Source organism: Pecten maximus, chromosome 10 (genome assembly GCF_902652985.1).
Source record: "Pecten maximus chromosome 10, xPecMax1.1, whole genome shotgun sequence".
Classification (NCBI taxonomy): Eukaryota; Metazoa; Mollusca; class Bivalvia; order Pectinida; family Pectinidae; genus Pecten; species Pecten maximus.
This window is the reverse complement of record NC_047024.1, coordinates 9,174,491-9,246,579: the sequence shown is the minus strand read 5'-3', so window position 1 is coordinate 9,246,579 and position 72,089 is coordinate 9,174,491. Positions and strand designations below refer to the sequence as shown.

Below are 72,089 nucleotides of genomic sequence, written 5' to 3'. Positions count from 1 at the left end.
AAGAAAAAAAATCATTTTTAATTTTAAAATCTCTTCTGTTATGTATGCTTCAACTAAAATTATAGAAGGTATGTCTTCGAATCGGAGTTTTAGCAAACACACTCTACAACATGTACATAAACTCACCTCCGAGAGATGTTTTTCGTATTTGCGAAACTTTTGAGAACTCTAGCTTCTTCTCCTCCTCTTCTCCCCATCGAAGGACACTTAAGGACTTCCCGTCCATGTCAAAATCTAAAAGAGACAACTCTACCTCGTGGTCCCAACCACTCTTAGTCTGTTTGTAAAAGGACCCTGGAAGTAAAAAATAAAAAAACAGTTAATCGTAAGCTACCCTAAACAACAACAACAACAACAACAACAACAACAACAAACAACAACAACGTCATTCTGCAAATAGAGTAATAGTTGTAACAAACAATTCGCAATTATATTTTCAATCCCCAAGTAAAGTTGGTTGAAACAAACTTTTTTTAATTTAATGATAAATTAGAAAAAGGTTTCGTTGATGTTTACCTTGATGGATCATTTGCCGGGATGCCTTTCCATATCTCGTTCCGGAGTTTCCCAACTTTCGCTGTCTCTTTCTAAGCTTTTCGGAGAAACCTCTTCCTTTCTTTAAGAATTTCTGACCTAGTTGCTCTTTAATATCCCCAAGGGTGCGCTGCGGCTTCCTAACTAGCTTTTCCAACATCTTTATGTAGGCATTTAGGAAGTCTTTTCCAGCCTTCCTGTCAATAAATCCAGAGTTGTATTCCAATTCCAGGTCAATTTCGTGTGTTGTCCTGTCGTGCCAAACACGCATCACGCTTTCCTTGCTATAACTCCCAGTCAGAGTGTTCACCATTTGTATCATCGGTTTCTGGGCATTAGCACTGCTTAATACCGAGTCGGGCAAAACTTCCTCGAAATTTGTGTCCTCCATTCTGACTTCCTTTGACACGCTAGATTCTTCAAAAATGATCTGATGTCTTAATACCGATAGAGGTTCTAGTTGTTCAGAAACAATTTTCTCAATTTCCTTTAGAGGGAGCAGGCTGTTCTCCAAGCACTTCCTGGTCTTGCCTGCGTTTTCTGTGATCATATCCATGAGCTGCAAAGCATCATTGCTAAATTCCTGAAAAAGTGGTACTGTATTCACCAGAGTAGCTATGTCCTTGTTAAGGGCAGGGAAATGCAGTCTGAGGTCAATAATAGTCAGTAGTGGGATGCAGTCAAGTCCAAGAACCAAATGGAGGTAAAGCTGATAAGTTGTCTGCATGAACTGGAAAAGTGTCCAGTTATTCTTTTCGACCAACTTTGATATTCTGCCAATCAACTTCCTGGGTGTTTGTATCCTTGCAAACGCCACCCTAGAAGGATCACACTTGTGGTCAGAAGAAGGTAAGAACGTGACTGGTTTAAGGTTGTTTGGAATTCTATTTCTCCAAAAGGTTTCCATCGGGGTTGCATCTTTCTTGAGACGTTTGTATACCATTTTTGGAATATCATTCGTCGTTGTTGGCATGGTGATGGGTATATCCGGATAGGACCTTCCGAACGCTTGAATCTCTCCCAGAAAGAGCATTACCGATGCGTTGTCGAAACACAAATGATTAAATACGAAACGCATACGGCATTTCTTGCCATCGTTTGCATACAATATGCGAAGAGGCAGGTCTTTTTCTGGGTTAAACATGTAACGTTCTCGTGGAGATGGGATACGATCTGTTGAGCTTATTTCCCGCAGTTGTACCTCTTGGAAATCAACTTCCACATCTTCTGGTGAAATCACAATCTTCTTTATTTCGCCCTGTGTCTCACTGTCTTCATCTGGAACAAACAATGTCCTCATCAGAGGGTATTTGCCGTGGATCTGGTACAAGAAACTTTTCCATATCTCTGGAACAGAGATTGCAATCATAACGTCAATATCAAGGCAAATGAAAAGTCCAGGAGACATGGGATCATTTAAATACTTGTCGTAGTATCTCTTTTCTGGAAAGGTAAGTTTGTGTTCCATACTTTCGTCTTCTTCTTCTTCTTCCGACATGTTCTCTAATAAGTACTCGGCGATGCTGCCAATTGTTGTATCTTCCGACATCAACGTAATAATTGGAATCTGGCAATTAGTGACCTCGGAGATTTGGTTAGCAAAAGTCATAGCAAGCATTGAATCCACTCCAAGCTCGTTGAATGCCGTGGCTGGTGTAAGCATATCGGCATCGATTCCTAGAACCTCGCTAGCAACCGCGATGATAAACTTTGTAATATTTTCGATGGTGTCCAGATCATAGTCTAACTCTATTGCCGTTTGGTTTTTACGGCTTTTCCCTGCATTTACAAATGTCTTGAATCTTTGACGAACTCTTAGCATGGTCGGATTGAGTAATTCTCTGCCGACGATGTTCCAGTCAAATATTCCATATGTTATTTGGGGGATCTCCATCATCATTGCGTTTTGAAGACATGTTATGATCTTTGGTACATCAAGGGAAAGATATCCGCGCATGGCAAGGTCATCCTCCGTTTTGTTGTCTTTCAGCATACCGACAGACAACGGGCCCCAGTTAATGCTCTGCCCACACATGCCATTGGCTTTTCTGAGATGCGCCAATGAATCCATGAATGCATTGCCAGCGCCGTAGTTACTCTGTCCAATATTTCCCATAACAGATGTCATGGAAGAATGCATGACAAAGAAGTCAAGGTTATAACCCTTCGAGGCCTTATGCAGGTTCCAGCTTCCAACAACTTTTGGCAAAAGCACCTTTTGAAGATGTTCCTCTGTCATCTTAAAGAACATCGAATCTGCAAGTACACCAGCTCCATGGAAGATGCCTTTGATTTTGTATTGTGGGAAGGTTGACTCAATAGTACGAAAAGCTTCTTCTACAGATGTATTGTTTGATACATCGGCAGATAGGTAAGCAATATTGGATTTCGTGTTGTCCTCCAACTGCTTGATTTCAGCTTTTTTTGCGTCATCTGGCTGTCGTCTTGATAGAGTAACAATCTGGCCAGCCCCGTTCTGCGATAGATACTGCACTATTTCCCATCCAAGGCCAGTCAATCCCCCTGTAACTATATAACAACCATCCCGTCGTAACGCTTGATCTTTGGAAATTTTCAGTTTTTTGTTGTCACCACTGCTGCCGCTTTTCTTCCGTGTTAAACTCAAAGATTTTCCAAGTACGGCTGTCTCTATGTTCAATTTGTCGGCATTTTTCATAAGCCATTTGATCACTTTTGGTACAGCCTTTTCTAGCTGTTTCTGCCCCAGCATCTCCTCGTTATCTAAAGTAACGTACTGGATGTCCGGGTATAACCGTTCCGAGGCACGGGCAACCGCTTTGGAGAGGTACATTTGTAGGGACAGCACTCTTTTTATATTCGTGCAAGCTTCAATCATTCTTGCAAGTCCCTGTCCATTTACACTGGATAAGACGACGAGAGTTTCTGCTGTATTTCCTAAGGAACTGTTACAAAGGTCTTCATATGTAACACATGTAGATTCCATACCTTCACATGTACTGAGCATTGCTTTCATCATTGCAGGAGAAATACTAGAATCATTTCTCCGTGAAACAATTGTTGTTGATACTTTTGATACACTCTCCTTCAGTTGCCACACTATCGCCGCAAGCTGCAACAAACCTGGTTTGTATCCAGGAATGTCGCCAATTTTGCAAGTGCAATCCTTTGGAATGGTGACTTTACTTTGAACTCTCATTGGATAACAAGCCACAGTCCTGTCTTGTTTTCTATCTGTAGGATATCCAAGTGCTTCAAACGTAAGTACATCGAAACCATCCTGGTTGTCCTCTATCCACAATGGGACGTTACTCTCGGCAGATTGAAGGGTGAGTGGGTACACATCAGGGTCATGAAGAACTACCGATTCAAGTGTTAAACTTAAATGATTTCCGTCATTATTCTGTTCTTGCTGAATAATGTAAAAAGTGTCCCGGATGTCATCAGGGTGTTTGCTTTTTAATTGAAGTTCGAACCCTTCATCAAAATCCACCCACCTCGAGTCGCATCCCTCTTCATCATCTTCCGCAAACTCATTTGCAAAGATTCCATCCTCCAGTAATAATAGTTCTGGCAGATCCTGGAGTGTTTGATTGCCCCCAGTCATCAGAGTACGGAGAAGAGGAGCAGTATTCTCCAGTGAAAGGTGTGTATCGAGAAGCGTGACGTTTAGTGGATGTTCACGAATAATGCACCTCACCATTCCCCATAACTCTGCTCCTAGCACACTGAAAACTGACGCGTCACTATTGCGAGTTTCTTGCGTTCCCTTGGTGATCACAAAGGCCGGTATGTTGACATTGACCTGTGCCATGGTCTGTGAAATGCTCAACATTGTACTACAGTTTTTCAAAACAGCTTGGTACAACTCATCTGTGCCAGAGTCATTGATATGTTCTTGTGATCCTGCTATAAACACCAACGACTGAGGCCGTTGCTGAGGGTCGTTCAGGATAGCACTTAGATCATCAGTAAATGATTTACTTTCAGCAAGAACAATCTTTGCATCAGTATTTAGCAAACCTTCTGCAAGTTTAACTGCCTTGTCTTTCGTCAGGGCAACAATGACTGTTGAAATTTTCTCAGCTTCTTTTCCAACGGATATCGATATCTTCTTGCGCTGCCACTGCAATCGGTACGCCATCTTTTTCTTGCTCTCTTGCTGTGGCCCAATAATAACCACCATGAAATCCTTGACTTCGACGATAACACTGCCATCTTTTGATAAAAGAAGGGCATTGTATGTCATATTTTCCTCGGTTCTTTCTACCATCTGGACATACGCGTACATGTGTCTCTCCAGCGGCCTGTTGATCCTAAGGCGCCCTATTCCCCCCGGTAGAACTGTCATCGATTTGTCTGCGTCTATATCAAGTACGCCGGATGTTTGAAGAAGCCCGTCTAACACTGCTGGGTGGACATTGGTAGTATGAAGATCTCGCAGGATAGCGTCCGTCAAGTTGATATCAACCAAACATTCCGTTTCATTTCTGATTGCATTACCAATTATCTTTAAATCATCCCCATATGCAAATCCGAGACTTTCAAGTTTACCATATGTTTCTGCTGCTGTCTGGGTTGATTTGCAACGTTTTCTGATCAATAGCAAATCAAGGTGCTTTGGACTATTCTCACTGATATCAGTAGATATTGTACAATGAGCAATTTTGTCATCATTGTTGAAAACTCCAAACGTTGCCTTGGACTTAGTTTCTTCTGTCACCATCGCCTCTGGGACACTAGCTTTCCCTTGTACCAGTCTCAAAGGACGGAGAAACCGTGTTGAAATTTGCAAATTCTGCATGGATGTTTCGAACACCTGTTTTCCAATCTCCAAGGCCACATCTGAATAGAAAGCCCCGGGAAGCAGAATGTTACCACCAACCACATGTTCATACACAAACGGCGTTTTGGATGGGTTGATATCTATTCTGAAGTGAATTCCTTCCCCTGGGATCCGTTCAACGCAAAGATGATTCGTGTTTACATTTCCAATGCCCTGGACCATTAGTCGCCGTGTGTCCGGTTCAAAAAGTGATTTGACCTCGTTGAAGGCATACGTTGGGATATCGGTGAGTTGGCCATGTGAGACTAAATTGTCCCATTTAGGATTGCAGCCTTGCTTGTACAGTTCTAGCAGAGATGTAGATATGGTAGAATACTCCTTGTCTGTTGTCATTGAAGCAAATGCACCAGCTTCTTTTGGGTCAATTATGTCAGGTAAATGTGCACGCAGAACAGGTCGAGGGCCGATTTCAACATAGATATTATAGGGGCCGCTTTTGCTGGCTGTTTCAATACCCTGTTGTAACAAAACAGGCATCCTGACATTCCGTTTCCAATAATTAGCAGTGGTGAAATCTCCCTCTCTTGACAATTCACCAGTGACTGTCGAGATAAGAGAACATGCTGGCCGTTGTCCAGACAATCCATCCAGATGTGTTTCTAGTTCTGCGCTTGCTTGCTCTGTATGGTGACTGTGGTAGGCACATTTTACATCAAGTTGTTTTATGAAAGGTTTTTCCTTCAATTCTTCGTCTTCCGATAGCATACTACTAACCTCATCTATGACGTCACTATCACCAGAGAGTGTACAGCTAACCGGACTATTCTGTACCGCAATGTTGATTTGTCCGGGAAACTTATCACAAACAGATTGCACGTGATCAACAGGGCATTTCCCAACCACCATCATTTTACCGCCAGTAGCATTTGCTAGGATCCGTGACCGATGGTATATTACCTCGATTGCATCCGAAAGAGAAAGAGCGCCACTTATGTATGCCGCCGCTACCTCTCCCACGGACTGGCCTAGGACCGCATCTGGAGTAATACCGTAGAACTCCCATAGCTTTGCGTGTGCTATCTGACAAGTAAATATCGCTAAATGGCTTGTAAGTGGATCCTGTACATCAATTCCGTCGCAGAATCGGTCGGCGATGGACCAGCCGCAGAGAGGGCGTAGAAGACTGTCTACTCTTTCAACTTCAGCACGGAATACAGGTTCCTTTCCCATCATTTCTTTACACATTCCATTCCAAGAGGTTCCAACACCACAGCACAAGAAGACAATATTTGGTTTACTGAATCCAGGAGTTTTGACAGTTTTCATCGAATTTGCCTGTTTTTCGCATTTTTCAGCAAGCTCAATACAATCTTTTGCTGCGAACGCTACACGATAACCGAAGTGATCCCTCTTCATGACGGACGTATAGGAAACGTCACAGATGCTATACTTCCCAGTCTTCAGCTTGGTGGCAAATCTCTCAAGGCCTGTTTTGATGGAAGAAATATCTACCGCTGACAGAGTAACAAAGTGGTCAACAGGTTTATCAAAATCACAGTTAATTTCGTGCTTTACTTCTGTGTTCGGGATCTGTTTGATGATAGCATGGCTATTTGTACCACCGAAACCAAAGGAGTTTACACATGACATCCTAGTGCCATCAGGTAGTGTGTCCCAGTCAGTGATGCTAGTAGCAACTTCAAAACTGAAACTTCCAAAATCTATCTTAGGGTTAGATTTGCGGTAGTGAAGAGAGGGCACGACTTTACCATGATGCATCATAAGCATGACTTTAATGAGACCTGCAATTCCAGCTGCAGATTCAAGATGGCCGATGTTTGTTTTTACTGATCCAATCCGGACATCGGTTTCGCCTTCTGGGATGTGTTTGCCTTTGGAGAAGAAGGACCCCAGGCTGTTTGCTTCGATAGGGTCGCCAACAGGTGTACCGGTACCTTTTCAAAAGAAATTAAAAAAAAAAGGTTATCTTGAATTGCTTGCTAAAAATCGCACAAGGTCGTCTACTGTTTCGTTCATATTATAAAATGAATAAACGAGTGAGGAAATAAAAAAAAAATTCTGTGAAGTGTATAAAGATGATATATATCTGCAGTTTGAATATATGCCTTTTATGAACATAAATGTTATAAAATCACAAGTAACTAGAACAAGTTTGGAATCGTTCTATCATATAGTGAACTAGATTTATGATTACGAAGTGAGAAGCAAAATATTCGTCAATGGGATGTTTGCAGGATGTCATTGAATCGCTCCTTGTGATATCACACAAGTCGGTGCAACATAATGATTTTTACAACGATTACGGTATTTCACCGTAAAACAGTAGATGGGTATACCTAAATGTATTTGACATGCGACTATTGAAATAGAATGTATAATCAAAATAAAAAAGGGAAACACTGTTTACCATGTGCTTCAACGTATTGAATGGTCTTTGGGTCGACCTTGTAGTCGTGGTATACGCGCTCTAAAAGGGCTGATTGTTGTCTACCAGATGGCGCTGTAATAGGAGTTGCGGTGTGGCCGTCCTGGTTACACCCTGTCACTATGACACTCCAGATTTTGTTCCCGTCTAGTTTGGCCTAAACAGCATCGGAAACAAAAATCAGAACAAACTCGTTTACCATCTGATTATCTTAGCGACAAACAAAGACTGTGTGTACAGCATACCTCAATTTAACTTCGATTTTGACTGGATATGACGCTGATAAAAACTGATTCTGAGTCGCATGATACTAATGATGATGACAAAGATGCTTCTCTATTTTGTATAAAGAGTTAATAGACCCGTTTTTCATTGGTATACCTGCTTAAGGCTCTTGATGATAACCATACCACATCCCTCCCCTCTAGCATAACCGTCAGCTGTGTCTGAGAAGGCCTGGCACTGTCCAGTTGCGGAAACCATCCGGGCTTTGCTCAAAGGAACGAATATATGCGGGTACAAAATACTGTTGACACCGCCACATATTGCAGCCTTACAGTCACCTGCAATATTTAAAATATACATAAACGTAACCTTTTCCAACAGCTATAATTCAGCAAAATGCATCGCCTTGTATCATTTAATAGATATATTAAAACAAAATGGTATGTTACCTTGAACTATTGAAATACTTGACATTGAAACATTATATTACGTGATATTGAAATATTATGTTACGTGCTATCGAGATAAGATGTTACGTGACATTGGGACATTGCTTTTAAGTTTACGTGACATTGGGACATTTCGTTACATGACATTGAGTCATTATGTCGAGTAATATTGAAACATTATGTAATGTGACATTGGAACATTATTGAGCCAACATTGAAACATTATATCAAGTGACATTGTGACATAATGTAACGTGACATTGAAACATTATGTTACGTGACATCGTGACATTATGTTACGTTGCATTAAGATATAATACTGCGTGACATTGAGCAATATGTTACCTGACAATGAGTCATTATTTCACGTGACAATAAGACATCATTTTAAGTAAGATTGAAACATTATGTAGCGTGACATTAAAGTATTATGTAAGGTGCACTTGACATTGATACATTATGTAACATGACATTGAAACATAATGTAACGTGACATTGATACATTATGTTACGTGATATTGATACATTATGTCACGTGACAAGGAATCATTTTATTAAGTAACATTGAGACACTATGTGAGCCGATATTGAAACATTATGTTACGTGTCATTGAGAAATTATGTAACGTGACATTGAAATATTATGTCACGTGCCATTGATACATTATGTTACATGACATTGAAACATTATGTTACATGACATTGAAGCATTATGTTACGTCAAATTGAGATATATTTTTACGTGACATTGATATATTATGTTACGTGACATTGAGTCATTATTTCACGTGACAATGAGACATTATCTCAAGCAACATTGAAATATTTTGTCACGTGACATTGATACATGTCACGTGACAATGAGGCATTATGTTAAGTAGCATTGAAACATTATGTGAGCCGACATTGAACTATTATGTTACGTGCCATTGAGACATTATGTCACGTCACATTGAGACATGATGTTAAGTGACATTGAGATATTATGTTACGTGACCTTGAAATCGTATGTCACGTGTCATTGAAACATTATGTCACGTGTCATTGAGACCTTATGTTACGTGACATTGAAACATTTTTATGTGTCTTATTTCAAGTTTCCATCTCAACTTTTGTCACACGGTTTAAATGATTGACCATCATATGCCACATCACAGTAAGATTTCACCCAATGTCTTAACTTCTGAGTTTAGAGTGGAGACGTATGTATCACTGATTGAGTTGTATGTTATGTATATAACACATCCCTCTTTAAATATACAGTTCGATATTCCTATGTACATAAAAAGAACCTTCCGTACATGTGCAGTTCGACATTCCTATGTACAGTTCGATTTTTCTATGTATATAATAAACCCCTACTAACAAACACAGTACGATATTCCTATTTACAAAACAAACTAAATTTATCAAGGTATATTAATATGGAAGTCCACAATTTACGTATGTGCACAGGAACAAGAAGTTATACGTGGACGTCAGGTAGACTTTGACTCCACTAACGGATTATTTTGGTCCGACGTCAGCAACGTGATATCACGTGCACACACGTCACCATTTACAGTCAGTATGTATATGGTTGGTGATCGAACTCGCCCGGTCAGTAGACTCACCTGACTTGATAGCTTGAATGGCAAGATGGATGGCGACGAGTGAGGAGGAGCAAGCCGTGTCTATACACATGGAGGGTCCCAGTAGGTTATAGATATACGACACACGTGCAGCTATGATACTGAGGCTGGAACCAGTCAGCGTGTAGTTCGTCATAGCTGTTAGTTCGTCGTTGGCAGACTCCCTGTAGTCATCGTTCATCGCACCTGAAAAAAAAATCATTTTGTTTTTTGTTATTTTAAAAAGTGATATTTGTAGAACTATAGATGTTTAATGCTATGGTGTGACCGATCACAACCAAATTACACAGATGTACAACTTGATGTTGTAATGTAAATATGATAATACCATGATGTCAATACGAAATAAGTGACTAAATATGTTGACTGGTCTTATGTGTTAATGTACGTAATATGTATAATTTTTGGAGTTCAATTTTAGAAGTGGTCGAGTGACCACCGACCCTTCAACCCTGACCGATGACAACCAAGATATATCCAGGTGTAAATCTAGATGGGTGCATTATATATACCGTGTATACAAGGTTTCTGCTATGGAAGCACTCATTAACGCACGCACAGTGCACGCACGCTATACATGTATACCCCTCCTAATTCTTTCTAAATAGAGGTACATGCTACATACCTATATATACTCCGGTGTCAGTCTCGTTGAGATCTTCCCTCGTGATACCTCCATCCTCCATGGCCATGTGGACACAGTCCAGTACGTATCTCTGCTGGGGGTCGATTCTTGCTGTTTCCACCTGACTAACTCCAAACAGCTTGTTATCCCACATATCGTATCTGCCAAAACATAGGTATAGTGTAATGTACAGTGTGAGGTGTGAATCTCGTAAGGATGGTAATTTATCTTGGTATAATCTCGTAAGGAAGATAATTCATCTTGGTATAATCTCGTTAGGATAATAATTTATCTTGGTATAATCTCGTAAGGATGATAATTTATCTTGGTATAATCTGGTAAGGATAATAATTTATCTTGGTATAATCTCGTAAGGATGATAATTTGTCATCGTATAATCTCGTAAGGATGATAATTTATCATCGTATAATCTCGTAAGGATGATAATTTATCTTTTAATATTCTTTGAAAACAGAGAATATTGTATTATACATACGGTCATGTCACTATATAAACCAAGTCAAAAGTCGAATTACAATATCTCGATTGTGTGACTATGGTCAGGTCTGAATGGGCACCCCCTGGACGGCGACACAGTCCTAATGACAGTTCCATGTAATAGGGCGTGGTAATGAATCTATCCAGAAAACTCGGAAACATTGAACCGTCTTTCTGTCATATTTACTGTAGACATTAATGACAAACATTGAACCGTCTTTCTGTCATATTTACTGTAGACATTGATGACAAACATTGAACCGTCTTTCTGTCATATTTACTGTAGACATTAATGACAAACATTGAGCCGTCTTTCTGTCATATTTACTGTAGATATTAATGACAAACATTGAACCGTCTTTCTGTCATATTTACTGTAGATATTAATGACAAACATTGAACTGTCTTTCTGTCATATTTACTGTAGACATTAATGGCATTACGAGATTATACCAAGATAAACTATCATCCTTACGAGGGTATACATGTAATAAGATAAATTATCATCCTTACGAGATTATACGATGATAAATTATCATCCTTACGAGATTATACCAAGACAAATTATCATCCTTACGAGATTATACCAAGATAAATTATCATCCTTACGAGATTATACCAAGATAAATTATTATCCTTACGAGATTATACCAAGATAATTTATCTTCCTTACGAGATTATACCAAGATAAATAACCATCCTTACGAGATTGTACCAAGATAAAATACCATCCTTACGAGAGAATACATGTAATAAGATAAATTATCATCCTTACGAGATTATACATGTTAAAAGATAAATTATCATCCTTACGAGATTATACGATGAGAAATTACCATCCTTACGAGATTATACCAAGACAAATTATTATCCTTACGAGATTATACCAAGATAAATTATCTTCCTTACGAGATTATACCAAGATAAATTATCATCCTTACGAGATTATACCAAGATAAATTACCATCCTTACGAGATTATAACAAGATAGATATCTTCCTTACGAGATTATAACAAGATAAATTATTCTTGCGAGATTTTACCAAGATAAATTATCCTTGCGAGATTATACCAAGATAAGTTATTATCCTTACGAGATTATACATGTAACAAGATAAAATATCATCCTTACGAGATTAAATACGCCATACACAGTATGCCTTACTTGCGGATGAATCCTGCACGCCTGACATTGGTCTTCCCTGGTTCCATGGGGTCCTCATTGTAGAAGGCGTCCACGTTCCAGCGTTCTGGCGGGATCTCAATCACGTGATTTTCTCCGTTAAGTAGGACCCGCCAAAACTCATCCAAATTATCAGCACCTGGGAATTTACACCCAACGCCAACAATGGCGAATGCATTATCGTCATCCATTCGGCTCTGAAATAATCACCACATTGTTTTCATAGTCTTGTATTTCCTGAGTTGGACCGTTGTATATGATACCATTATAGCGATTGTAGATCATGTTTATCAACATACAAAATGAAACAATTTCTAACTTTTTTTTAAAACGAGCTGCTGTATACTGAAGCATGGTACAGATTATCCCGCAGTCGGTAATATTATTTTGAGTTGTGGTCACACTGCCACTATTCATTTACAACTTATTCTCCGCTTCCTACTTACTCGTCAAAGATAATTGACATGTTTTGTTTTCAATTCCATGTAAACAGTAATATCCTGCATATGATGTTTTTCCTATTTATTTTGCAGAGTAACCAGTACTATATATATATTGTACTGCCCCCATTGTACTGACGTTCACAATATCTTGGTGTGTGTTCAAGGATTAAAAAAACAACATTTCCGTGTTAATAATCAAGACAACAAGACTACTGAATTTATTGTTAAATGCTATTTAGCTGTATACAGTTATATCAAGCATGTTTTTTTCAAACTCATTTGTGCATCAAAAGTGCTTATTTTTTTCCTTTTTTTTTTTATTTTTCTATTTTTTTAAAAAAAATTGAAATTCTTGTTTCTGATATAAGATGAAAGAGAATGAGTTTTGGTCGTCGGGTTTGTCCGCCGAGAGACCACATGAAAAGAAAAGGGAGGAGAAGGTTGTGTGAGGTCTATTGGAGACTCATTGATCGGGTAATGACAAAAACCGTCCCTCGAGGGACTACACGTAATTGAGACCGTGTCTTATTTACCACTATGCCTGTCAATCTTGTCTGATGTATTGGTTCAATGTGCATTATATATATATATGTAATATTGCGGAGTTTATTGGTCCAGACGTCTGTATGATATTTTACATTATAAAGTAACGTTTACCTTCATTCGGCCAAATAATATGTATAGATAATACAAATATTTATACAATATTAAAAAAGGGGACAAATCTGGGCAAAATTTTGATTAATACACAAGTTCCTAAAAACTTTCATAATGCCATACGTGCTATCACTGAACGCTTTTAATATTTCGTCTTGTATAATAATACTTTTCGAAGATATGTTATTGTTTTTATTAGTTTAACATGGACATCGTAATATATAACGCAATTCATCACCTATTTCATGGTTTTAAACTTCCAATAAAGACAACAAATAATGTTCTGATGTACATACTGTCAACAATGTTATGTTAATCGTAACAGCGCCTGTAAATGCTTGGTTAAAATAATTCTTAGAAAGTAAAACCTATGCTGGCAATATCCAATTGTTTTTTACCAAGTTAATATATTTTCCTAAGTTGAGATTCATAAGAAAATGAAATTATTCGTTTGAAAAGAAGATAGAACATATGGGCGTACTTACCGGAGGCCTTGAAACCCGAGACAACTGCCGCAGAGATCACTGTCTACTGGCTAATTGTGTTTGGTACATGGTTATTAGTCAATTACATGTATATATATATTCTACAACAATGGAACTCTTTCTCAACAGTCAGCAGTAAATATAATGTGGAGTCCCGCCCCCCAATTAGAAGTACAACCGTCACGCCCCTACCTTCCATTGTTACTCACGACTCCGTGTAAACCCTAACCTCACCAATGTAGTAGCTCCGCCTCCGTAAGTACAAGGGTACTAAAAATGTCACCAATGTAGAAACCCCGCCTCCGTAAGTACAAGGGTACTAAAAATGTCACCAATGTAGTAGCTCCGCCTCCGTAAACACTGACAATAGAAGTACAATACTTAATCTCTCTGTATAGAAAGTTAGAAGGTGATAATTACTCGAATCTTCCCGACTTTCTCAAGAAGTTTTGCACAGCTTTGGCGATTTTTATATTGTCAGCTGAGGAAATATTCATGTCACCATTGCAAAGTACATCTACATTTACAGGACCGTACCAGGTTAAATCAACAATAAGAGTTCCTCTAAGTTATTGTACAGGGGACAGTTAAGGAAAAAATGATGGGAATCTTCATAGGGATGTCCACATTGACAAGCAGGTGAATGTGGACATCCCTGTGAAGACCCCCATCATGTATATCTTCGTCTTTATCATCAGTACATGTGACCTATCCCTTACTCGTATTAAGCGTTAAAAAGAAAACAGAAGCAGAAAAAAAATCCTCATTTCCATCAATACAGATTTCAAAATCAGAGGTACTGCTTAGTGCTTAAAGGTGCTGCGTCTCGGACAAAGAGTAATTATGATCGATTGAAAACATAGATAGACTGTTGTATATATCTTATACAAAGCCAAAAGTTTGAGCTTCTCATTCAAGTTTTTAACTTTAGTGAATGCATAATTTAACGCACCCGAAGAAAGTTTACAGTACTCAGCCTATATGTTTGGTTTGTATCTTTTGGTTTTATAGCCGAACATTTTAGGACGCTGTCCTTGTAAAATTCAATATAATTTTTGCGTTGATTTGATATTTTAGTATTAAACTGTCTTAATATGGTATTTATGGACGATATAGATACCAGAGCTTTGAGCAAGCAAACTTCATATTGTGCGCTGTGAGTGTAAATCCAAAAACTGCCCAACATCAATAAACTGTAATGGATGCCTGTTTTTAAGGCTTGGTTACACAAATGTTGTGATATGTGTAGTTGTATTGTATTACATGTACTCGTTCTGATGTCCGTTTCTGATTAATTTTCAACAAATCAGAACATCGCAAATTTTGAGACCGGTACAGACCGGAAACCACCCTACAAAGAAAACCACAGACCAAGTGTTAATAACCTGTTTGGTAGGCGCGTTGAAACCATATAAAACAGGATTAAAACGTTAGAAAAATCACCAAAAAAAAAAAAAAAAAAAAGGTAAAATGAATAAATAAGTAGAAAATTAAAAAGAGGAAAAGTCGTCGGATCAATTTTAACCAATCACCAATGTCGGAAAGTTGAAGCGGCACAGTTTTCTGGGTTGAAATACGATTGCATTATTTCTGGCTATTTTGAATTATTATACAATTTAAATCCCACGAGTGTAGCACTTGGTATGAGTAAAAAAAAAACGTTCACTTTCCATAGCCATACATAACACACATAAACCTACACTACAAGATATTCTCGGTGTCTTACCTGAAAATAGAATAACGTTTTTGATTGCACCAATAGCAGTGTAATTCTGCTGGCTAGGTGCAGTTTCAAAACGTTTTGAATACATCGTCCAAATTCAAATACTTCTATTGCAGTAACATAAACAAGTACATTCTTACTGATTTTTTAGTATAATTTGCTGATCACTTCAAAGGTATAATTGGATTTTGTTGCGAAGATTTAATGGACATAAAATATACAACAATATAATTATGAAATGAGTGTGTTTAAGAAACTTCATCAGTATTTTCACAAACATAATAACAATGAGCTTTATAGCTCACACGACCTATTATTGCGACGAATTTACGTCTGCACTGTGTTTAATATTACAAAATGTGGTAGTAAAGACGAGGAATAACTTTTGAATATATGTAAAAATAAATAATTATAAATATAATCAATAAATATACTAGAAAATATAATAAATACATATAAATATAAAACAAAGAGGTAAAAAAACAAATGCTGTGACGATAACAGATTGTAGAATGTGTTTAACGTTAGTTTTTATTCTATGATTGTAAGTACAATGTATAGGTAGTTTGTAGCTTGTTGAGTAAATGCCGAATTTGTACATTGTTCTTCACCGAGATCGTCTTTAAAAAAACTAGGTGTTGGCGCTCGGATAGTAATCCTGAAGTTGCTAAATGTACAGTCGTTTGGCATCTGATTAGGCCATGTCGGACGTCATTATCAAACTGTCTTGTCGGGTCATATTAAGGGCAGGTTAGGGGCAAGCAGTCTGCTGCACATAAATTAACGCAATATGACAACTGAGCATGCATAACATGTAACATCGTGTACTCTTGATTGATTAATGTGTACAACTTAAAACCTGACGCACAGTACTGTAGCTTTGTAATTGATATCGACTGTACAGGTAATTTATACGAATGGTTTTTTTTTTTCGAACTCAACATTGACCAGAACCTGTAGGTGTAAATCAAACTGTAGTGTCGTATACGGCTGAGTGTCCTGGTGGTTCATGATTGGGATAAAAATACTTGCTCAAGGATATATCCCCGAACTGGACGGCCGTGAATCGCCCCGGGTATGGACCGAAGCTTACACAATGTACACCTATCAATCAAGTTGTCTTTCGTGACGGTCCGGCACAAATCGTGGACAAACCATATCTTAATTGACAACAACAACATTTTTGAATTTCCTTTGATCTTGTTTAATAATTTACGTCAATTGTACCGATACATTTACATGTATTTGCATTGAAATTTCCAGCACAAACAGAATTTGAATAGAATAGTGCATTATTAATTCCATGAAAGTTCCTCCCTTTGGGTTGGGGGTGGGGGTTGGGGGTAGGGGGTGGTTGTAGTGTTGCCCAGCCCAGGACTCATAGATATAGTATTGCACATATTCGTCCTGTCCCGTCACGTCCACCTAGCAATTTCATTCTTTATTTAATCGATTCTAAAAACAAGAGAACACAAATATCTTTATGACCTAGACCCCGACAGAGTTCTGTAGGAATGCCGAGATTGTTCACGACCAGAAATTGTTTATAGACATTATCTTAATGAATTGATGGAGTAAGCAAGGTGAGGACCAGTTCACCGCACCCAGGGCATGGTCATAGACAGTCATAAGAAAGTACTTGACCCTGTCAGTTCCACCTTCTGTATACGTTTATAAACAAATAAACGTTATGACTTGCATCGGTTATTTTCCAGTTAACATCATTCTGGCAGTTCTGTCATGGCAACTGTAGATACATGTACTTTGATGGAAAGTTTGCTGCACGCGACATTGCCTATGTATCAATCTGAATTGTTTTCGAACATCTGACATCTGACAGTTCTGTCGTCATTCCATCAGGTCTATACTCTTTGGACAGTTTGATGCACGATACATTGACTATGCAATAATGTTTTTTTTATTAGAACAGCTGACATCTGTCAGTTGTGCCTTTCTCACATCAGCCATACACTTTTGATGGACAGGTCATTATAGGGAGCAAACTATTCAGACGACAACCTCGTGGTGTAGATGTGGACCGTTTGGATGGGAAGGTACCGCTACTTAGTGGGATAACTTACAACGGTGGTGTGGACATTTTCTTACAGGTATGGGTTTTTTTGTTTTTTATTTTGTTTTCTCTCTGAAATCGCCCTGTTTGTTTAGTTTTACCATAAAATAATAATAGGACTGTCTTTAAACCTACCGTATCTTGTATTTTAGGGAGGTTCCATTTTCCATCAATATCAGTATGTGTTCATTAGGTATCGCTAGTTCTTAGATTTGTAAATATGTAACTAAATATACAAACTTATTCCGATGTCCCGAAAGTCCGAAAGTCAGATAGTCTGGAAGCCCGACAGTCCGACAATAATTGTATACAGCTTCCAATACACAAGATGAAAACAGATACACGCTTATTTTGCATAATCGTAGAAAAGGAGATATAGCTTCGTTCCAATGTTCTTTTTGCAACTATATTTTTCTTGAAATTAGTTTTGTTTGAAAGATTGGTACAGATGGATCACCCTTTTTATTGCCTTTGCTTATTACGCAATCTTTTTAATTCCGTTTTATGAATGGCTCTGAATTTTATTCATAATCCTATAATTAATTTTTCTTTGTTTTCATGGTAAATACTCAAATGTGATTGGTCGAAAAATTCTTTTCATTCTTCTATGAAAGAAATTCCGAGAATGGCGCGAAAAATGTGACGTCACAATACGACAATTGACGTTGCGTATTGATTTGAGAAAAAGAATCCCATTTAAAACCAGTAAAATTGTACATAAAACATGTTTTAAATTAGAAAATCATTTTCAAAAACTAATTATAAGCGTTGATGTCAATCTTTTTTAGTTTCATCAAACTAAAAAAAAAATGACATCAATGCTTATGTGTGTTTTCACTCCAATGTATAAACTCTTTTTATTGATTGTTTCGCGCTAATGTCCAGTTGAGTTTCCTCTTTGGGTAATACGGAATACAGTATTAAAAGTTTTATTTTAACATTATAAACTGGTTTAACGAATTGATGTCAGTTATCGATAAGCTTTCTCTGTCAAATTATTGATGGAACTATTTTACTTTCACTGAAAGATAAGACAGTTATTGACAGTAGATCAATATTTAAATTCCGAAAAATTAGCCAAAGCGTACGGTAAATTTATAATAGGTAATACAAAAACACCAATCGAAAGTAGTATATGGTCTAATATACCACGTGTAGAATATGCACTTTGTGTTATTTAAGAGAAATAGGCGACCAATTTCATTATTTATTTAACTGTGATTAGCAACTTAATAGCAGACGGAAACATATGTCTAGATATTATTATGAAACACCAAATACATCTAAATTTCATACATTATTCAATTACGTAACTCAAAATGAACTTATTTCACTGGCTAAATTTATTATTGATATAAATGAGATAATTAATTCACAGTACTGATGTCCATCCTGTTTTACCATGCATTATTGTCGATGTGTCTGTATTCTTATTCTCGGCACTGTACTGTTTACGAGAATAAACAAAATTGTCAATTTTGTAAAAATTATATATTCTCTACAGTATGAGAAAATATGTTTAAAACAACGAAGGTCTAAGAAAGGTGAAAACACCTAATCAATTAAATTCCTTTTGTTTTTTGTGTATGTGTCAATGTGCGTATAACTAGTATGGATATTATCGGGCTTGTGGAATAGCGAGACTTTAATGTGGCCAATCTGTAAGTCAACATATTCTCTGGTGATTTAAAGCTTCACAGAGCTACAAATGGTGTGGTACTTCCGCACCTCCTTATAATAAATACACGGAACTATATATGACATATAACTACACGATACTATATATAACATATAACTACACGTACCTATATATAATATGTAACTACACGATACTATATATAATATATAGCTACACGTACCTATATATAATATGTAATTACACGATACTATATATAACATAACTACACGATACTATATATAACATATAACTACACGTACCTATATATAATATGTAACTACACGTACCTATATATAATATGTAACTACACGTACCTATATATAATATATAACTACACGTACCTATATATATATAATATATAACTATACGTACCTATATATAATATGTAACTACACGTACCTATATATAATATGTAACTACACGTACCTATATATAATATGTAACTACACGTACCTATATATAATATGTAACTACACGATACTATATATAACATATAACTACACGATACTATATATAACATATAACTACACGTACCTATATATAATATGTAACTAAACGTACCTATATATAATATGTAACTACACGTACCTATATATAATATGTAACTACACGTACCTATATATAATATATAACTACACGTACCTATATATAATATGTAACTACACGTACCTATATATAATATGTAACTACACGTACCTATATATAATATATAACTACACGATACTATATATAATATGTAACTACACGTACCTATATATAATATGTAACTACACGTACCTATATATAATATGTAACTACACGTACCTATATATAATATGTAACTACACGTACCTATATATTATATGTAACTACACGAACCTATATATAACATATAACTACACGATACTATATATAACATATAACTACACGATACTATATATAACATATAACTACACGTACCTATATATAATATGTAACTACACGTACCTATATATAATATGTAACTACACGTACCTATATATAATATGTAACTACACGTACCTATATATAATATATAACTACACGTACCTATATATAATATGTAACTACACGTACCTATATATAATATGTAACTACACGTACCTATATATAATATGTAACTACACGTACCTATATATAATATATAACTACACGTACCTATATATAATATATAACTACACGTACCTATATATAACATATAACTACACGATACTATATATAACATATAACTACACGTACCTATATATTATATGTAACTACACGTACCTATATATAATATGTAACTACACGTACCTATATATAATATATAACTACACGTACCTATATATAATATATAACTTCACGTACCAATATATAATATGTAGCTACACGTACCTATATATAATATATAACTACACGTACCTATATATAATATGTAATTACACGTACCTATATATAATATGTAACTTCACGTACCTATATATAATATGTAGCTACACGTACCTATATATAATATGTAACTTCACGTACCTATATATGATATGTAACTTCATGTACCTATAGCTAAACTATATATACACCATACTATAGATAGAGTTACTTTGTATTACATCATGTATAAATTAACTGATAATGTTTTAATGAAATGATCAGACGGAGACATCATAAAAAAAAACCAAATGCGTATTATCATTTGTGATCTTTTTCTCCGGAACAAGGCTAACTTTTATAGCTGTTATCCTTTGTATTTTTTTCTTCGAGTTTGCACATAAACTTCTCCCGACGAAAGCTTGAACTGCTGACGTCATATTATATTGCATCCCTTCCTGCAATGTGCCATACCCTTGTGGTGACAAGACACAAATAATCGGGAGCAGGCGTTTGATAAATTACAACAACAAGCACTAATTATCATTTGCTTTTGGCTATAGCATGTATACATTGTACACGCTATTAATAGTAGCAAAAGAAACTAATGCCAGACATGGTGTCAGGGTCAGAGGAAACTCGGGCTACTACATGTAAATTGGATGTCAAATCTGTCAAGACGACGGTATACCTGCCTAGGAGGTCTAATGTACATGAGGTCTACTTTACAGAGAAATGCCAGTTTGATCTACAATACCTATATGTATCAATAACTATTTGATCTTGGCCCAATGTATTGTCAAACGTCGCTGAATCCTATTGTGTTGTTATTCTTATTGTATCCCTGTTATTTATATTCTATCTTTATCATCTATATTGTATATTTGTTATTCACAATGTATATTTGTTAGCCATATAAGAACTTTACTTAGAGGAAAGATTCTTTGTTTAAAGAAATTGGATTGAATAAAACTTGTAGCAGTGATTCAAAACTGCGTGCATTGTTTTACAGGCACAGCCCGGCTTTTATTGGCGATGGACCCGTTAGTATTAGTCTAATGGTCTAGTAGTAAAACAAAGATATCAAATACTTGTGTGGAAGGACCTCTGTATTGGTAACACACTTGTGCAACAGGAGATTTCCCAGACAACTGTATGATGTTGCAAATGAGATAAACAAGAAAAAGCACAATGTTAATTTCATTGTCAATTCTAATGATATTGATATAATATAAAGATAAAAGAAATCTTAAACCTCATTACATATGGTGTTAGGAATGGAAATACTTCTGTAAATCCCTAAAATACCTACATTAGTTCATTTTAGACAATCAAGAAAAGAAAAATAAATTTTAAATTCATTCGAATGCCAATAGCTTAATTGATTCTTAATATGTATAAAACTACACATACAATGCAGGTGGTATTGTACCTGCTACACCCCATTGCATGACTTGTAAGAGACGACTAAATTTGGGATGTCATCTTTCTTTTTCAATCCTTTGTTTTTGCAAATAAATAAATAAGTAAACCACACTTTCCCTACTGGTGTTTTACTGACTCTGCCTCATGACTTAATGTGTAAATGGTTGACATTCGTCTCTGCGAAGCGGATTATGGATTCAATGTTCTGGTCAAAACGTTGCTCTATTTAAAATTGGCAGTAAGGTTGGTCCGCCTGTCAGCTTTGCATATAATGTGATCACGTGTCACGTTACTGTACAGTAAATCAACTTTAACATGTAATCACCACCAATCTATAGCAACCATCAAGTTCACATGTCTCTTCATACTTGTTTTCCATTTCTTTAGAAAAAAAAATCTTGTTTGTTGTAGGAAATGAATTTCTATCGACAAGTGGAACTCAGAATAGCCAGAGCGTTCATCTTGTATGGACGCTTGATTTCAAAAAGGCCATGGTTCGCCATCATCTTCAGTCTGGTGCTGAATGGCATTCTAGGAATAAATATATACTGGCTGTCCCACGACACAAATCTAGAACGGCTGTACAACCCTTCAAATAGCGAGGCAGACAGGAATAGACTCGAGGCACAGCAAATCTTTCCCGATGCAAGTGGGACCAATTTTGAGCATCACAGTTTGAACGACCTTGGCCTTTACGGGGAGGTTATTGTGAGACCTAAAACTGCCGATAATATACTTAACCAGACGTATATTGAAGATATAAGGAAGCTGTTTGTTATCGTAAGAAACATTACCGTGACGTCAGACGATGGTGAAGTTCACAACTACGAGAGTCTGTGCGCCAGGCGTAACGGGGACTGTATTGTCGATGGCTTATATGTCATCACTGACGCTTTTTGGAGGAATCTGAAATCTGGGAAAATCAAAGAGGATGTAATGTTTGGAATCAGCACTTTAGGGGAACCCAAGTTCATTAACAATTCACTGGTGTCTTCAACGGGAATCAAGCTGCAGTACAACCTAAGACAAGACTCTCCGTCCTACAAGTCCCTTTCCAAACGCTGGGAGACGCAGTATCTTCATGTCATGGCTTCCGTCGCTCTAGAAAATACGGAAATAGCATACGCTATGTCGGACTCGCTAAGTCAGGAGCTGAACGACAACACGCGCGGAGATGTCGGGTTGTTCTCTGTCACATTTTCCCTCATGATCACATACGCCTCCATTGTTGCCGTCGGTGGAAACTGGGTCTCACAGAGGGGTAACCTGGGAAGGGCGGGAGTACTGCCAGCCGGACTAGCAATCATGGGATCGTTTGGCTTCTGTTCCGCCATCGGTGTAGACTTTGTCAACATGGTGGGGATAATGCCGTTCCTTATCTTAGGTAAATCATTTTCTTCTTGTTTTCGAAACTTTATTTTTGTCCAATTATCTATCGGCTGCAGGATTATCCCCTTAATATGAAACTTGCAATGTCTAAAACGAGCGCCTAGTCGCTTTTCTAATAATCACTATCTTAAATAATTTATATTACTTACCTATATATATATACATGTATATATATATGAAGCGATCTTAATATATAGATACATTCTAATGAACATGTAGTATGGTAATCACTGAAGTATGCTAACGCTATGTTAGCATACTGTTGTAAACAATGAGACCCCAGGTATATGAAGGTGTAGGAAGTATCATGTTTATATAGGTAACGTTATGGTAAAAGTAGATAGTATTATAATTATTTCAGTTTTTTAACCTTGCTCATCAAATCAAGACTTATCTCTCATTTAGTAAAATGAATCGCAGTGGTCCAAACATATCCATATATCCATCTAGTTTAGTTGTTATTACTTAACTGCAAGGTTCCGAAGACATTTCGGTTTCTATATGTTAAAAGTAACTTACTCTGAGTTAACATACAAAAGTTGTTTGAGAATGTGTTGAAACATTTATATTGTTATTGAAGTCAGTAGGATTAGAATTTCGGTTACCATGACTCCTTATCGGAAACGAGCTTCACTCGTATTCGGCTTCTCTGACACGGGATCGCTGATAATAGTTTATCTATAAAATTCTATGTTGCAAGAAAAATGTTAAAATTCCATTATTTAACCATTAACAAATTTTAACCGACAGGTATAGGAGTGGATGATATGTATATCCTCATGTCCAGTTTGGCCGATGCGCCGTTTGGAGCTAGCGTGGAAGATAGAATAGCATTCACATTACAGACCAGCGGTGTAGCTATTACAATTACCTCACTCACAGATTTCATCGCCTTCATGGCTGGATCGTTGTCCGTTTTCAAAAGCGTCCGCAACTTTTGTCTTTTCACAGGTAAATATTTATTTTTGCAATGTTCATAAAAAAAATCGTTTTGGTATTGTGTTTGTATGAAAACTGTTTGATGGAGTAGGGAGAGGGTAGGGGTGAAGGTCAGTAGTCAAAGCTGAAATCTCACAATTTTCTATCATATGTTTTTTCTTTTAAATATCATAGTACATTTTACTGATGAATGTCTGTTAAACATCGACAGCCATTTTGTTTCTGAATCTTATCACATTCTTTCTTTGATTCCCAGGTGTCGCTGTTGCCCTCTGCTACATAAATGTCATCACCTTCTTTCTCGCGTGCATGGTTCTGCACGAGCGGCGTGTTGCTCAGAATCGTCATTGCCTCACCTGTATCCCACTAATGACAGGAGAAGAGAGTAGGAAAGCTAACAAGTCTAAAACTCACCTATACTGCTGTACCGGCCGACCGCCCAAATCTAGAAAAGAATACGAAAGTGTCTTCGAAAAATTCCCACGTCTCTTCCTTCCAAAGACTGTTCTTTTTAAACCGGCAAAATTCGGTGTTTTAATAACATATATAATCTACTTAGCGATATCTATCTGGGGGGCATGTAACTTAGAGGAGGGTCTAAAACTGAAGAACTTGGTATCCCCAGACTCCTACTATCATAAGTTTAGTCAGTGGAAACATCACTATTTTGACCTGAAGATGTTGGTGACATTTGTTGTGCCACAGCATTACGATTATTCAAACCAACATACATATGATTCGGTACAGACACTTATGAATAACGTTAAAAGTGATTTCAAAATTGACGGAAGATACGAAATCAACTGGTTGAAAACAATGCATGACACAGGTTTTTATGACAGACAGACAAACGAAACTGAGGCGACATTTGTGAAAACTGTACATAGGTTCGTAAACACATTTAAGGCTTTCCAAAATGATGTGATGTTTGACGAAAAAATCGAAAAGATCATTGCAGCAAAGTTCCACCTGTTTACCAGAAACATAAAAACATCACAAGACCAGGGCGGATTGATGGTGCGCATGCGTGAATTCGCTTCCGAGTCTGATTTAAATGTATTCGCATTCTCGCCTTGGTTTATCTACTTTGAACAGTTCGTAGCTGTACTTCCGAACACCCTACAGACGGTGGGCGTGGCCATTATAGCAGTCTTTATTATCACGTGCCTGTTCATGCCAAATCCTAAAATTATTCTGTTCGTCACTATGTCGATGGCGTCCATCATTCTAGGTTTAGTTGGCTTCATGCATCATTGGGGTCTCTCTTTAAGTTCAATAACGATGATCCACGTGATCATGAGTGTCGGTTTCTCCGTCGATTTTTCCGCGCACATTTGTCACTCTTTTATGACGGCAGACGGCACGGATCGGAACGCGCGTGTTAATACCGCACTTATACGAGCAGGAGGACCTATTTTCAATGGCGCATTTACATCCATCCTTGGAGTTGTGATGTTGGTGTTTTCAAAATCATACGTGTTCGTATCGTTCTTCAAAGTGATGACGCTGGTTATCCTGTTCGGTGCGTTCCACGCAGTTCTCGTCCTACCTGTGGTATTGTCGCTGTTCGGCCCCGGTAGGCCAATCAGTGTCGACGAGGATGTATACGCCGTAGAACACCCTACGAATGGCCACGGAATTAAGATGAAGAACGGTGAAGTTAATCATGCTTATCAAGTAACTAACTAGGCATTATAGCATAAACAGACGTAGTTCTCGAACGTAACCGTGTCGATGTTGAACCTCTGCTGTGCAAAATATAAAACTTACAATGTTTTTGAAATCGTTTGTTACTCACTGAAACATGTATAAAAGTTCCTTTGTGTTAAAATTATATGGAGCTGCGGTGGCCTGGTGGTTAAGTTGCCCCGACACTTTATCACTAGCCCTCCACCTCTGGGTTACGAGTTCGTAACATACATGGGTGAGTTGCCAGGTACAAACCGTGAGTTGCCAGGTACGAACCGTAAGTTGGCGGTTTTTCTCCGAGTTTTCCGTCTTTCCTCCAGCTCAAAAACCTGGCACGTCCTTAAATGACACTGGCTGTTAATAGGACGTTAAACCAAAATAAACCAAACAAAAAGGATTTGATTGGTTATCACCGGAAGTACACCGGAATCTTGTAAAGTGAATTTGTTTCCAAATCAATATAATGGTACGCTCAGTTTTCACTAGATTTACAATTACATTACAGTGGTTCAGTAAATTTCTGAAAAAATGGCGCTACCAATCGAACCGTAATAAATTTTCTGAAGATCAAAAAATGGTCCTACCCACGTAGATTACGACAAAATGGCATGCCATAGTAACAGTGTGTTTATACAAAATTAGAAAAAGACTGAATGGAACCAATACTTCAAAATATAGATACGCTACACGTGAGCCAAGAGGTATTACGGATCGGGCTTGTAAAATGTACATACATGTAGAGATCACTGTGTGCGTCCCAATTTTTATCAAAATAAATATTTCTGTATATAGTACGCTTGTTATTTATTATTCTATCTGATAACACAATATAATAAGTACGTGTTATTTATCATTATGTCTGATAACACAATATAACAGGTACGTGTTATTAATCATTCTATCTGATAACACAATATAACAAGTACGTGTTATTTATCATTCAATCTGATAACACAATATAACATAACATAACATAACATGTACGTGTTATCTATCATTCTATCTGATAACACAGTATAACAAGTACGTGTTATTTATCATTATATCTGATAACACAATATAACATAACATAACATGTACGTGTTATTTATCATTCTATCTGATAACACAGTATAACAAGTACGTGTTATTAATCATTATATCTGATAACACAATATAACAGGTACGTGTTATTTATCATTCTATCTGATAACACAGTATAACAAGTACGTGTTATTTATTATTATATTTGATAACACAGTATAACAAGTACGTGTTATTAATCATTATATCTGATAACACAATATAACAGGTACATGTTATCTATCATTCTATCTGATAACACAGTATAACAAGTACGTGTTATTTATTATTATATTTGATAACACAACATAACAAGCACGTGTTATTTGTCATTCTATCTGATAACACAATATAACAGGTACCTTTTACTTATCATTCTATCTGATAACACAATATAACAAGTACGTGTTATTTATCATTCTATCTGATAACACAATATAACATGTACGTGTTATTTATCATTCTATCTGATAACACAATATAACAAGTACGTGTTATTTATCATTCTATCTGATAACACAATATAACATGTACGTGTTATTTATCATTCTATCTGATAACACAGTATAACAAGTACGTGTTATTGATCATTCTATCTGATAACACAGTATAACAGGTACGTGTTATTTATAATTCTATCTGATAACACAGTATAACAGGTACGTGATATTTATCATTACATTTGATAACACAATATAACAAGTACGTGTTATTTATCATTATATCTGATAACACAGTAAAACAGGTACGTGATATTTATTATGATATCTGATAACACAGTATAACAAGTACGTGTTATTTATCATTCTATCTGATAACACAGTATAACAGGTACGTGTTATTTATCATTCTATCTGATAACACAATATAACAAGTACGTGTTATTTATCATTCTATCTGATAACACAATATAACATGTACGTGTTATTTATCATTCTAGCTGATAACACAGTATAACAAGTACGTGTTATTTATCATTCTATCTGATAACACAGTATAACAAGTACGTGTTATTTATCATTATATCTGATAACACAGTATAACAGGAACGTGTTATATATAATTCTATCTGATAACACAATATAACAAGGACGTGTTATTTATCATTATATCTGATAACACAGTATAACAAGTACGTGATATTTATTATGATATCTGATAACACAGTATAACAAGTACGTGTTATTTATCATTATATCTGATAACACAGTATAACAGGTACGTGTTATTTATCATTATATTTGATAACACAATATAACAAGTACAATGTACGTGTTATTTATCATTCTATCTGATAACACAGTATAACAAGTACATTTACGTGTTATTAATCATTATATCTGATAACACAATATAACAGGTACGTGTTATTTATAATTCTATCTGATAACACAGGATAACAGGAACGTGTTATATATAATTCTATCTGATAACACAATATAACAGGTACCTTTTATTTATCATTCTATCTGATAACACAATATAACAAGTACGTGTTATTTATCATTCTATCTGATAACACAATATAACATGTACGTGTTATTTATCATTCTATCTGATAACACAATATAACAAGTACGTGTTATTTATCATTCTATCTGATAACACAATATAACATGTACGTGTTATTTATCATTCTATCTGATAACACAGTATAACAAGTACGTGTTATTTATCATTCTATCTGATAACACAGTATAACAAGTACGTGTTATTTATCATTATATCTGATAACACAGTAAAACAGGTACGTGATATTTATTATGATATCTGATAACACAGTATAACAAGTACGTGTTATTTATCATTCTATCTGATAACACAGTATAACAGGTACGTGTTATTTATCATTATATTTGATAACACAGTATAACAGGTACGTGTTATTTATCATTATATTTGATAACACAATATAACAAGTACGTGTTATTTATCATTCTATCTGATAACACAGTATAACAAGTACGTGTTATTAATCATTATATCTGAAAACACAATATAACAGGTACGTGTTATTTATAATTCTATCTGATAACACAGTATAACAGGAACGTGTTATATATAATTCTATCTGATAACACAATATAACAAGGACGTGTTATTTATCATTATATCTGATAACACAGTATAACAAGTACGTGATATTTATCATTATATCTGATAACACACTATATCAGGTACGTGTTATTTATAATTCTATCCGATAACACAATATAACAGGTACCTTTTATTTATCATTCTATCTGATAACACAGTATAACAATACGTGTTATTTATCATTCTATCTGATAACACAGTATAACAAGTACGTGTTATTTATCATTATATCTGATAACACAGTAAAACAGGTACGTGATATTTATTATGATATCTGATAACACAGTATAACAAGTACGTGTTATTTATCATTCTATCTGATAACACAGTATAACAGGTACGTGTTATTTATCATTATATTTGATAACACAATATAACAAGTACAATGTACGTGTTATTTATCATTATATCTGATAACACAATATAACAAGTACGTGTTATTTATCATTCTATCTGATAACACAATATAACATGTACGTGTTATTTATCATTCTATCTGATAACACAATATAACAAGTACGTGTTATTTATCATTCTATCTGATAACACAATATAACATGTACGTGTTATTTATCATTCTATCTGATAACACAGTATAACAAGTACGTGTTATTTATCATTCTATCTGATAACACAGTATAACAAGTACGTGTTATTTATCATTATATCTGATAACACAGTAAAACAGGTACGTGATATTTATTATGATATCTGATAACACAGTATAACAAGTACGTGTTATTTATCATTCTATCTGATAACACAGTATAACAGGTACGTGTTATTTATCATTATATTTGATAACACAGTATAACAGGTACGTGTTATTTATCATTATATTTGATAACACAATATAACAAGTACGTGTTATTTATCATTCTATCTGATAACACAGTATAACAAGGTACGTGTTATTAATCATTATATCTGAAAACACAATATAACAGGTACGTGTTATTTATAATTCTATCTGATAACACAGTATAACAGGAACGTGTTATATATAATTCTATCTGATAACACAATATAACAAGGACGTGTTATTTATCATTATATCTGATAACACAGTATAACAAGTACGTGATATTTATCATTATATCTGATAACACACTATATCAGGTACGTGTTATTTATAATTCTATCCGATAACACAATATAACAGGTACCTTTTATTTATCATTCTATCTGATAACACAGTATAACAATACGTGTTATTTATCATTCTATCTGATAACACAGTATAACAAGTACGTGTTATTTATCATTATATCTGATAACACAGTAAAACAGGTACGTGATATTTATTATGATATCTGATAACACAGTATAACAAGTACGTGTTATTTATCATTCTATCTGATAACACAGTATAACAGGTACGTGTTATTTATCATTATATTTGATAACACAATATAACAAGTACAATGTACGTGTTATTTATCATTCTATCTGATAACACAGTATAACAAGTACATTTACGTGTTATTAATCATTATATCTGATAACACAATATAACAGGTACGTGTTATTTATAATTCTATCTGATAACACAGGATAACAGGAACGTGTTATATATAATTCTATCTGATAACACAATATAACAAGGACGTGTTATTTATCATTATATCTGATAACACAGTATAACAAGTACGTGTTATTTATTATTCTATCTGATAACACAATATAACAAGTACGTGTTATTTATCATTCTATCTGATAACACAGTATAACAAGTACGTGTTATTAATCATTCTATCTGATAACACAATATAACAAGTACGTGTTATTAATCATTATATCTGATAACACAATATAACATGTACGTGTTATTTATCATTATATCTGATAACACAGTAAACAAGTACGTGATATTTATCATTCTATCTGATAACACAGTATAACAAGTACGTGTTATTAATCATTATATCTGATAACACAATATAACAAGTACGTGTTATTTATCATTCTATCTGATAACACACTATATCAGGTACGTGTTATTTATCATTCTATCTGATAACACAGTATAACAAGTACGTGTTATTTATCATTCTATCTGATAACACACTATAACAAGTACTTGTTATTTATCATTCTATCTGATAACACAATATAACAGGTACGTGTTATTTATCATTATATCTGATAACACAATATAACATAACATAACATAGCATGTACGTGTTATTTATCATTCTATCTGATAACACAGTATAACAGGTACGTGTTATTTATCATTATATCTGATAACACAGTATAACAAGTACGTGTTATTTATCATTCTATCTGATAACACAGTATAACAGGTACGTGTTATTTATCATTATATCTGATAACACAGTATAACAAGTACGTGTTATTGATCAATCTATCAGTCAACCTGTGCAAACTAGATTCAATAATGGTTATGTTTGAAGTGACGATACACCCCAGGCATGTTGACACCAATCAAACGCATCTAACTCCATACCGCATAAGGAATGTCCCACTGATATCATGGTGTCGACCTCAAAACTGTCTTATTCTCTTCACCAACCTGCACCTTTTGAATCAAAAGATACACAAACTGTTTTAATAAAATTATTTGGTTAAAATGAAGCGTAAAAGACAGCATACAAAGCGAAATATGAAGCCTGATGCTATATTATACAAGAAAATTACAATGTAATGATATACTTGTATATAATGAATCAATTTGGCCCTCCTCTGATCCAGTTCTTCGAATATGACAAAATATATATAATAACAGATAAATGGATTCATTTTTATATGTTTTATCGTCCATATGGGGCGAAATGATCTTTTTATCATCACTCTGAAGAATTTTCCTATCAGTACAGCATATGTTTTGATACTGTTAGCTTGCCTTACTTATACATCAAAGCTGATATAAAGACTCACTACACAGACAACAAGAGAACAAAGCTATAGAGTATCGGCTTTTCGAGACAATCTTCCCCTTAATATAGAAATATCCATCACGGATATGTCCTTAAAAAGAAATCCCTATCTACTTATAAAAACACTATCGTATACCTGTGAGAGAATGGTCTTTTCAAGATGGCGGACAAATATAGTATCACATCAGGTAGATTTACACTTTAAGCTACAAAATCAATCATTTATATGAACACTAGTACTCTAACTACAAAATCAATCATTTATATGAACACTCTAACGGAAACAAGTACCAAGTCTAACTAATGTTCTGCTCATTGAATTATTTTTGCTCTCACAGGGACAATTAAGTACCAAGACTATTGTTTTCTCATGTTAAATATTAAAACCGTATTATGTTTATCTTCATTTATAGAAAGTTACTCTGTTGAGATGATATCCGCTATATTTATGCTCACAGCCTTATGGTATTTACAAAAAACGAGAACAAGTTTACGTTACAGACTGGTCTTCGTAAAACTCTACAGCTTCCAATTTCCACTGGAACGTTTAAATGTAAAGCTATCAAGCACCCCTTGTCAGTCCTCACACGACAATGAGATATAGTCAAAATGTGAACGGAACAACGATCTGTCTGAAAAGATATTTATGTTCTAATTCACCAGTTCAAACGAACATAAATTATTTATCAAATAAAACTCAACACACTGTGTTCAGAATACCGCTTACTGCAGCTGACGCTTTTTAATTGTGCACTCATTTTCCCCAACAAAATTCACGACAATGTCCATAATCACACGCGATACCGCCGTAATAGTCCTTGCCCTTCGACCTCTTTACCACGTCCTTGTCCGGCTTACAGACCTGTAACACAGAAAACAAAACAGTAACAACTTCTCTTTCCAAGATAGATTTGGTGGGCGGGGAGGGGGTGTCACTATAGCGTCTGTCGAGGTGCGCTGCAAAAGTTCGAATGACCCACGTACCTAGTACACCTGTAGAACTCACCTGTATCACAGGTAAATCACGTGCATCTCGCGCTACGTTAACCAATACACTCAATTCAATTCAATTCAATTCATTTATTGACTTTAGGTCTATGACCCATCAGTACATAAATTAATTTACATGTATTTATATATGTATATATATATATATATGAATACAACATGTATTATAATAAAATTACAAAACGTAATTGACTTATTATAATTAAATACGGAAACCGATTAACCGACATATGTACTATATTATGAGGAATATTAATCAACCATATTGTCTACTGGCAACATCAGCAAAAAAAAAAAATACATTGTAACCACTTAATCTTACAAGGGCTGCGCCCAATCACAGAATTGATACTAATTATAATACACTGTTACAGAATAAGGATTCTAGGAGAACTTTTATAACAGTCAGTCAGAGAGACATGGAAAAAAAAAAAGTATCAGATAATACCATTTGGTAAACACGACAGACGGACACCGGGAGGTTCAACATTGTATAAGCACACTATTATGCAATAACGTGTTACATCAAAACTCAACACCTACACAAACCGAGTATATTTACACAATTCTGCAACTAAAAGCTTCTTTGATAAATCTTCCTAGCAAATTCAATTCTTTAAGACTATTTGTGTTCAGTAATTCTATTACTTTGAAGACTGAAGGTTTTTTCCAAAAATATTTCTTTATATATTTTCCTCTAAGAGTTGAATATTTTTGACATACGAGTAAAAAATGAAATTCATCCTCAACTTCTAAAGAATTACAGTTAATGCAATACCTATGACACCTGGGAATATTCTTATACCTTCCTGATTCTATAGCTAGATTGTGTGCTGAAAGTCTCAATTTTGTTATCATTTTTCTCAAATGACTTGGTAATGATTTGGTGAGGTAGAATTGCAGTGTTACTTTATTAACCATATGTTTGTATAGATCACATTTACTCGACATATGTAATGAGTTAAACAATGTCTGAGAGGCCTGGTCATTAATTCTTTCTTTTATAATAGGCATATAAACAAAATCAGAAGGTAACTGGCGTAACCATATATATCCAAATCCAAGTTCAAATAATTTGTGCTTCACATGCAAGAGCCAATTCTGTTTTGGATTCTCTTTCTCAATTTCCATGTAGAGCAAGTTGTAAGCCTCTCTTAGTATACAATTATCAGAATTCAACAATTTAAACCAAAATTTTAACATTCTATTAAGTTGCATATTCTTCAGTGGGAGTCGCCCAAGTTCGATATAAATCATAGCGTTACAGGTAGATTTTTTAACGCCCAGTAAGTTTTTACAAAATTCTAAATGTACCTTTTCAACTTCCAAAGCATTATGAGTACTCCATACTTCACAAGCATAGCAAAGAATACTGCTAATATAAGTATCAAACAAATGCAACATAGTTTTTATATTTAAGTTCAAATTATTACACTTTGAACGTAGGGCAAAAAGAGCTTTACGACCTTGTTCGGCTAAATGCTTAGACATAAAGTTAAATTTATTATTAAACTTAAGAAGAAATCCTAAATAACAGAACTGGTCTACCACTGAGATATTTATACCGTTATATGTCCATGTTTCGTTATCTTTGACTTTACCGCCCTTCCGAAAAACTACGATTTTTGTTTTATCTGTATTAACTGTCATTTTCCATTTATCTGAGTAAGACCTTAAATTATCCAAAAGGCTTTGCAATCCCTCGACTGATTCGGAAATCAGTACAAGATCATCTGCATACAACAGGAGAAAGAGACTCAGTTCTCCGAAATCGTAACTTGGGGCCTCGTTTTCAATAAAGTAGTTTTCAAAATCATTAATGAACAGGGAAAAAAGTAATGGTGATAAAATTTCCCCTTGAAATAAACCGACCTCATTTGAGAAGAAATCTGAGCATTTCCCGTTTAGCAAGACACATGATTTTACTGAATTATATAGAGATTTCACTGTTTTTAAGAAATTACCCCGTATACCCAATTTAGAAATTTTATACCACAGGCTTACTCTGTCTACATAGTCGAATGCTTTCCGAAAATCAACAAAACAGCAATAAAGGCGTTTTTTCTTTGAAAGCGTTTTTGTAATTATAGTTTGCAACGCAAATATAGCATCGATAGTACTAACCCCTGGTCGGAAACCAAATTGTGCATCCGTTAAAAGATCGTAAGTTATACAAATATCCATCAATCTCTTGTTTAGAATAGAGGTAAACAATTTGCAAAGACAACTTATAAGACTGATGCCACGGAAATTATTGGGATCTGAACGATCACCTTTCTTATGTACCGGTACCACTACAGCTTTTGACCATTCAGACGGAAAACATCCAGAATTTAAAATATTATTGAACAAAATTTGCAACATGGGAAGAAACATTTGCTTACCGTCAATAAAACCTTCATTTAACAGACAGTCGTTACCATGCGACTTCCCACGTTTGAGGTTATTGATAGCTGTTACAATTTCTTCTCTGGTAATAACTGAATCTAAATCTTCATATATTACAGGATAATCAACTAAAAGTACATCATCATCATCGAGAGAATTACCAGTGCGATCAACATTGTTAGCTATGGCCTGGAAGTGATCAAACAATTGATTTATCGGCATCTGCGGCGAGTTTTTACGTTTGCTTTTGCTGAATTTTTTGTAAAAATAGTTTGGGTTGTGTTTTCGCAAATATTCTAACATATCGCCTTCGTACAACATGTATTGTTTTTTCAATCTTTTTTCCAAAATTTTATATCGTCTTTTTTTGTTAACTAAAGCCGCGTGCGTTGCTGCATTCTTATTCTTATTGAACGTGTGTAGAGCAGATAAATATTGTTTACGCAATAATTTTATTTCGCCGTTGAACCAGGGCTTATCTTCAATTGTTTGATCAATGCCCCATAGTCACCCCACGGGTGCCCTTCACTGTAAACACAGTGCAAACGTTACATTGATAAATTCAAATATTTGTAATCAATTGAGCATGCGTATGATCAACGCAAAATAGTCTATCAACAGTACAATTTAAATCAACAAATTTGCAACTTCGTTAGAGCTGAGGCCGTCAATTTTGCCGGACAGACTTACCACGTTTTATGGTAATGAGAAAATAACAAATAAATACATGTAAAACACATAAATATTAACCGTCATGGCTTCCGCAGATTGTTGATAGAAGGGAAATAACTCGGACGAAATAAACCGTCATAGATGCAATACATATATTTATTACTAAAACAAAAGTATTCATTAATAGTTTCTTTAACGATGACCTATTGTTATAACATATTATATGTATGTTTTATGATTTCATATGTTTATAGGGCACATATGTATGTTACACTGTCTATACAGGGATTTGGCCCGAATTCCCAGCCCGCGATATAATACATATATACACTGTAAATGAGCCGTGGATTGGGAATTCGTGCCCTGTGACTGTCCATACCTATTGTTATGAACAGTATTTAAAAAACGGATGTTAATTTGATATAAAGCATGTACATGAGTCAGTGAAGCATGTTATCCTTAGGATGATCACACGCTTCACTAAAGAAGAAGAAAAAGAAAAAGAAGAAGAAGAAGAAGAACCAAGGCCCCCTGGTAACTTAGGAACTAGACCCAAATGGAGAATGTAGCAAATTCTTTAATTATTTTCTGTGTGAATGAATAGGAATAATGGTCGAAATTCAATACAGTAAATATAGCATTAAAAAAATCCTTCTTCTTTTATATCAATGATTTAGTCCATATTTGGTCTGAAGCATATTTGGGTGAAGTGGAACTAATGACGTATTAACAAGAGCCGAGCGGGACCAAAAAGAGAGGGACGTCTCTGGCTTGGTGCAGTTGGAAAGTGGAATATCTCTGGGATCTATTTTAGGACCTTTAATTTCTACAATCCTGGACATAGTCCGAGGGTGGTAAAGTCATTTGTCGCATTTTTTGCGACAACGTTTGTCTTTCGTCAACGATTTTAGCTTTCCTATTACATAACGAAACAATTGATTAAATTCAATGAAATATACTATGCTAAGCTCGATTTGAGAAGATTGGGATGATATTAACTTAGTTCATTAGCGCGTAATCAGGGAAACAATTTAATTGTGTTACTATAAATAGTCATTACTCTATAAAAAGCCTGTAAGCTATGTAGAGAACATGTTGGTGTTAGGGGACCACAGACGGAGTATGCTACAGAGGAACAAGTCCCCTGTGCTCATTAACTGTGTCAGTTTATATGTGAGAAAATATTCCATGATATTTTGACCGTGTTATCTGTCACCTGCATGTATAAAAGGTCAACGCATATGGAGATTTAACGTTAGCACCGGCTCCCCACTCCAACTTTATAATTTACTTTTTGTTTATCAAATCCTTTTAGATTACATTGTTTAATTTCTCACAATAACACACAAAAAATGTTTGGGGGTAAGGATATTTAGGGTGGGGCGGGGCGCTTCACTTTACCATGGTCATGGAAAATTTGGTTTGTAATGGACGTAAGGTTTATTTTTGCCGCCAACCAAAATAGTTAATCCGGCAGACTTTCAACGTCAAAACACGCAGGTTTTTCTTCAGTTTTTTCTGGGTGTACAAATGAAATAATATCTTATATGAAATAACAAGATAGGTAATGGAATAGTTCTAAATCCTAGTATATCAGCCATAACATATGAGTTGTGCTGAATAGCGAAAGTTTACTCATCGGGGGTGCACAAAGGCGTTTTCTTTCCGCCAGTTTTGCTGTGGTATGAGATGTTTAAAGATATTACGTCAGCGCCGACAGAGAGTGATTATGATCGATTTAAAACAAGAATGGGCTGTTGTACAGATGTATATTTTATACAACACCAAAATATTTGATGCTATCACAACACTCCAAAAGTTTCAACTTCTAATTGTGTCTTTTGAATGTAAAGTGGAAAATAAATATTCGCATCCCAGAAGAAAATATATTGTGGCAAACCCTACAAACATGTCGTATTGACTTATTTTTCTATTTGGACACGCAATGTAGGCGATTCTATGTTTGCGCAGGTACGTTTTGGTGCATCGAGTCCAAAAGGTATATGATTGTGGGTAACTGGCTGAGATATCACATACAAACGATTTGGGAAGACACTAGCGAACATTGACGAGTTTTAAAAAAAAAATCATTATGAATTATCTCATTTTACTGATCATCGAGCCATTGTCACAGACTAAATGTTCCTATACAATTAGGTAAAATGAAAAAAAAGTAGTTGAAATGTAAAGAAGTATTTACGCTCAATTGCATAGGTAAAATAACTTAATTTGTTATGTTATAAAACGTGTCTACATATTTTGATTATTAACCTTAGTTTCAAATACATAAATACACTACATGACAAGGTGTAATGTTTGTTGTTTGTTTGTTTGCTTGTTTTGTTTTTTAGGGTTTTTTGTTTTTGTATTTTGTTTTTGTAAATAAGCGAGTTGTTCCAAACGATGAAAAATGTAAAACTTAAAGAAATACAAATGTTCAGCTTAAAATGTACATACATGTATTCTATTTATCCTGCAACATTCATAAAAACAATCATCAAAAATAATCATTTGGAAGTGAAACGGTGTCAAAAATGACAGACATATGTTCGCCTTTCAAACGTAGTTTCACTTTGAAGTAGGTCAGTCGAACTGACGCACGCGCTAAGATTCCAAAATACAGCTGTTTACCGTCACTGCCGTATACAGCAAAAATATATACGGTGGGTGTATTCCGACAATGCGGTGGCAGTTGCAGGATAAAACACACTATAGAAGGTACGTGCTATTTATAATACTACCTGATAAGACTATAACAAGAACGTGTTATTTATCATTTTATCTGATAACAGAGGACAACGTACAAGCGATTTATCATTCTATCTGATAACTATAGTCCAGTCATTTTATAGTAAAAATATGGCTAACCTCAAACTAATTGCAAAAGAATTTATTTTTGAGTTTCTATTATCTGTAACATGTCTTGCTTAATATTTAAAAAGTCTAAAGCCATCACCGAAAGGGAAAAGTTATTTTTTCACCTTTTTTTATACCTTACTTGAATACAAATCATTTAAAGAAAATATGGGGGGTAGGTGTATAATTTTCGAAATAAAAAATAAAGTCTTTCAGATAGAACAACTATATATACATTAGAATAAGCACAGATAGTGCACCTTTCAGGACATATCACACTATATTGATTTAGATAAATCATGACGTCATAAAGACCCGATAATTACCTCCCCTTATAAAAAAAATCAAAAATTCAAAGTGGAAATGATTTCATTGATTTTTTTCTGTCTCTTTCAAATTTGTATTGCTTTAAAATTAAAAATTAAGCAACGGACGAGAAATGTAACAACTCTTTATTAAATCTTTCAAGCAAATTTCGGAAATTTATACCATATTTTTTGATAATCGTGATTTAGGTTAAGTAAAGATAATAGAGTATAGAGGTAAACTTTTGGTTATCAAAAGAAAATCCCTTATGGTAGAACAACTGATTGTATATTAAAGTTAGAAGTGATAATGCTGATCAAATTGAGTGTCATTGCATATTATTTTGCATGTCTATTGACGTCACAGCCTTAGAATTATCTCCACTTGTAAATAATCTCATCATTTAAAGAAATGTGAGTATAAAAATGATTTCCCTGTGTTTTGCATGTTGTTTTTATCATATATAATCTCAAACCTACTACATATATATAAAGAAACCAATTCAGGGCAGTTATTAAGCATGCTTTTGTCATTTAAGCATAATGATTGACCTTTGGGGGCTCACATGTAGCAAGGAAATGGGGGCTAAACGTATTTTTATACAAGTCTATTGCAGGTTAACCATATATTTGTATTTGCATATACAGTAATACAGGCCTTGAAAGTCTGCATCAAGACTGGTCCAAAAGCAGGATCAAATCATCTTGGTGAGTTATTATTTCATGAACCGCGATTAATGGAAACCATCCAAATGAAGATGGCGGAGTCACTGTGATCAGAGGTAAATATTATGTACATATTACCAAATTATATAGTATCATGGACATAGACTGCTTACCCCTAATGGTCCGTATATCATAACATACACGTGGAACAGTATAAGGACACTACTGGATACATTAGTTTACTTATCGGGTGTGTGTATGAACAGTCATGTGATTAATATTGCAGTCCTGGACGTCATTTAAGCTTATTTGTTGATAATTGTTTTAACAGTGGTTTATGTTATAATCCCTTTGCATACAGTTGGATGATGTTCATTTGGCACAAAGGTGTCATGCACTACGCATTCTTTTGTGTAGGAATCAAAGGATATATTTGGTCTGAAGCATCCTTTGGTAAAGAGGAACCAATTTTGTATTAACAATTAATAATAAGATAAATAATCACTTGCAAATTCATTAAAAATCCTTTCTTCTGTAGGATTGAAATGATTTGGTCCAAATTTGGTCTGAATCATCTTTTATTATTAACGTCATTGTTACCACGTTCATAAGTACACACTCTACAATTTTTCATATATTGACTCTGGCCTAGTTCAATTAGAGAATGCACATTAAGGAGAGAGTAATAGTTCAATTAAGTGATTCGAGGATGGTGGTATGGAGGCGAGTCCTGGTAAATGTCAGGCTATATCCATTGGGGTTAACACAGTATAGTATATCTTCCTTTACCATTAAAGTGATGTTGTAAAATATAAGATTATTATTAAAATGTTTAGTGGAAGACATTGATTTCAACTTAGAATTTGACTTGTTGGCAATGTGAGTAAGCAGGGTATTTGTTTGTTTGTTTTTATTTTATAATTAAAAAATCTTTTATTCTCTACAATATGCTTCTTTGATTGTTGTCCACTGGCTTGGTACTTCTGTAGTTTAAATTCCTCCAGGAAGATAAAATAGGCGGCCATTCGTTTTGCTGAGGATAATTTCACAACACCAGTTTAAACTTTTAGAGAAGACTAACAGATATTTTCTTTAATTATACTGTAAATCACCAAGATTTCACAAATTTACCCCCTTAGACAAATTCATGAAGATACATGAATTAGCGAACGATGACCTAGAAATGACCTTAAATTCGCGAATTATGAGCTATAAGGAACTTGGACTCTGCAGGACTCCTATATCGGTAACCGAATACAGTGATTAAGAATATACGTCCCCGTCGATAGCTTGGCCCATTTTCTTTATGAAAACCATGTCTTACTTGAATAGAGCCAATTTAACCATTGGTATGATCATTTTAAACTGTCGTGTTGATGTTACAGTGGGTGTAAATACCTTCGTTACATGTAGTGTAACGGGTGTCGGCCCTGTAACACCATACGCCCTTGCCATATCATTTAGGTGATACATACTCAACATTGATTCAGAAGAAAAAGTATGGCATGTGAAGTTTTTAACGGAATAAAAGAGGGTTTGAACATAACTTTTGTCTTCCATGCCGCTTTTATAAGCTGTTAACTGATAGAATAGCTTCAACCACAATAATCGTATTACCTATTCTATCGTGTCATCTTTTTAACGTAAATGCAAAATTATAATGTAACCTATGTACATGATGATTATATTCAAATATGTAACACCTACTCCTTCGAGTTGTGTGTGCGTATCGGTTTTATCTTTAAATTATGTGTACGACATGTAAGTGATGTTGACAGTTTATTTAATGTAAAACAATCAGTATGATTATGTATTATACCGACAATTGCATTTTGTAGGACAATGTAAAGCATGTAGATATCAAGCGCCATTCTGAAACTCGAACAGAATATCACCGGGAAAACTGCAATGGCTCTTCCATCGACCACGCAGGAGATTCTGCGAGAACATGGATTAATAGCTGAGAATTATGTTGGACCTGATTCATATTTTGCAATGGTAAGCAAAATATTAGGAAGCGATGCTAGAGAAAAAATTTCAGAACTTCAAAGTCAACCCGAATTCAATTTGTTCTTTTGTGCATTTGAGCCTGATTTTTTCTGTCGACCTCAAGAAACCTTATATAACCCAAATAAGATACGTCAAGCGTGTCTGAATAGAAGTAAGAAACATCGAACGGGCCCTTGTAGACGAGATATCTACGCCACAGCCGAACTTCTGCAACGCGCTATCCATATGTTCCATATCACAGCAGACGCACTAGATTTGGATGTCTTCCTTCCAACATTTTGCAACTTGACTCATGGAAACGAAAGAGAAATCAAAATGCTGATGCTTCTGGAACGTGAGGAAATTAGGTTTTATCGACTGAAGCGTGTAGAGTCACAAGAAAACGGGACAACGTCAGCAAACAGAAATCAATGTGACTGCAACAAATTTCACTCTAAACTTACCGAGCCCTCTGTACAATTGTATGCCAGAGGCTTTGTCCTAGATCAGCTTGTAGAAAACCATTGGGCGTTTCACCAACCTTCAACATCAAGAGATTTTAGTTTTTATAGATGTTTGAGCCAAGCAATTTATGGTGATGAGAAGTGGTTCCCCCTGATAAGGAATCTTATCGTGGAATTCGAACAACAAGAGGATTTTCTTCCAATTTTTCAAACATTCATTACCCAGACGGGAAGAAATCAATCGGGTGATATGACTACACAGACCAGGAATCACTTTTCCCAACAAATCAATGGATCAAGGCATCCAGGAACAGGCGAAATTTATGCTGCTTCGTCCTTATTTTGTACAGAAATATTCATTTGGAGCGAAAATCGAAAAGAATGGAATGTGTACCATCCTCTCCTCCTACCGACAAAAGCACGTCAACATTTCGTCACATTGGCAAAACTCGACGAGGAATTTGAGCTCCTTGTCCCAGCAGTGGTCTCGTGTAACTGTCAGCTAAAGAGGCCACCGGTCAGAACAATTAAGGATCAACGAAGCGAACTGGAGAAGGCTGCCTGGGATTTGACTGGTAATATATTGTATTCAACAGTGTTTGATTTAATATGGCAACACGATAATTGCGTTTCTCATCTAAATTCCTAAAGGTGTTTATTTATAATAGACTTAAATTAGTCGTAACATGTTAACGGGCTTTATTTAATTTGTCTGCTATCATGTGTGTTTGATAGGACAATAACTTTCCAAAGAAGGCAGTTTAATACGCTAGTCGTAAATTAAATGTGACCGAGGCATTATATGATGCATAGAAAACTGTTTTCATTATGAAATGTATATTTGTTTCACCTACACTTAAAGATTATGGTAGAAAAAGTAATGCGATTCGAAAGAAACTTTGTTAAATACAGTGAAGCAAAAATGAATTAAGTTGAAAGTTACCTTTAAGATGAGTTTCACAAAGGTTTTGCTCTAGATGACTAGGTTGAACAAAAACGAATATAAGTCTTATAGTTTCAGTCTCTGTGACCGTAATTGTATTTAAATATTCTACGATTTTCATGATATCAATATGGACAATCTCATTTTAATAAGCGCCTTTTCTTGTTTTTGAAGCTTTTAAACCATGCTGCCAAGATAGGAGACATGGTCCGCATACCCACCTGCAGTTCCTAGCCAGCGGTGCACATCAACACTTTTCGGGATCAGGAATACGTCATACTGGTAGCCGACTGTCCACTGATGCCGAACATGTGTCGGTACTGTTGAAAGTGAAAGAGCGACGATTGGATATAAACCATACAATTGGTGGTACATTTCAGCAGTGCATACTCAAAGAAATATATGGTACAGATGACGTTAACGAAACGGCACAATTTCCAGTGTCGGTAGGAACTCCAAACGACGAGGATATAATGCGTACCGCTAACTGGCTGAAACGACCCATCTACATATTTACCAAAGACGGGTTACATACGGAGCACAAATGGGAGGCATTTTTGCCGGAACAAGTATCATCTCATCAGTGTCGGTATTACGTTACCCTCTACAAAAATCCTGATACCCAGCTCTACGACAGAGTCGTACCTATCCGGGGCTGCAACTGCTCCGTGCCACCTCCAATCGAAATACTGAGAGATGAAAGCTATAGAGGTAAGTATTAATGACCTGTGTGGAATCCCACATGGGGTTAGTAGATCAAATGTTTAGTCTTAATCGTCTTTATATCTTCATTCTCAATAACAATAACATATCAAAACCACTATCAATATAAATAATGTTGTTAATCCGATTTCAAATATTTTTTATTTTGTGTGCAAATAACACAAAGCAAAACATTTTTGTTTGATCGCTTATCATTGCACACAGGCTTGAATACATGTAGGTACATGCCATTCCTTAGGAACATAAATCACACATTTCTATTCAAGTATCTAATTCTGTCCATATACATGTTCCTTAATTATTCTCGTTGATGATTTAAACATATATCTTTCTTGATATATCAAGTAATTGACCGCAATTCAATATCGTAGTTTTATTCCATCAATTTTGTTGTCGTCGTCGGCGTCGTTACTCATACTAGCTTTCCAGGCTTGTCTTTACAGGTCGCCACATCACTTTATAACCTAGTATAGTGTATGCGGCTTTGCCATACTGATATCCTGACACACAGTTTGAGTTAGAACCCCGTTTCAATATTCCATGTTTTACTTGAGTTATGGCCCTTTGCTTGGGAAGTTCTGGTAATTACCTGTTTCCCTTGCTTTTTTTCGCTACCGCTTAATACATCAATTTGTTGCTTGGCATACGGCTTTATCATATGAGACCATATATTAAGTTTGAACCCTGCTTTAAAAAATTGCATTTGTTGCTGGAGTTATGGCTCATTGGTTCTTGCCGATATTCCATTTTTTGCTAGATTTATGGCCTTTTACACAAAGGAAATTATTGATATTACCTACTTTCTGGATTTTTTTCTCTACGTTTGCTACATCAAATTATTACTATGTGTGTGGTTTTATTATATTAGATGGAGTTTGAACTCCATGTCAAAATTCTATCCTTTGTTAGAGTCCTTTGCGCATAGGTACATTTGAGTAATTATCATAATTGACAGATTTTCAGCATTGTTTCGCTACCATTTGAAACGTTGTATATATGTTAATCAAAATGGAGTACAGGTCGATTTTGGACCCTGTATTAATGTTCTTTACCTTTCTTGAGTTATTGCCCTTTGCACATAGGAAATTTTCATAATTAAATGCTACTACTTTGCAAATCAGTATGTAACTTGATTTACGAAGATATCACAATTGGAATTCAGTTCTTATGTCAAATTCGATCTTTTCTAGAGTTATGCCACACGCAATAGTATCGTAATCATGACCCATCCTCATATGACCTCAGATGCTGCATTAATCAACCAACCGGCAAAAATACTTTTTATATGGTGACCATGAATTTTCAAAATGACACTCTTTCAATTAAGTGAGCGCAGACGATACATCTACTTCTGTGGAATTCTAGTTAAAAATTACATGTTAGTTTCTTAACTACTTTCTATTTTCAGAACATATCTCACGTAGCGAGATTAAAAGGAACAAACGTCATAACCCTATGCTGGAATATTTTCTGGAGAACATAACAGAAGATATGATAACGAACGAAAACATATATCCTCCTGAAGACCTGAATCCTCCAGTAAGTAGTGTGCTGTCTGATATTTACCACGCGCTACAACGCTACGACATGGCGGACAGGATTGTGGATACTATAGAAGGAAGCAACTCACTCTTTGCATGTTTGAGTAAAGAAATATTTGGAAATAGCGAGAAGGACAACATCATAGCCAGCTTGATTCTTACTGAACTTTGTGAAAATGAGACAACGTACGCGGTCCTTTACTCGGGAGCAGCAAACGCTAAAGTACAGACAGAATCACTTGCTTCTCTACAGGGATTTGGTGAAATCGATTTATTGGCAGCGGCTACTTTTTTGCAAACCAGGATTCTCGTCTTACTGGTTGAACCAGATGGAACAAGCCGGTGGAAGGAATTTACACAAATGAGAAGGAAGCCACGGCCACAACAAATGCCACGATTGCAAAGTGTTTGCTTGAGAGAAGGAACTGCTGATAAATACTGTATAACCCTTCTACGGAACGCATACGGAGAGTTCTATCGGATCTTACCTAAAGACCGTATCTGTAATTGTCAAATGGAACAAATTGGTGTTCCTGGGAGGAAGGAGGGGTCACTAAGAGATGATTTCACGGCACCAGAGCTTGACGAATTCGCCACAGGAATCCCAGACATCTGGTCACGTACGTATCTACAATATAGCGTATGTGTAAAAGATAGATATTCTGAATCCTCCATTGGTTGAGTGCAGGGTGGCGTAAATGATCAAATCGTGCCATAAAAAGTAAAGATATTTGTAGGATATTATATCAAACTGCAATGTAAAGTGACTGAATTTCAAAGATAGACATTTTTATAATTCCCGATCTATACATGGACTGTATTACTGGAAACTCTTGTACGCCAAGCACACATTTTGAAAATGTCGTTCTTTTATTTGTAGAAACAAAACGAAAGGCATTTCTTACTTTCCGAACTTTGGATTCTGCCCTAGGAAAAGTTTACTGTGATATCAACAATCTTTACAAGATCCTGGAGGTTCAGCTTGTCTTACATGAAACAATAATTCGAAAAGTCGAAAGTCGACGAAGAGACGCAAACATAACCACTGTCACTGGATCTATGGTATCTGCAGTTGGCACAGCGATAATGATCGGTGGTGCGACATTCGCTGGACCAACGGGAGGGAGAACACTAGCAGTTGCTGGAGTCGCCGTGTCACTCTTGGGTGTAGGAAGTGTTGCAGGAAGTACATTGATAGAGGGAGCTCTTTCATCAAAGGATCTTGAACATATTATTAAAATCAATGAACTCCTGGAGGTTATTGCAGAAAGTACAGTTGCTTCTGTGCGAAACCTCAATAAAAGAATCCGAACAGTGTTTGACGAGCAGTTAGGAGGCGAAAGCGAGCTTCTAGGACATGTAGGTGATTACAACTTTGACATATTAGGAAACTTACAAATCATTCCTACGTTGTGTATGTTAGAGGAAATGTGTCATGCTGTGTCTACACTCCTGTCACGGCTGGCAGTGAAAACCTCTTCGGTCATATTGGGAAAGCTATTGGCGGGGTTTTCGATGATCTTTGATGGCATTATGATAGCAATGGCAGTTCGAAGTTTAAAAACTGGAAGCAAAACGAAAACCTCCGAAAGATTGCGGAAAAACCAGTATCAGCTACGAGCCGTGAAATCGATTCTAAAAACATATATTCAGAAAGCAGAATAATAGCCTGATCTATAAACCAGATATATATATATACTGAAACGAAAAAGAAACGCAACATGGAAAATTGTGATTAATTTTGTATTAAATATACATATCTGTATACAAATCGCGGAAATAAACATGCACCCTGCCTAACACCCATACCAATCTTCAAAATCACCCAAGTGTGACTAGAGACCTATGCACTTCCGGCGCGGTAAAAACATCAAAAACCGTGCCTGTACAAACATATGCGTTCTTTTTTCATTCAAACCAGTATCAATTCATCACTAACATTGAGCCACATCATCGCCAATACTTTTGCAAACAATAATTCCTTTTACAATTATGCCACGGTTATCAAAGGTTGATAGAGGACGTGCTATAGCGATGCTTCTGGCAGGGAACACGCAACTTCACGTCGCTCGACAATTCAGAGTTCACAAATCGACTATTAATCGATTAGTTTCACGTCTTAACGCAACAGGAAGAGTCGATGACCAGCCGAGATCAGGACGTCCACGCGTAACGTATAATGAAATGACTCTTCTTACTTTAATGATACTTTTTATTAAAGTTATACGTGTATCTTACATACATATAACATACATAGGTATCCATCTGTACATGTATCGGTACTGGCCTGTCCTGGGCAAAAGCCCAGCCCAGGACTTAAGTGTCCAGGAATGGCTCCCTGGAAACCGACTGTCTCATATAGTAATTACATCTAATCTTTTATAGTACTAAGTCCTAGGTATGAGTGTATATGATTGATAGGTACATGATAATACGGAAGACGGCTGTCATATAGCCTAAGACAATATTAGATAACCATGTACAACATGCACCATTAATCTCAGATCAACTACGTCAACAGGTAAACAGGATTGGTGCCAAAGGGCAAATATGTGTAATATAGACAGACCTAGGAACAGTTTTGGATATAAAATCTGATATATATTTTTAACTAAATTATAAAATAATTTATTATATTTCATTCGTCCCTTTGTCAAAAATGATTTCAAATTAGATATAATTTCGACATCATATAAGTAGATTCTAAAATAATTAATTATGTTGATAACGTCCCTTTGTCATAAATTATTGAAAAGTAAGAGAAATATAACATGTTTAGATTATGTAAAACAAAAAATTAAAATAACGAAAGAAATTGTGGTGAAGGCTAGATACTTATACTAAATATTATGACGGTATACTGTTGAATGAAATGACATTCATTATACATTGCTTAAATTAGAATAAGAAATGAAGTCATACAGATACAAATAATGAATGGAATACTAATCATGAAGTTACATGATTACATTACGTAGTACGTAACAAAAATCATAAAGCAATAAAGCTTATAATGAAATAACATAGCAACATATATATTTCTGATAGTAATATCAAATATATTAATCAAATAATATTTAGTTTGTACTTTATATGTGTACAAAAACTTAAAATGTGTACTTGAAATGTATTAAAATATATAACCAAGAGATAAGAATTAAATTCACACAATATTTTGTTCACACAGTTCACTTGTTGTAATTCCAGTATCAATGTCCAACGTAATTAAAGAAATGTTTATGTACTGTTATTAAAATGAATGTAAAAATGAAATGGCGTGGATACGATGTACAACCATCTGTAAATCCAACTGTGAATTCTCGCACATCAATTAGGCTGAGAAGATGTAAAAAAAAATGTCAGAAAGTTCCATGTAATGTAAAGATGTTCCTCTTCGGAAGTGGAAGTGGTATATCCTTTTTCCTCGGCAATTGTACTGCATCGAGTATTCCAAATCCGTCGAATAATCTTGTTAAGTGTTAGTGGATGTGTAAATGTAGATATTTCTTCTTCGGACAAGGAAAATATATACTTATTTTTCCCTGGCATTTGAACTGCATCAGGTATTTCCTTATCCGTTGAAGTATGGTGCGTTGTTATGTCGTTTGAGTGCAGTAGATTATATTTTAGATATCTGTGCGTGTATTATCACGTCACTATCTCTGACTCTGACATAATATGGAAAGTTCAAATTACAAATTTAACCTCGTGGTGGAATCACGTTAGGCTGAACTCTCCATTGTAGATATAGGTGGAGACGTCTCTTCGGTATATATGAATAAATGAAATTGTTGTAATATATGTTGAATAGTGTCTCTTCAGTTGAAGATATAAAAATGAATTCAAAGCCTCTTCTTATATGTTGAGGACGATATGACGAAAATGTTGGAACTTCTGTATGAAAAACACAGCACATAAACAATTCGATAAAACGTTGAAGAAAACGAATGTATTAATCCTCTTCAATAACCGGAGGTGGCATTATGGATTGAAGGCGGGATACATTGGTGTTGACTGGTGCGATGGTGGTATCAATGGTACTGCCGCTGGTGAAGGAACTGGTGTCACAATTTATAGGTTTTGCAGATTTAAACTTCCTTCTAATCTAAGTAAACATTTCCAGTACATTAAAACTATAGATATTGTAGTAATGCTTTGAATTTCAATTACGCATTTAAAATGCGGTGTAAAACATTATCAAAAACAACAACAAATACTAACTCAATTGTGAGTTACATAGGTAATAGGTTTTAAAAAAAATATGTGGTGTTTTAAATAAGGAAACTATACATTGTATTTCCAAATTGACTAGACTATATATACATTTTAGCACTACATGTCGCTATTTACTGATAATGAAAAAAAAAAAAAAAAAAAAATAGCTTGAGGGCGTAATACCGCCTACTTATTCAAGCTTAATATACCTCGCTCTCCAATTAGGCTGAGGCTAAAAAAATAAATGTTATTGAATTATCAGAAAAAAATAAGATAGCAACAAGTAACACTAAAATCTTAAGCAATTACTTTGATTTATTGAATACTAACTTTCATGAAATACATAATTTGCTAACTGTTTCAAAAAAATGAAGATATGAAAAAATGAAATTTACCAGAAAAATTCCTAGTTATGTATTTGTGTAATATGTGTACATTCAGATACTATCGAAACATAATTTTCGGCATAAATTCAAGAGGTATTCCAAAATCCGTAGTAATACATTTACAAATGATGTTCTGGTTGGGATACATTGAAACCGAGTGTTTCTGATCTGATAATGTACGTGTGTGTGTAGTATGTTGTCAAAGGAGAACAGTAGATTTATCATACCATGTACATATTATGTGTGCGTAAAACCGCATCACTATCTCTGAACTCTGACAATATGATGATGTTTCTTTTACTTTATAATCCCCGTGTTAAATCACGTGGGCGAAACTCATCATAGGATCAATGTGTAAAGGTAAAGTTTAAATTAAATGTAAAAAAAAAGATAACATAGTAATGTATATAGGAATTTTCTGGTAATGATATGAAAACAGTGCAATTTGAATAATTCATAAAAAATAACAAGTATGGTAAGAAAACATGTTTTTTTAGTTCAATTCAAAAATGAAACATATAATTACTAAGGTATAACTAACCTAAAGTGATGTTAGAAAAAATTATATAGCTATAAATGGCAAATGTTTACGAAGATAGTCAGAAGTCAAATCAACGTACCTGCATCTTGTTAATAGTAGACATATTAGCTGATTGGTGATCTTTTAAATGGCATTGATCTTTTAAATTACGTTGATCTTTTAAATGGCGTTGATCGTGTAGTGGAAACTTCATGTTGTGTCCGCTTTCCGTCCAGCTTCGCTCCGAGGTCGCGACATCAGTATAATGAAATGAATCTTCTTATTTTGATGGTACTTTTATTAAAGTATATGTGCATCTTACATATATATAACATACATAGGTATCCATCTGTACATGTATCGGTACTGGCCTGTCCTGGGCAAAAGCCCAGCCCAGGACTTAAGTGTCCAGGAATGGCTCCCTGGAAACCGACTGTCTCATATAGTAATTACATCTAATCTTTTATAGTACTAAGTCCTAGGTATGAGTGTATATGATTGATAGGTACATGATAATACGGAAGACGGCTGTCATATAGCCTAAGACAATATTAGATAACCATGTACAACATGCACCATTAATCTCAGATCAACTACGTCAACAGGTAAACAGGATTGGTGCCAAAGGGCAAATATGTGTAATATAGACAGACCTAGGAACAGTTTTGGATATAAAATCTGATATATATTTTTAACTAAATTATAAAATAATTTATTATATTTCAAACGTCGCGACGTCAAGACCGGGTTCTTAGGTTGGCACACCTGCGTAACAGGAGATTAACGGCCGCTGAAACGGCAAGGAATACGATTGGTAATCATAACCGTCGAATTCATCCCCAAACAGTGATCAACAGACTGCGTGAGGCTAATTTGCGTGCAAGGCGACAGTACTTTGGTTTACCACTAACACCGCAACGTCGAGCACGTCGTATGCAATGGGCAACGGCACATATGCCCAGACGTTTTCCTATGAGACGTTGGAGGTCTATGCTCTTCACCGATGAATCTCGATTCACGTTATTTCGAGCAGATGGCCGTCAACGTGTGTACCGGCGTCGAGGCGAACGTTTTGCTGACGCCTGTGTTTTGGAACACGACCGATTTGGGGGTGGGTCAGTTATGGTTTGGGCGGGAATCTCCCATGGTTTGAAGACGCCTTTGGTGATAGTCAATGGGAATTTAACGGCCGTACGCTATCGGGATGAGATCCTTAGGCCCCATGTTGTGCCGTTTGTTAGGCAGCATCATCTAACCTTTCAGCAAGATAACGCGAGACCACACGTTGCAAGAGTCTGTAGAGACTTTCTTGCGACACAGAACATTGTTCCTATAGATTGGCCTCCATATAGCCCCGACCTGTCCCCAATCGAGCATTTGTGGGATGAATTAGACAGAAGAATTCGAAATCGCCGTAACCCCCCAAATACCCTCCCTCAGTTAGCAAATGCACTCGTCCAAGAATGGAATAACATTCCAATACGGAAAGTCAATGCCCTGATGAACTCAATGCAACAAAGAATTAGAGATGTGATAACTGTTCGAGGAGGACACACACGATATTAGGGCACGGTTTCAAAACTGCTGCCATTTCAACTTGGATTCACGTAGGGTACTACCAATCATGACCTTCTAGCAAAGTGACCTGTTCTTAAAAATCTCTAAACATTTAAAGGATGTTACATCAATATTCAATATTAACTATTACATATGAAATTTAAACATAATGCTCACAAGTATTATTTTATTAAACCTACAATTTGAAGTTGCGTTTCTTTTTCGTTTCAGTATATATATATATATATATATATATATACATCAGAATCACCAATCTCCAAACCTGCTACCCTCGGGGTATGAACGAACGTTAAAGACGTCTTCTGGATATACTCTCCATCTGACCATTATATCTGACAATTCATGTAGTTAATTATTCAATTTGTTAAATTTTTCATAATTGCTGAACTTTTTGGGGCATCTATTCATTGTTGCTCTTTGAGACTCACATTTAGTCGCCTCCCGCCATCACGCAGCAGCATCTTGGTCCGAGTTGGTCCGAATCGTCTGTTTCCCGTAGCGTCCTGTAGGGACACTTCTGCATTCGTATTTCTTATATTTTCAGTCTTGATAAATATTTGTAGCAGTTTTTTCACACCACTCTCTATAATTCTTATGATCTAACACATATTTTTCTAAAGTTTTTCAGACTTTGTACACGATATTTAATCAATCACTGTAGAGACGATAATGCAACATTTTTTATATAAATGCAATGTCGTCCACTAGCAGTGTTTAGGGACGAATCGTCTTTGAACTCTTCGGAATACTTTCACGTGCGGGGGAATTCAAAATATCTCTGCCGTTGGTCGCATAGCGTTCTAGTGTTTGAACATGATGCAGTCACGCTAGTATCCGCCATCGGCCCACGTTTGCCGAAGGGTTCATTGTGGTTTCTCCAGTTACTAAAACATTATTCTTATTGTATTATATTGTATTTCCAGTACTTCTTATATATATTATGTGATTGTATTTGTGATTTTTTGTGTTTTGATAAAGGGGCGGATTGCCTCGAAAATTTAACAAACCTTATTGTTTACACTGTTTGAATTACTTCTTTGCCCCATATAATCATTACAAGTAATTCGTATCCTCCATACATTTATGTGAGGATCCAGTGTTATCTGGATTATACTGTTCATATTACTTCTTTGACCCTTATCCCTCGTTCAAGTAATATTTGCATCACAAATTAGTCCAACTATTTTGTGATCCGGTATTTCCATATTGTACTGTTTTGTCTTGCTTTGTACAGTTATTTCTTCGTATCGTCATCGTCCAGTTATATATATTTTGATATCTTGCTGTTATGGATCCAACTCACTTGTATAATATAGCCAAAAGAGGAGCCCAAAGAGTTGTTACTTTGCAACATCAGCTCAGCAATTACAACTCGTATATCGAGGGTAACATTGCACCTAGAGGTTTAAGATTCAAATGTTCCCCCAATATTGGTCTTTTGTCAAAATCCTCGGCGACCCGTTTTGATAATATTAAACATCTGTGTCAAATAAAACTTTTACACCTACTCCGGAGCGTTTGTCTTAGTCAACTATCTTCCGCCACAAAGGAGCTCACACATAATCTTGAGCACTTGGTTTCTTCTACTTCCGAAAACCAAAGTAGCATATACCTGCAGAAGATACATCATTTTGAAAAAACTAAACGAGAGTCCCTCAAACAGAAGCAAATGAAAAAAAATCCAACGCGACGGAGTACCGTATCTACAACAAACGGAAACTATCTCAACCAACAAGGAGAAAAAGGGCAGAAACAGAAGACTACGACGTAGAAAGACCATATCCAAGTCTGTAGCTACTAACAATACAGTCATCAACCTATCCAACCATCCTCTCACAGTATCAGAAAGTGCCCTCTTGTCCAAAGGCCTCAATTTTTGCCCAATCCCTAAAGAAATGAACAATTCTGAACTTTTTGAAGACATGGACAAATTCTATAGGTTACTCCGGCTGCGCGTGCACTTTGCAAGCGACGACGACCCAGATGATGTTGAGGATACTCCATCAGTAGCACCTGCAGTTGTACATCCGGTTAATCCATTCAAGAAAAAAAGTACATGGAACCCCCCACCCAGTAGAATACCCGCTCTTGAAGCGTACATCAATGCAATAAAAGAGGAAATATCCACACACTCCAATCGCACTCAACAAATTAAGGACAACCTGTCGCCATCAGAACGCCAGGCACTCAAAGCACTCAAGCATAATGCGGAGATTGTTATCAAGCCAGCAGATAAGGGTTCTGCAGTGGTTATTATGAACAGGGGTGATTACATCAATGAGGCTAACCGTCAGCTTACCAACGAGACGTTCTATCGCAAACTTGATAGGGACCCGACGCAAGAACACGCCAAACTAATCAATGAGGCCATCGATAGAATACTCAACAAGGGGGATATAGACGCAGATACCGCTAGTTTCCTGCGTCCCGTAAATGCTCTATCAGGGAAATTCTATCTCCTTCCTAAGATCCATAAACCTGGAAACCCGGGTAGACCTATTATCAACTCTATAGGCCATCCGACGGAGAAAATTTCTAAATTCGTCGATTTCCATCTTCGGCCAATTGTTGAAAATCTACCATCTTACATAAAAGATACCACCGATTATCTTAATAAAACACCATCCAGCAATTTACCAGAAGGTATTCTGCTAGTTACAATGGACGTCGTCCCTCTTTACACAAACATCCCTCATGCGGACGGCATTAATGCCTGTCGGGAGGCAAAGGAACGCCGTGGTTATAAGCACCCATCGACTGATAGTCTAGTAGAATTACTTACACTTGTCCTCACACTCAACAACTTCCAGTTTAACAATGAAAACTACTTGCAGGTCAGTGGTACAGCTATGGGCACTAAGATGGCTCCTTCATATGCTAATGTATTCATGGGACATCTTGAATCCCAACTTTTAGCATCTGCTCCAATTAAGCCATTCAGCTGGCTCAGATTCATCGATGATATTGAAATCAAATGGACTTCGAACCGGACATCACTCGATGAATTTATAGATCACGCAAACACGTTCCATCCAACAATCAAATTCACTGCAGAGGTCTCCACGGAAACTAACACATTTCTAGACACCAGTTCAACCTTACTTGACGGGAAAATAAACACAGACCTCTATTCCAAACCAACTGACACGCACCAGTATCTCCGCCCGTCCAGCTGTCATCCCTCACACACCACGAAGAGCATTCCCTATTCCCAAGCTCTACGTATCCGACGGATAGTGTCCGATGATACAGTCTTCGAACGTCGATGCTCAGAACTTAAATCACACCTTCTTGCTAGAGGATATAAATCTACTTTGATAGATCGGGAACTAGACAAAGTCAGGGTACTTGACAGAGCCAGCCTTCTAGAATACAAAATCAGAACTCCGACACAAAGGGTCCCTTGTGTTGTCACGTTCCATCCTAACTTGCCGTCTATTTCTTCCATTTTACATAATCATTGGCGCATCATCGAGTCGTCAGCTGCACTCAAACGGATCTTTCCAGAACCACCGTTATTGGCCTATCGTAGACCAAAAAATGTAAGAGATCTGGTGGTGAGCAGCAAATTACATTCATCTGCCTCTGTCGTTACAACAGGCTCCTTCAACACATGCAGCAAAAAAACGTGCAAATTGTGCCCATACACTGAGTCCACAGACACGTTTAAATGTGAAATAAACAACCGTGTTTATCACATTTTACAAACACTGACATGCACATCAGCCAATGTTGTATATCTCCTCTCCTGCAAAAAATGCAAAATGCAGTATGTTGGAGAAACCAGCACAAAGCTCAACATCAGAATCAACAATCACCGTTGCTCCATCAAGCAGAACAGACCAGACTTTCCTGTGGCAAGTCATTTCAATTTACCTAGTCACAGTTGGAAGGATATGCAAGTGGTCGCCATTGATCACTGTCCTACGTGGAATGAAACTAAACGTCGTTCCAGAGAAAGATACTGGATCACCAATCTCCAAACCTGCTACCCTCGGGGTATGAACGAACGTTAAAGACGTCTTCTGGATATACTCTCCATCTGACCATTATATCTGACAATTCATGTAATTAATTATTCAATTTGTTAAATTTTTCATAATTGCTGTATTTTTTCGGCATCTATTCATTGTTGCTCTTTGAGACTCACATTTAGTCGCCTCCCGCCATCATGCAGCAGCATCTTGGTCCGAGTTGGTCCGAATCGTCTGTTTCCCGTAGCGTCCTGTAGGGACACTTCGGCATTCGTATTTCTTATATTTTCAGTCTTGATAAATATTTGTAGCAGTTTTTTCACCCCACTCTCTATAATTCTTATGATCTAACACATATTTTTCTAAAGTTTTTCAGACTTTGTACACGATATTTAATCAATCACTGTAGAGACGATAATGCAACATTTTTTTATATAAATGCAATGTCGTCCACTAGCAGTATTTAGGGACGAATCGTCTTTGAACTCTTCGGAATACTTTCACGTGCGGGGGAATTCAAAATATCTCTGCCGTTGGTCGCATAGCGTTCTAGTGTTTGAACATGATGCAGTCACGCTAGTATCCGCCTTCGGCCCACGTTTGCCGAAGGGTTCATTGTGGTTTCTCCAGTTACTAAAACATTATTCTTATTGTATTATATTGTATTTCCAGTACTTCTTATATATATTATGTGATTGTATTTGTGATTTTTTGTGTTTTGATAAAGGGGCGGATTGCCTCGAAAATTTAACAAACCTTATTGTTTACACTGTTTGAATTACTTCTTTGCCCCATATATATATACATGTATATAGATATATAATGCCTCTCATAAAACCGAGAAATGTTAAATAAATATTGAGGAATTTGAACACTTGGAACATAAACACGGGGGCTATGAACTCTCTGATCATATGGTACCATGATGTATAGTTAATGCCATTTCAAACTGATTTTAATGACTGAGAAAGAAAAATATCCTTCTTTTGATGATAAATCTGATGAACCTGAATGCAGTCTTGAGATGTAGAAAGCATCCAAGGAATCTAATAGACGGCGGTCTAATGATCTAACAGACGACGGCCTAGTGAATCTACTACATGTTACGATTTAGTAATCTGTAGGAATAGTAGGCAATGACTTTGCAAAGATACCAAATAATCATGCTGTGAACATACGAAATGATCATTTTATGAATGTTAAAATTATATTGTGAATCCCTGTAATGTTGATACCGTGATAATGATCTTGTGAATCCACCAGGTTATGATCTTGTGATCCTACCACGTTATGATCTTGTGATCCTACCAGGTTATGATCTTGTGACCCTAGCAGGTTATGATCTTGTGAACCTACCAGACAATGATCTTGTGAACCTACCATATAATGATCTTGTAAACCTACCATATAATGATGATATGAACCGAACCTACCATATACATATAATGATCTTGTGAACCTATCAGGTTATGATCTTGTGATCCTACCATATAATGATCTTTTGGATATATCAGATAATGATCTTATGAACCTACCAGATAATGATCTTATGAACCTACCAGATAATGATATTGTGATCCTACAGATAATGACCTTATGAACTTACCAGGTTATGTTCTTGTTATCCTATCAGATGATGATCTTTTAAACAGAATCATTTGATCTTATAATCCTACTTCATGCTTTTATTAACATGACCAATAATGATCACAGTTATGATCTAAGTCGATCTAGTAGATAAAGATCTAAACAAAACAGTGAATAAATATTTCCCACACCTTTGCATATATAAGATACATTTTTCTCTTACCCTGGACAGGGATATCCGCAGTTTTACCGGGATGAGATTTTCTTATCTCACCCTATGGAAAAGACAAGCTTTTTGAACGTTCTCTTGTTCTCGATAGGGTGACGTCACTATGACCTAAATACATGATATGTGACTCTCTAACGTGTCTTTACCCTATACATATCCGTATATGTTATGAACAGCATATGTTTCATCTATATGCCAGATGATCTTGTATTGCAAATACTCTAGGGGCTTAACCTTTAGACTGCCGAAAACTCTGATCCGCCGATTTGAAATACAGTTTCAATGCGTGACGTCTTTAGTATTGTGACGTCATAATGCGCTGTGTATATCCCGACACCTGCTCCACTCGTTATCGTCAGCCGTCGTAGGTGGTACACTTAGAACGTGTCAATGGAATCAAGTACGTACCGAATCGTGAGTTTAGCTGAAACCAACTATCCAAGAAATACTTTTAGGATTTGAATTAAGAATTAAGAAAGTAACGTCTGTTATTTTACATTTTAATTACTTTTTAAATCCGTATAACTTTCGATGTAGTTTATACGCGAGCTACATAATGGATGTAATTTCCATCGGTAATGCTACAAAGTTTTAATTTTAGTTCAACAACCATATGCGGATGAAAAATTGTATTGTTAATAAATACAGTGTATTAAATATTCTGAATACGTGCAGAATTAGCGAGTTATATCAATTAAACGTCTGCAGTATACGTTCCCATTATAAATACTTGTATGTACATAATCGCCAAAAGTCAGAGGATGATTATATGGAAAGATAAAAGATATTCGGGAGATTTACATGATACCAACGTAAAAGATCAGAGATACGATTCTGTTAGCTCTGACAAGAAACAAATCCGGAATATGAATGTGAAACGTAAGTGGTTAAACTTATTTTAGTCCTTGTGCAACAAGATATATTGGGGAGTAGACGAATATATACAGTTCAGATTTTGCATGGTAATTACACAATCTATTGTTCAATGCAGTTCAAATGCCGTCCAATACATTGACGATGAAGTCCCCGCTCACACAATGAACAAATCGTTCTGCTCCGACGACGTATTCCACGGCCATGGCGCATACGTGAAGAACAGACACAGCAGTCTTTCTCCTTCTTTTGTGGCAAAGTGATTAAGGAAACTTTCTTCACTGCTCGGCGGCGAGGGTTGTCAGGTTTCTTCGTTCCAGCGAGTGCTTCAATAACGGCTTGGATATACTGCAGGCGGCTTTTTACTCTCAGTGCAGTGTTTTCCTTATAAAGTATATAGGAATTCATAAGGATTCTAAACAATAAATGCACCAGTATTTTCTTCCATACCTTTTGGCATTTCCTCTGCTTTCCATATGAATGTAGAATACCATCATTCATGTCTACCGCTCCCATGTTGGTATTGTATGATGCGATGACACGCGGTTTACCTGATCCCAGTTCTTGTGCTGGTAGAATAGTCGATAGCAACGTTAACCTGACAGGTTTCTTTTCATCTGCGCCGAAATGAGACAGACACAAAAAGTCGCCACGTCGCAAGTAGACAGTGTTCCCTGGCTGGTTCGCGTCCTTGACGAGGTGCGGCATTGGTCGATTCTTTCGTAAAGTTCCTGTAAAAGACGTTTTTATTTGAAAACAAAAACAAAAAAAACACAACGAATATATTCATATTGAATGCAAATCCAACTTTAGAAACATATTACACCACATTCACACTTCTCCTACAATCTCCGTTCGTGCCTAATGCCAGAAAACACACAAACACTTGAATAAATTGCAAACGGGGCGACCGACCCGCGTACTGATTTATTAATTACCATGAAATACATACATTTCACAATGCAATCTTTTACATTAACGATGTACACAGCCAAAACAAGTTATATTATTTCCATCAAAATACCCCTACAAAAAATACGATGACCATGAAAGCACTCAACATCGCACCGACTGTCGGTAGGCAATGTATGTACACTACCTACATTGTGTATATACACAAAGATGTATTTCTGAAGACAGTCACGAACTGTCACGCCCGCGACGTTGTGTGCTAATCCAATAAACCTTTCTGCAATAAAAGCAGATTTAACAACAAAACAAAATTTGTATCGAAAATTTTAACGAAAGCTGACCGTGTATACGCCTAAAAGGTCGTCGCCTGAATGACACAGCCGCGAACACGCACGTGCTTCGCAGGTAGCATATAGCGCCACCTAGCGGCCCGCTCTACTATAGGAGAAATTAATTTCGTTCTTATTCCGCCTAGTCAAACGAAAGAAATTACATTTCTCCTACAATCTCCGTTCGTGCCTAATGCCAGAAAACACACAAACACTTGAATAAATTGCAAACGGGGCGACCGACCCGCGTACTGAATACCAAAGAACGGGACCAGTATATGTCATATACCTAAATTTCTGGAAACTAACAATCTCTCCTCAAGGGAATCCTTTACATAACAGTCTTTCGCATTCTCCGATTTCCATCTGCCGTGCCTCTTAAATATTCTGTCTGCCACTTTTAAATTAGCCGCGCTTGTTGCTCCGCCGGACCGTAAACCGTGTAAACCATATTTACTGATATCAGATACGAAAGGAGAGAACACTTGAATAAATAACTCGCGCATTCCGCGTGTATGACAGAGGTTTGTTCTCATCGCGCAAAATAAAACCATTGCTGGTCTTAGTAATAGATCGAAAAACATAGCGATCTGAACCAAGTATTAACTCCGCGATATCAATATACCTCTCCAGATTGGATACCGGACATAACTTAGTATACGTCCTAGCTATTACAACATGGTCACCGTCCCTATAAATATCAGTCTTGCTCTGACGAATTGAAATAGTCATATGACTTTCAGAAAATTCAATGTCGCACATACGTATGCTAAGTAATTCTGATACGCGTAAAAAACCTGCATAGGCTATCAAACAACCACAAATTGTACGCTGCGAAAATAAATCCTTGTCACTGTAATTCGCAGAATACATAGATTCTAACAGTTCTGGAGTAATAGGGTCCTTCCTATTCCTCGGTGTAGACAAACGCCTCTTTGCTACCTCGAGAATGTTCCTCACTAATAATGAATCAGTGGGAGAATCCCTCCCAATGATAGAATGCGCCCATTTTAAACTATAATAGGCTTGCATAACCGGGCTTGACGTCGCACTATGCTGGACTAAACACGCGAGATAGAGAGCAACATGGATGGCCCTAGCCGGAAAACACTCCACCTCAGATAACCCTTTTTTCAAGGCCCAGTCCTTCCAACGTACGAATCCCTGGTAATACCCTTTCGTTGTGCTACTGGCTTTACTTTCGGCCAAAAGTTGAGGGAGGAGACTGACGTATCCGACTAAGGCCCCAGGCAGCTCTGCTATTTCCCGCTTGAAAGCCTGCGAAAATATGTTTAAACAAAACAAAAATACTAAATTAAAATGTCAGCAGTAAGTTGCTTATTTACATCACATCCAAAACGCCCCTATCAAAAAACCACCACCAGGATTCCACGTACTAGTATGGAGTACGACCATCGTAAACAGTTATAGGTTAATACATTTAGCATTGTTAAAATTTAACCTCAGAGCAATCATCTTGAAAGGAAGATCAATCCTTCCGAACACAGACTTATTCCCTCTTCCCATAGAGTAGGATTCTTTGTTAGTGGGTAAGTATATAAATTCCACCACCTCTGGTATAAAGCCACCACCACTTGGACATAAAAATGGCCAAAAACTGGCTGACCTCCAAAGAGGTACCACCATGGTCCCATATGCGCCACACTGCTGCATATAACTAAGGACACGATGCACTATGCATACTGGTGGAACATACCACCCGGTTACACCTTGCCAATCGGCTGTAAACGCATCCATACCGGACGACCCCACATTCCAATACCTTGAAAAATACACAGGTAACTTGTTATTGTTATCGCTGGCGAACCAGTCTATCTCGTGGGGTCCCCAAAGGGAATCTAAAAACTGAAAAATATCACTGGAAACACCCCAATCATCACAATCGACAATACGACTGATGAAATCTGCCTTTTCATTCTCGTTTCTCGGAACCCACTCGATATCAATTGATATACAATTTCTTAAACAGGTGTAAAATATAGATAATGCAACCTTCTGCAAGTCGGCCCTCATGCTGCCCTTGTTTACAATAGATAGTCCGTGTACCATCTGACCCGTCTACCCCGAAAGACGTGCAACAATGACGTCATGACCCTGTCCACAGTGGACAGTTCACGCCAAGTAGAACTCCTACCGGCTTCAACCTCGGACCACATACCGTGTGAAGTACCCATAGGGGTATTCATGACGTACCCGCCGTATCCTGTATGACTCGCGTCGCTAAAAACAATAGATTGATAGGAATTATCATTAATGAACTTTTTCCCATTAATTTCGCTAACAGATTTGTCCCAAAACTTAAGTTGTTCAACGCTTTGACCCGACAACACTATGTCGACGTTCCACGAAGGGGACAAAGCCACGTCTATACTCAAACATTTTGTCATTATGTAGACAACGTTACCCAAGATATATGACATAGAAATGATCTGTCCAACAACAGAAGACACCTTTTTAACCCTCACAACTCCTCTCTCCTCTATATCTGTTATTACCCATGAAATACTTGAACGTAACTTTGTCAATCTGACATCGGGAACTTTTAAAATAGGCCTACCCAAAACAGTGTCAATATAATTCCCGAGGAAAACTAATTGTCTGACAGGCAACCAAGTAGACTTCTCTGGTTTCGGCACAAACCCGCTCAAAATCAAATCATTCTTGACCTGACCTGACTGGATATAGAAGCACACACTTTCTCATCTATATGATTACCTAACCCATCATCTAAATACATAAGTATTTCTTTGCCCTCGGATCTCCACTTCTTAATCAAAGGCCTGGTTAGCTTTGTGAAAATGTAACAAGCCGAGCTAAGACCAAACGGAAGTACTTTGAATTTAAAAAAATTGCACCTTGCCCCCCAAACGCCAGGAAAACCCTAAAAATTGTGTATGGGGCTCAAAAATATCAACATGATGGTATGCGGAATGAATATCAAACTTAAAGCAAAAACTATCTTTCTTGATGAATTGCATGGCTACCCTGATATCCTCAAACTTCACACTGGTCTTCCATAAATGATGGTTTACATGCCTTAAATCTAAAATGAGACGTTTCTTTCCATTACTCTGAACAGAAACTGTTAAGGGGTTGACAACGTAGGGCATTTCCTTACAAACGACTACAAGGTCCCTAGCTATCAAATCTCCAATGGCTTCCTCAACGAAACTTACCTGCTCCATAGCTGACCGATTATTACGTAAGAATACAGAAGTAGGGGTTGAATAAAAAGGTATCTTATACCCGATTTTTATAGTGTCAAGAATAAAATCGCTACAACCAATGCTCTTCCAGAACTCTAAACGATCACACAAACGCCCCTTTACTCTTATATTGACTTCACCTAACTCATATTCGTAATAATCGTCAGTAAGGAAAATGTCATTATACTCATCTTTCAACAGTTCATTCTTTCCCGATGGCTGGGACACTTTTTCCTTGATTAGGACACTCGTTCCGCCAATGCTGGAAAGATCCACAGCCGTAGCATGCTCCCGATGACCGGCCTCGTCGTTGTCCGTATGCGTGCGCGTGTGTGCCGCCGCCTGTACCGCCGAACTGGAACATAGGGACTCCACTGAACCAAGGCTCTTGGCCTTGGGGTCCACGAAAGGGCTGCTGGAAATTAGGAAAATTACCACGCATGCCCACAGCGCCGCTGGACTTGCCAAAGCCCGTAGACTTCTTTCCTTGTATTTTCCCTTTCTTCTTTTTAATAGCTAGGTTTTCTGCTCTGTTGATTTTCCCCTCGTCGTCGGAATCACTGGCAATGGGATTGTTTTCATATTGCCTAACTGTTTCCCAACCTCCATCACTAGAGTCAGCAATTTTGATATGTTTGTTCCTTTTTGAAATTTTATCTTGCAGACTAGTCACCAACTCGCGTGCGTAGTCTCCTTTGTTGTTGTCAAGCGCCCAACTTAACTGACCAATGTCTTCGGAAAGTTCCGAATTAAATCCGTGCTGGACCTTGTTGCCCTCAAATTTCCACTTGAATGAATTTTCTACCTTTAACTTTTTCACCTGTGTTGCCACGTTTACAGCAGAACCTTTCACTTCGGCTTTGAGCTCACCTATCTCATGACGCAAACTGTTATTTATAATGTTAATATTGTTCCCTTGCTCTTTTACAGCATTCCAAATATCTGAAAGACTAACGTGGTCTTGTCTCTGTAGCTCCTTCGTATCCGCCATGAATGAATTTTAACGAAAGCTGACCGTGTATACGCCTAAAAGGTCGTCGCCTGAATGACACAGCCGCGAACACGCACGTGCTTCGCAGGTAGCATATAGCGCCACCTAGCGGCCCGCTCTACTATAGGAGAAATTAATTTCGTTCTTATTCCGCCTAGTCAAACGAAAGAAATTACATTATTCCACTTTAATTTGAAATATACATATACTCCCAAAATTTGTTCCTCCCGGCATCCCTTAGAAATGTTTTGGCTTTATAAGGATCATCCATACCTTGAAACGTTTGACAATTTACGTACTCGATTGTGTAGTTCCAGAGAATGGGTGCATGCACAAGAAAAAAATACCAAAATAAGGCTTTATAGTGTATACGTACCGGTCAAGTATGTGTTAAGTTGGAGAAGTCTGTGTCCAAGATTCAAGGACGTGAAGAAACTATCACAAAATACGTGATAGCCTTTATGAAGAAGTGACGATCCTTGTAGGAGCTCTACAACTACGTTTGTTCCTTGGAGTTGTCCTGGTGGAACTGGGTCGAATTCACGTCCCCTGTAAACTTGCATCTGAAGCACGTAACCTGTAGAGGACTCACACAGTACCCAAAACTTGACCCCATACCTCGCGACCTTTGATGGGATGTACTGTCGAAGAACGCTGTGTCCCTTTGTTGGTACAAGAGACTCGTCCACGCATAACTCCCTGTTTGGAACCTTGAAGCGCATGAATTGTCGATTGACGAAGTGCAATAAAGGTCGAAATCTGACAGATGGATCATACCCAGGATGCTACAAACAACACTTCATGATTAGTATTTATGTAAAATCATCGATCAAAGATAACGATATATCATACACGTGCTTCATACACGTATACAACACATATATCAGTTTTAACATACATGTATACCAGAAAATTGTAATTTACCATCCCGGATTTGGAAAGTGTGTGTTTATTTGGGATATGGTTTAGTATTTGCCGAACTCCGTTTATAATTTGATTAGATTATTCATGATATATAAGTATCATACATGTACATGTAGGACGGTGTTTCCCGGTACGTCTGCTGTGTTGAACAAACATGTAAGACGCCATATATCAAAATAAACGATGTATCACATTATATTATATTAACATTTGCTCCGCATTTCCCCATTGACAGAATGCTGAGAGGCAGTTGTCACCTTACACCTATAACACCCAGTGGGTCATGTGGCATTAAAAAGGGTGGGAAATTATTTGTTGGTTCAGTTTTTTTTTCAAAGTTGACAAAAATGGTAAGACAATTTAAACATAAGTATTGAACAACGGTTTTAATGTTGTTATAGTCGATATGACAGCAATATATGTATGGTGGGGCAAATGCAGCATGGGAACCCTAAGGGATGGGTGTCCATGGCATTTGTCCACCATACATCTTGCTATCATATCGACAATAACAACATTAAAACCGCTGTTCATTGCTTAAATAGAAACGAAGATATGGCGAGCTTCTATGTTGTCTTTGTGCACATTTACGTTTATTATTTGCAATATTTTCAGAATTTAATGTACAAAATATGACTAATTACATGTATAATGAACTCACATTTCTCTCGGCAACATGTCTGCAATCGTTGATGTGGAGAAACTTCAGAATATTCTGAAATCGGTTTCTACCCATTGTGTGTTTGAACCAGTTTGATCGTTGGCTGATCATTGTAGTATTCCAGTATTCCTCCATGGAAGGTTTCTTTATTATGCTCATGTTGAACATAATTGCTAGAAAGCTGTGGAAATCTGTCATTCCTATCCTTTTCCATTCCCTGGTTCTCGATCTTGGTCGAAGATTTTCATCATAGAATTGACCCTTGGCGTATCTGCATTATTATGAATACCCATATTGTACACACAAATACCGAGTACATGTACACTGAAACGTTCCCCGGGGGTAGCTGTATTTAGTATATTGATACAACCTCAAAAAATACATGTACACTTATACATTCCCCGGGGTAGCTGTATTTAGTATAAAACCTCAAAAGGATACATGCTATACTTATAACAACCCCCCCCCCCCCCCCCCCCCCCCGAGGGTAGCTAGTTAGCTCACGAGTAACCGTGAGCTAATGCTGTGCTGTACCCCCGGCGTCCCACCCCACTTAAAAAATTATGGAAAGTTTGTAAGTCCAAAAGTATACACCTCACACCCTTTTTTGGCACCAAAACCCGCTTAGATATTTTAAGACCCTTCTAATTTTGAGCGTTATTATGTGACGTACAATTTCAAAATGACAATTGCACTGTACATATACAAATAGTGTGATTGCTGCCGCCGGTGAGCTTTGTTATATATATACATAACTTTAAAATGTGAAATGACCAAGGAATACATGTATATACTTTAGATCTATGTACACTTAAAATGTTCATACATTGTATTATGACGACAACCGTATGAAAGGAAATAGGGTTTTTTCACTTTTTATTTCAACTTACGTGTTAGTGTGTCTGATGATTTCTTTTGCCAGAATATCAGGGAAAAGCAACTTGAAGTATGTTAACGGATCAGCGTCTCTAGGAGGCATACGCATTAAACTTGGAACAGGAACAAATGGCTTTCTTCTGTTTGGCTCCGGTGAAAATATCCTTATCCACGGACCCGCCATGGTGCTTTGCGGCTATGATGTCATAATGACGTCATGTTTTCATTATAACGTCACACCGTCGGGAGACGACGTCGTTTATTATAATATTGTTAAAGTCTATCGGAACTCATGATGACAAACAAGGATAATCATTTGCATATTGCAGTCACGTTTACACTATCATATGATTCATCCACTTTACTAACATGTTGTTTTTGCTATATTAACATTACATGCGTTTACCTGTGGGACATTAAATTTTAAGCTATGAACAGTGATTTTCATGTTGTTGTCGATATAGTCGATCGATCGATCGAGAGCTTTGGTTGTCGTTCTCCTGGTCATTCCAAATGTCCTTGAATATTCGTTTCTCATGTGCCGTCGGCATAGGAAAAGATTTATTACAACAATATTCAAATGTTTACATCATTATTTGACAGCATCATAGTTGAGAGAATCTTGGATATATTGCTGAGTATGCATGAAAATGAATTCATTTTCCTGTTCTGATATACATTGTATTATAATCTCCATAAAGAAGCAGGTTCTCAGTGAGAAGAATATATGAATTAATTCACGGAAGAGCGTTATTCTTTTTAAGTGTATGGTGGCAACTACTTCTTAGCATTGTGTCAATGGGAAAATGCAGAGCAAATGTAAATATTTAGGTATAGTCTATTTCAGCATACATGGAACTCAAAAGAGACTCATCCAACAATAAGATTGGATTAAATATTTCGGAATATACTTATAAAAAAATCTAAGGTATGATTTGTATTACTTTATTCCGGGTATTCGCATTCACTCTGGGGAGAGGGAGAAGTATGCTTTAGTTTCTGTATATTATTTCGTTTCATTTTCAGTTGGAAATAACCTTAACAGGATTTATAACCCTTAGATAACAGTTTTATATTATAAAATTGTTGCATTATCTAAGTTGTCGTTATGTATAAATACTGTTATATTGTTGAGACATTATAACTTTGTTGACGTTACAGTTGTGTGATCGCACAACGTTCCAAAAACATCGTGCGCACACCGTGCAGACATCGTGCGCACAAATGTGCGATACAAACCGCACAGCTAACGATAGGGTTACAAATATTACGGAATAACTAGTTATACGAAAAGATATACGAAAAAAATAAAATTATGATATAAGATGGTCACTTTTATATATACGTGCTGCACAACAATTGTTTTCATTCATGGAACATGTATGACCTGTTAATTTTTGCCATTTTAAGTACCGTCATTTTGTCTCGCAAGTATTCGTGATGTTTTCGATGGCCTGGTGATACATCTACATGTACATTTATCTTACTTAATACATAAATTACATATATTATGTATTTTTAAACACAACAGAAATGTTTCTATTCATAACAAGTTGTTTTATCTGTTGTTTAGTTCTACATGTATTAAATAGCCTGTATATAATCTCGCTGAATACACATTTCTTCGACTCGCCAAGGCCTAGTGGTGTCCTCGACGTCAGAGCAAATTATATAAAGTTCTTTAATAATCATTTAGATAACTTATTTAACTATACATCGGTGTTTAGTTTCATTCCTAATAATTATTGCATATATTTCACCAAAAATATGGTAATTAGCTGCCTCTTAAAATGTTAATCGTTGTATTTCTTTTACGATCGTTCCACACGTTTAAATAATTAGATGACGCGTTCCTCATTTTATATCGACCACGATACATATCGCACATGTACCGTTCCAATCGCCAATCGTGCGCACATTTTCCTGCACGATCCGTATCGCACAGATCGCACATCGTGCGTGCGCACATCGTGGAACGTTGTGTGATCACATAACTGTATGTATACATGTAAGTACTGCTATATTGTTGAGACATTGTGTCTAAGTTGACGTTATGTATAAGTACTGCTATATTGTTGAGACATTTTAACTTAGTTGACGTTATGTATAAGTACTGTTATATTGTTGAGACATTGTGTCTAAGTTGACGTTATGTATAATGTTGAGACATTGTATACAAGTTGTCGTTATGTATAAGTACTGTTATAATGTTGAGACATTGTAACTTAGTTGACGTTATGTATAAGTACTGTTATAATGTTGAGACATTGTATCTAAGTTGACGTTATGTATAAGTACTGTTATAATGTTGAGACATTGTATCTAAGTTGACGTTATGTATAAGTACTGTTATAATGTTGAGACATTGTATCTAAGTTGACGTTATGTATAAGTACTGTTATAATGTTGAGACATTGTATCTAAGTTGACGTTATGTATAAGTACTGTTATAATGTTGAGACATTGTATCTAAGTTGACGTTATGTATAAGTACTCTTATAATGTTGAGACATTGTATCTAAGTTGACGTTATGTAATAAGTACTGTTATAATGTTGAGACATTGTGTAACTGGGGTGGGTTAGGTCCCAGGTGGATGAGAAAATAGGACAACTCCAAAAGGTTGTTCTCATTATTTATTCAATCCATTTCGGTTCAGTATCCGAATTCCAGATTCAATTCAAGTTCTGTAATAAATACAAATAAAACACAATTAGATCTCACAAATGCAAAACACTTGCATTCATAAATACATCCATGCATTCATACATGTATACATGCATACATGTATACCCACACACACACATACACACACACATACATACATACATACATACATATCCTAGGCCTTATTCATTTAACTAACTTCTAACAATGTATGAAATGCTAGATCAATTAACTACACAATATATGAATGCATCACATCCACAGTATAAGGGGAGATAATCTACCCCTTATCTACATTTAACCTTATATTAATAAATATAATACAGAATTATATTTCCAAGTTACAAATACTTATTTTACACGAAACTACATCATTCATGTACTCATAATAAACATGTACCTGCTATGGGCTGAACTTTCTCTGGCAATCTAATCTTCTGATTAGATCTAAACAAGTTGACCCAGGGTCCTATACACAAATAAAATATACTAATTAGCAAAGTTGCAATAATTAAGGTATCTCCACATAAAATACAATATTGACATTATGTCTTTACAATAATACATTGTATACACTTGATATACACTTGATAGATTATTATGGATTTACAAAATCAGTCTTACAACATTTTGTCAGACTTGTATCAAACCAACATCAAAAATAGACAATTTCATACTATTTACAAGAGTATGTGAAATACATGTTAGTAAAGAATAGAAAGAAAACTTACAGGAGTAGATCACTGAATTTATCTTCCAAAACCACGTCGGAAATCTATCGCCATAACTTTTGAAATGCCGGACGGATGTACAGGTAGAACCGGTACCTTCTTCTTGAACTTCCAGCAGAAAAACTGCCAGATTCAACACAAAGACTTAGACACAAACAATAAAAGTGGAGGGAAAATATAAACCAATAAAAACATATGTACTATCTTATCATAACCAATAAAACCCATGTTGACAATCATGTGACCAACATAATGGTTTGACCCAAAAGCCTTATTACTTACACCTGTATATACCTATACAGGTAACAACCTGTATCTACCTATACAGGTAACATACACTCTTCCATACTCACGCACACACACATTCCTAGTCACTACAGGTAAACACACACACAAAGACATGCATGGACATACCTGGACAACACACTGCATAGTGATTAGATGAATGTGAGGTGCTGGTGCATTGATGATGATGCTACTTAATAAATGACTAATTACTAGATTAGATACAATATAACTATATAAATCACCCTGCCACATTCTCCCTCTGCTTAAAGATGTCGTCCTCGGCATCTACAATTAAACAAATAAATTAAGGGTTTATCCATGTTAATTACATCCCCATATCGAGGAGACTGGATTTCTGCAAAAGATACAAAGTTTTATTATTTTGTGAGCAGGATGAAGTTTCTGAAACAAATAAAATGATTTTAGTAAATTTCTGGATATTAAGGTAAAACAATATATATAACAAGATGGTCAACTCTAAACAACACCACTGTCAGTGACCACCTTCAGAAGTGCTCTGGTAAGGTCACTTTGAGCATTCCTGAACTCTCCAGATTTAGCCAGATCCCTTATATAATTTGCCCTTCCTATCCAATCCGGTTGTTGACTTAGGACATATTGCCCACTCTGCATCCACTTTGGTTGCATTCTGGTCCGTTTGGGTCGAGAAACCGTTTCCTCCTGGTCACTACTGTCTTCTCCCTCATCCTCCTCCTTTGGTAGGGAGTGATCGCTGTCGTCGTCTTCCCTATCCTGTGACGCCTGGTCGTCACCAGTGTCCGAGGGGGCATCTTCGTCAGGATGGTTGTCCTGTTCCTCTGAGGTATCAGGGGTACCAACCAGTCCCTGTGGAATTACTTCCAACGTGACCTCTTCGTCGCTCTCCTCCTGATAGGGGTTACTAAGTCCTATCCTGGGGCTCTTTGGTTTCTGTCTCGGGGCCGGTTTCGGTGGCATTTTGGTGGTATCTGGAGTAGGTGGCTTGGGATTAGTGTCCAGTCCTACAGGTAACAGGAGGTTTCTGTGGAGAGTTCTTTTTCTTCCTGTTCCATCCTGTTTCTGTACTATATATACTGGCACTTCGTTGTTGGGCTGGCTTATAACTGTGTATAATTCTTCCTCCCACCGGTCTGCTATTTTGTGTTTCCCGTCAAACGCAACCACTTTTACCAGCACGTTGTCTCCTTGTTCTAGGACAGCACCTCTTACTTTCAGATCATACCCAGTTTTCTGTTTCGTCTGTGCTTTGTTGACATGCTTCTGGGCAATGTCGTAAGCTTCCTTCAGGCGATCCTTCATCTGTTTGATG

The 72,089-nt window shown here is 36.4% G+C and overlaps 5 protein-coding genes and 1 long non-coding RNA gene across 6 annotated transcripts in view; 3 read left to right on the top strand and 3 right to left on the bottom strand.

Moving 5' to 3' along the window:
• Positions 1-14,067, bottom strand: part of LOC117335393 (phthiocerol/phenolphthiocerol synthesis polyketide synthase type I PpsD-like) — a 14,894-nt gene extending 827 nt beyond the window's left edge. The window contains exons 1-8 of the mRNA XM_033895353.1: positions 13,942-14,067; positions 12,339-12,553; positions 10,676-10,836; positions 10,033-10,236; positions 8,127-8,308; positions 7,728-7,902; positions 517-7,254; positions 127-294 (exon numbers count right to left, since the gene is read on the bottom strand). Of these exons, the coding sequence (XP_033751244.1) occupies positions 127-294; positions 517-7,254; positions 7,728-7,902; positions 8,127-8,308; positions 10,033-10,236; positions 10,676-10,836; positions 12,339-12,547 (7,837 nt within the window). The 5' untranslated portion in view covers positions 12,548-12,553; positions 13,942-14,067. The remainder of the gene's footprint in view (positions 1-126; positions 295-516; positions 7,255-7,727; positions 7,903-8,126; positions 8,309-10,032; positions 10,237-10,675; positions 10,837-12,338; positions 12,554-13,941) is intronic.
• A 3,535-nt stretch (positions 14,068-17,602) lies between these two features.
• Positions 17,603-26,991, top strand: LOC117335392 (patched domain-containing protein 3-like). Its single transcript, XM_033895352.1, has 4 exons — positions 17,603-17,772; positions 22,594-23,566; positions 24,322-24,522; positions 24,767-26,991. Exons 2-4 carry the CDS (start codon positions 22,597-22,599, stop codon positions 26,197-26,199), a joined length of 2,604 nt encoding a protein of 867 aa, XP_033751243.1. The 5' UTR covers positions 17,603-17,772; positions 22,594-22,596; the 3' UTR covers positions 26,200-26,991.
• Positions 26,992-42,061: 15,070 nt separating this feature from the next.
• On the top strand, positions 42,062-47,493 carry LOC117335981. The gene is made up of 4 exons (XM_033896282.1): positions 42,062-43,181; positions 43,724-44,260; positions 45,681-46,433; positions 46,694-47,493. Exons 1-4 carry the CDS (start codon positions 42,062-42,064, stop codon positions 47,476-47,478), a joined length of 3,195 nt encoding a protein of 1,064 aa, XP_033752173.1. The 3' UTR covers positions 47,479-47,493.
• Positions 47,494-54,407: 6,914 nt separating this feature from the next.
• LOC117335980 lies at positions 54,408-58,086 on the top strand. The gene is made up of 2 exons (XM_033896281.1): positions 54,408-56,054; positions 58,072-58,086. The coding sequence occupies exons 1-2, from the start codon at positions 54,408-54,410 to the stop codon at positions 58,084-58,086; spliced, it is 1,662 nt and encodes a 553-aa protein (XP_033752172.1).
• Positions 58,087-59,277: 1,191 nt separating this feature from the next.
• LOC117335979 (piggyBac transposable element-derived protein 4-like) lies at positions 59,278-67,279 on the bottom strand. Its single transcript, XM_033896280.1, has 4 exons — positions 67,110-67,279; positions 66,220-66,490; positions 65,011-65,419; positions 59,278-59,906 (listed from the first exon to the last, which is right to left on the bottom strand). Exons 1-4 carry the CDS (start codon positions 67,277-67,279, stop codon positions 59,278-59,280), a joined length of 1,479 nt encoding a protein of 492 aa, XP_033752171.1.
• A 2,436-nt stretch (positions 67,280-69,715) lies between these two features.
• LOC117335391 lies at positions 69,716-70,847 on the bottom strand. The gene is made up of 3 exons (XR_004534397.1): positions 70,493-70,847; positions 70,162-70,230; positions 69,716-69,781 (listed from the first exon to the last, which is right to left on the bottom strand). It is a non-coding gene; the product is annotated as an uncharacterized LOC117335391 (long non-coding RNA).
• Positions 70,848-72,089: the final 1,242 nt, after the last annotated feature.

Bases quoted from the DNA above. Each gene is read 5' to 3' on its own strand.
- LOC117335392 (XM_033895352.1), top strand. From the start codon at position 22,597: ATGAATTTCTATCGACAAGTGGAACTCAGAATAGCCAGAGCGTTCATC. The intron at 23,567-24,321 runs GTAAATCATTTT...TTTAACCGACAG, and splicing joins AATGCCGTTCCTTATCTTAG to GTATAGGAGTGGATGATATG. The intron at 24,523-24,766 runs GTAAATATTTAT...TTTGATTCCCAG, and splicing joins CAACTTTTGTCTTTTCACAG to GTGTCGCTGTTGCCCTCTGC.
- LOC117335981 (XM_033896282.1), top strand. From the start codon at position 42,062: ATGGCTCTTCCATCGACCACGCAGGAGATTCTGCGAGAACATGGATTA. The intron at 43,182-43,723 runs GTAATATATTGT...TTGTTTTTGAAG, and splicing joins GGCTGCCTGGGATTTGACTG to CTTTTAAACCATGCTGCCAA. The intron at 44,261-45,680 runs GTAAGTATTAAT...TTCTATTTTCAG, and splicing joins GAGAGATGAAAGCTATAGAG to AACATATCTCACGTAGCGAG.
- LOC117335980 (XM_033896281.1), top strand. From the start codon at position 54,408: ATGAACAATTCTGAACTTTTTGAAGACATGGACAAATTCTATAGGTTA.
- LOC117335979 (XM_033896280.1), bottom strand. From the start codon at position 67,279: ATGGCGGGTCCGTGGATAAGGATATTTTCACCGGAGCCAAACAGAAGA. The intron at 66,491-67,109 runs GTAAGTTGAAAT...ATAATAATGCAG, and splicing joins ATCATCAGACACACTAACAC to ATACGCCAAGGGTCAATTCT. The intron at 65,420-66,219 runs GTGAGTTCATTA...TGTTGTTTGTAG, and splicing joins GACATGTTGCCGAGAGAAAT to CATCCTGGGTATGATCCATC.